Source organism: Tauraco erythrolophus, chromosome 2, assembly GCF_009769465.1.
Source record: "Tauraco erythrolophus isolate bTauEry1 chromosome 2, bTauEry1.pri, whole genome shotgun sequence".
Lineage (NCBI taxonomy): Eukaryota > Metazoa > Chordata > Aves > Musophagiformes > Musophagidae > Tauraco > Tauraco erythrolophus.
This window is the reverse complement of record NC_141466.1, coordinates 100,517,223-100,589,311: the sequence shown is the minus strand read 5'-3', so window position 1 is coordinate 100,589,311 and position 72,089 is coordinate 100,517,223.

Sequence of the window (72,089 nt, the reverse complement as noted above, 5' to 3'; positions counted from 1 at the left end):
GCCTGATAAAATACAATGCTATAAACTCTGCCTCTGACCCTTTTTTGCAGGTCTCCGAAGCTCTTTACCTGGGTAGAGTGTTTCAGATGTGCTGCAGTAAGGCCTCAGCGAAATCTAAGCCTTCGACCTGAGAGATCTCCTGGATTAACCATCCAGCCGAAACGGTCTACTAGGCAGGATTTTATTTTAGATGCTCAAAGCTCAGGTTAACAAGGTCAGAAGGTGTGAGCTCATTGGGGCTTCACACTGAATTCAGAGGTATATTCTACAGTTAATTTCCTTTGCAGGTTGCAGATATCAATAATTCAGGAGACATAACCAAACAGAGGTGGGCGTTAGTGTGAAAAAGCATTATTTGCTCAGAGAAGGGGCTATCTGAGCAGAAAGGACAAACAAAGGGAAAGTGAGATGTGTTTGTGCTGTTTAACTCTGCTTGGTACTGGCCCACCCTGAGGGAGGAGTGGGAATGAGGCAGGAAGAAATCACTTCCACTGCCACTGCTGAAAATCCTTCTCCATGTGCATGAGAAAGCATAAACTTTGATGCCTTTAGGCCTTTCTTGGCACTGAGCAGTTCACCCGTCTTGCCATAACAAGGAGCATGGCATGTTTGTTCAGATGAGCAGTGCAGTGTCAGTACAAAGGGCGCAGTACCAAACCCTGAGGGCTGGAGGTAAGCCTGTGCTGCTCTCCAAGGAAATCTTTTTTAACATACTGTGGTATTTTAAAGAAGAAAGGCTAAGGGTTCTGGTTTGTACTCTCTCTTTGCGCAAAGAAGATATAAGTAAAAGGAAAGACTGCCTGAAGGGACTGATGAGGTTGTTGGAGTGAGGGTGGAGGCCAGGGGTTCCTGGAGTCCGGGCTCTGCTAAAAGCGGTTCAGGCAAATTGGCACGACTGGCTGTGCCAAGCTGCCTCCAGAAATCCCTGCTTCCTCTCCTGTATCACCCATGCTCTGCTCACGAGATGATCCTTTCTCCTACTTACCGGACTCATACTCAGAAATTAGTTCTCCTGTTTTCGTCACATCTCTCTCTTCATTCTCTTCCCTGTCGCTGTGCATTTGGGTCTAATCTCAGTCCCTTGACCCTGCCCCAGTGCAGAGCGGAACAATTTGCCAGCTCTTTCCTTTGGATAGTGGAGCATGGTACAGGTGTGGGCATGGTACCTCACTGCTGCACGAGGTACAAATGAACCTTTGTTGGGTGAGGAAAATAGATTTGAATCAGACCAGATTCAATGCACGGCTGGTTGCCTTGCTGGTTTTTTTAATGGTGTCATGACAAAGGAAAATCCTTTGAGCATTCTACCTAAGCAACATAAACATGTATTATGAGCCTGTGGAGAAATCTTTTGGCTGCTGCAGCATCCTGTGAAGGTTCTTTCCCTATGCAGGCTAACTAAGAAACACCTGTAGCTCATTACACTGGGAAAGTTGCCTTGAAACAGGTGCTGTAGCATTCAGCCAATCATTCTGGGAGATGGATAGTCAAGTGGCCAATAGCCTTGACCCATCTAGTAAACCACATGACTCCTGACTGTTTAAGGCAGGCATTTGCTCCTAAGGGTGAGGCATTTCCTCCTGAGCCTTGGAGGAGTGTGGGCTTGCCTTAGAGTAGAGGCTGAAGCCTTTGCATTAGAACATTTGTCTGCTTGGAGCCACCTGAAGCCTTCCTGTTGTGACAACTGGTGACTCTGACATGATCCAGCCACAACTAAGATCCGAGGGTACATGCTTCCATACACAGGGCTCCAAGGGATGAGCTCTAGACTAGAATGATGGGACAAAACTCCACAAAAGAGAGCATGATATTTTCCATCCTTAAACCTGCAATGACAGTTGCAGGTGCTAAAATAAGTGATGAAGCTCTCTGTGAGCTGCTAAATTGGGCAGCAAAGCATGAATGCCTGACCGACCTTAACACCCCCTTTAGCTCAGAAGCATGAAAGCAGCTAGGAGGAAATGGCCTGCCTCTTGTAGGCAGGGTCTGTACCTTGGGTTAATTAGTTAATTATATTACTCAATTCAGTCCAGCTGAGTAATAATACTTGGATGTCATAATTCCCCCTTTTTGTTTTACAGTTTTTTGTTTTTAGAGGTTTTTCAAGAAGGCTTTACAGTGAGCAGAGACCCAGTCCATTCATTCTAACTCCAGCACACTTCCCTCCCACAAATACCACGTCAGGGCTTGCGGCTTTACCTTCTTCATTGAAGGACTCTCGCTCAGGCTCTTGGCTCTGGTGAGGGAGTTGGGGCTTCTCAGGGTCTCTCGAATGCATCACGTCAGGGTCACCAGTTGCTTCTCACCAGTCTAAGCTGTGGCTCCAAGGACACTGTTGCATCTTTCACAGCCAGGAGGAAATGGCCTGCCTTTTGTAGGCAGGGTCTGTACCTTGGGTTAATTAGTTAATTATATTACTTAATTCAGTCCAGCTGGGTAATAATGCGTGGATGCCATATGAGCCTGTTCTATAATGGTTAGAAAATCTTCTTTGAATAGGTCAGTTTCTTCATATGACTAATAAATTAATCCAGCTCTACATAGCTTTGGGGTTTTATGGGAAGCTGTCCATATTGTATGTATAAAAATCAACTGAGAGGGAGGGAAAAGATAAAATCCTCAGAAATACCTAACTGGGGATACAAATTTTGGAAGGGGGGGGGGGGAATAAAAAGGCTCCAGTCTTACAGACTAGGACACTGTTTAATATCCTAATATGACTCATTACCTGGAAGTACATTAAATTAGGAAAAATGAATAGGGTAGACACCCATAGAAATCCTCTGGGACTACCACATGGTCTGTCCACTGGGTGTCATTCTTGACCCACATCTGGATTAGCTCTCAGCACTACCTTACATGCTTCAAGAGAATAGCAACTGGAAGTGGAACTCCATGCTTGAAAAGATCAATCCCTGTCCTTTCTTCTGACCTCTATTGACAGAAGGCATTTGCAGCTACGTTTCTCAGGAAAAATCTTAACAATCGATACCCCCTTGTGCTGCAAAATCAACTATCTTAATAGTCTAAAAATCAACTATCTTAATAGTCTTAATGTTTCCCATATGTCCTCTATAATTTAAGATGGAGATGCTTGAAAGAAACAATAATTCCTCTAAAATTTGCAGTTCTTCTCTGCTTATAGAAAGAGCAAGTGTGTTAGCAAGAGTGGTTGCAGTTGGGTTTCAGCAGTTCTATCAAAACCACTCTCTGTGCAAGAATGAGCAGGGAACTGGACCCATGACCCATGTTCAAAACAGCCATGGAGTTCACTATTTTTTTCATAATGTTTCTCTGTGTTTTAGCTACCATGTTTATCTGACACAGAAACATTTTCCTTGGAAAATTTACATTTAAATTCACTGACACATTCTTTCTGGACTCTTCAGTATGAAAGAGTCAGCAATTTTTGCCTTCTTTTGAGAATAAAAGCCCAAGAGCTGTAACAGCTCTATGTTTTCTCCTTTTGCTAAAAAGCACGAGACAGCTGCACTGACAAGTATAAGCAAAATACACAGTCTACAATAATCCTACATGATCAGGTAGGGAGGAAAAACAATTCCTTGTCTTGCCAGTAAGTAGCTACAGAACAAAGTTTGCATCTTCAGCAGTCTGAAACAGATGAGTTCTCAATACGATCTGAAGGTTGGTGACAGGAAGGAAGCCTCTGAAACAGATAGTTAATCTTTGGTTTCTGTTAGGGGTGAGCTGTATTCAGGCAGAGGGGAGGGATTTGCTCTCTAGTCCCAAAGGTGGGAGCCCTGGCAGTCTGGGATAATGATGCTGTGACTAAGGTCTTCACCAAAGTTGAGTATAATTTTTCCCCACAAAAAGAAAATAAAATAAATCAATGCAGGGATGGGCAGGGAGAGTGGGAGAAGGATTTCTCAACAAGCAAGCTAAGGATTGGTTAATATCAGAAATATTTCCATGACAGACTGACCATAAACACTTGAAACTTAAATAACTAAGGGGAGTAAACCAGATCTGAGCCTCAGGTCTTTATAGCAAGTGATGGCCTACTAGGATGAATCTCGAATTCTCCTTGCTTCCCTCTCATGCTTCACAAGCATTTCTTCAAAAGATGAGCCCTAAAAAATCACTTGGGACTGAGATCAGCACACATTGCAATGAATCTGAGTGGCATTTGTAACTAATGACATGCAGTAACATGTGAAAGAAAAAAATAATGAAAATGTCAATCAGATATTTCAGCCGTAGCAAAGGAGGGATAATGAGCAATTTTTAGGTTTTTTGTTTGTTTGTTTTGTTTGAGTTCAGACTGATTCCTCTTTGCCAAGCTGTTTTCTTGCTCTTATGCTAGCTGGACAAGGAAAGAGAGGAAGCATTAGTACAGGAAAACCCTGGTGGTTTTGCAGCAAACAAGGTTGTAATTTCTCACATTTGATGAAACTGATGCTTTTTCTTCTCACCTTGACAATGTCTCTTCTGATTAGAGTCCAGCAGCATGGCAATGGCCTTTACAAGCTGAGGCAGATGTTAAAAATAAAAGTTGAGAAGGTCAAGAGGATAGGGGATGACAGGTAACAACACGATTGAGGAGGGAAAAACCCCTTAGCAAACTGGCTTCCTGGCATAAGTTTGCCTTTAAAATGATGGCTTGAAAAGAAGTAGAGATGGAAAATCCTACTGATTTTCCCCAAAATAATTCACTCAATGTAACACAGAGAAATATAGAAATGCATAGCAGCAACTTATTATTTCCTATGAGGTTGCAGGGAGAAAAATGGAGAAAAACAAAACAAAACGAGCAATTCTGACTTCATTTTGAATCCAGCAGAGAAATGTTGTGGGTTTTTTTCTTTTATTTTTTTTTTTGTTTGAAAAAGTGTGACCATCTATACATCCTTCTTTGGCATGGTTACATTTTCCGAGGGATGAATTCAGCGTACAAGAATTTTAAATATCTCGTTTTCATATGTCATGCTCTAGTTCCCTGCTCATCAATATCTGGCATTGTAGTAAAGCTGCAGTAAGCAACGTGTGTAGCACCTATCCAAGGTGTAACCCCTATCTTCCTGAAAAATTATGTGTATAATTCAGGAACATCCTCATCATTTCCAATGCTATCTCTAGCACAAAAAGAAGGATAAGTTATCCTGTCCTAACAATGCAGTATTATTAAGCTTTCTATAATGAGCCCTCAGTTGAACAGAGTGTTTTGAGACCTTCGTGAGTGAGGGTTGCTCTTTTTGCCTCTTCACCTGGGAAACATTCTCTGCTTAACTAGCTGGTTCTCTGCTTTCACACAGCTACATTCATTTCAGCGATAACAAAGCTTTGTCTCTCCACCCAAGGAATTTGAAGTGCTTTAAAACATACATGGCTAAATTTCATTAGCCTTTTTTAAAGGAGTAATTTATTATCTCTGTCAGAAAAAAAGTGAAGCAGAGTCATGCCATTTTTGAAAGCACCTTTTTTTCCCCGACCGGGCAATAGGCATCCTACGCTTCACAATCAGTCCCTAATGCCTAGGACTGGAATTAACTAACAGTAAGGCAATTGTGCTTTTTGACAACTGAAATATCAGGTTAACTTACATTTCAAAATACTGGGGATATTTTGAGCTAATTTTCCATTGACTTGCGCCCTTTACAGATGACGTATTCACAGTGATGTATTTCCCTCAGATTAAACAGACCCCAAAATGAATGTACTCCTGTTAGTTGTGCACAAGTACCCGGTTGTATAGGTCATTATTTTGTAAATGCAGAAAACTGGTGAAAATAATACTGCTGTTATTATGAAAGATTCAAAAGTGTGAGTCTTTTAAATGTGTCAAAACAAAACTCAGATGAAATGACTTGGCCTGATTCTTCACTGAGTTGCTCTGGTACAACTTCATTGACATTTGTGGTATCGCAGAGACATATAGGTGGTGTAAAGCAAGAGGAATGCACAACCTCATCTAACATTGATGTCCTCTGTCATAACTCATGTTTTCTGAGCAAGACATGATAGAGAGGGACAGTAAACACTGCCTAAAACTAGCTTGTCACAATTTCCTTCACCTTCTCTTCCTCAACTGCCTGAGCTTTATGAGTTTTTTCATGCTTTCAGCCAGAAGCCACTTACATTTCAATACCTCAATTAATGGGGTGGTGGGTTTTGTTTGTATTGCAGCTGGCATCCCAGTGAATTTGCCTGCAGTTAACTTGATGGCCAGCTTTGCTCTGAACTGTATGTCATCGATAATAGCAAGCGACAATCCTGCCATTCCAACAACTTGATAAATCAGCCAAGCTTCAAAATAAGTCAATTTCATCTGTCACAAAATGTGGCAGGCTTTCTGATTTAAACCCTCAGGATCAAACACTTCTGACAGAGATCTCAAAGCACACGAGTCTGCAGGTGCACCGGGTAGGTCAGGCTTTTGGTAGAGCAGACATTTACAGTGTGGAGGAATGAAAGGTGCAAAGGGGTGGGGTGGCAGCATTCCCCTGCTCTCCAGGGCTGTATTTGACTTGCTTTTTTGTATTGCTTTTAGAACAAATCAATTCTCAGAGCGCTGAAAAATTTGTGTTAAATAACTCATTGCACCCAGCTGCCACGTGAAATGCTCACATCAGGGACCCTCATTAAGACAGGTGGGTTTCTTGAGGCTGGCTGCATCAGCAGTCAAAATCCTAAGAGGGTTTCATCTGAGTTTAGTTTAAGACTGTGCAGCAAAAATGAATGAAGCGGGCCATTTCTGTGTACAATATTTAATTTTTATTGTGTGATGGGGAGATGTCCTGCTACAGATGTGTCTTGGTGGGCTTAGACTCTGTGAGACAACCCTGTCCTCTCTTGCAATGCTAGAGAGGACTGATCAGCACTCACAGGCTTCACAGCCATTAGGCATACTGTTGTAGGTACTTTTGGTGGCCTCAGGATGTTTTCTGAGGTTTTTATTATGAGCCAGAATATTTCTTGAAAACAAATTTTTATTATTATTTCAGGGGATCAGTTGTAACTATGCAAATGAATACTCAGGGCCTTTGTGGAGCTATGTCTTTTCTTACTTCACTCTAACTATATCAAGTAAATGATTGCAGTCCTCACCAAGAAACACAACTCCACTGGTAAGATGTTTAAAAGTCCTCAAGGCTTTGTTCTGATTTTACAGTCATTTTGTGAGGTTTGATATTAAGAAAGTGACAGCAATTCCTGTTCCATTTTAAACCTGGGAAAAGAGTGCAATTTCATTTCTACATCTGAAAGATTGCTATATGACTCCATTCTAGTCGTACTGAGCTTCCTTTAGAGGCTATTAAGACAAATAGGTACTTCCAGATCGTGAGTGAGGTGCCTACTGCAGAACATGGGAAGCCAAATCAACACCTCAGGCTTGTGCTAGAACAGATGTGTAGAACTGGACTGAGAAGAAGGGAAATCCCAGGCAGATTTAGCTATATTAACATTCATCCTGCTGTTGATCTAGCTGTCCTAGCAAGCCTGTGCTTTTTTTCTATCATAATAGGCAATTGTGCTGTTACAAAGGTACATATACTTCTGCAGGAACACTTTTTCACGTGCTGAAGGTAATACACTCTTGGGGTTGGCTTTGAAATAGCAATACAGCTTACTAAAATGCCATTACAAAACTGTAAGTAGGGGAAACCTTTATTCCTCCAGGCAGTGGCATTTTTATGTTTGTTTCTATTTCTTTTGCTTTTGTTTCTGATATGAAGGAAACTGGATTAATGTGGGGAGAAATGGATTAGAAGCATCTGGAGAAAGTAACATTCTGCTTTTGCCATGCCTGTAGCAATTTGTATTTGCTCTTGATGAACATTTGCATGAGAAGTGTTATGTTTACATGAAGTAGAGCTGACATTTTTTTCCATTTAAAAAGAAAAGTATGATCATGTTGATATTTTTTCATTAAAAATGCATCAGATGTTTATGAAAAACATCAGAATTTGATAAACATCTATGATAATTTTCAAACAATTTATGGTGATGTTTATAATTTGTCAGAATATTAAAATCTTAACAGAAATTTTTACATAAAATAGCACTCACCTCTTTGATCAGCTCTCAGAAAAAATTAATTTCAGACACATAGCAGAAATATACTTCTAGCAGAAGCTTACTGTACAATACTTGAGAATGTTGAATTATCAGTGAACAGAAATAAAACCATAGGATTTATGTACTGCAGGAGACAACCCATATATATTGCTTAAAACAATGAATAATTTTTAATAAATACACAAGCTGAAATTTGTTCATTAAAAATAATCTTCCAAATATCTGTGAACATTGAATCACAGAAACGCAGTATGGGAAAAGATCTCAAGAGACCAAAATGGTTCTCTGCTTTACCTCTCATTAAATATACTGTGAACATACCTACTGGATATTTGTATAACCTATTCTTATAAAGCACCAGGGAAATATCTCTTGCAGCTATCCCTGCAGAGTCTATTCCTATGCTTCACTCTGGTTTAGATTTTCCTTAATATCTAACTGGAAGAATCAGGCTTTTTTAAACCAAATAAAATTGCTATGAACTCCTTCTTTATTTGTTTTCTGTCTTTACTGGCTCTACAGAGCTATTGATTTTTCTTTTTATAGCAGCTAATTGTAAAATGGAAGAATGTTACCATGTCTTCCCTTGTGCTTCTCTTTCTTAACCTAAACAGTTTGGTTTCCTTTGGCCTTTGCTCTTAGGTTATGTCTGTTCATCTTCTTGTCTTTCTTGTCACTTTTCTCTTTATACCCATTTCCTTTTATCTTTCTCAAAACGTGTCATCCAAAAGTGGTGAGAGTCATTTGTGCCTTGGTTCCAGCATGAGCTGAACTGGAATTGTAACTGGTTTCTTCTGCCCAGCGCTCCGGCATAATACGGTCTGGTATGAGACCTTCCCTTTCTGCAACAGTGTTCTATTAATTTTACCATATGCAGTTTGTGATGTGCTGTACTTACTGATTCTCCTCTGTGCACTTAACTTAGTCACTTGTTCTCCTGGTTTACTTTGGGCTTGTGCCTATTAAATTTCATCTTATGGATTTCAAAGTGGCTTTCCACTTTTTCAATACATTTTATTTTCAAACCTGTCTTCCAAGGAGCTTGCAGTCTCGTCCAGCTTCAGTTTTACACTATTTTTGTAAATGTCCTTGTTCTGGTTAATTAAAATCATTAATAAACCCAAAGCCAGGCCAAATGCCTGTGGTATGATGCTTAGAAGTCCTCTCTAGTTTGACCATGAGTCAATTATTCTAACTGCAGCTTTACATTCATTTGAGAACACATTTACTTGGATTGCTTATGAGGCTAGTTTCTAACATCAAGGAACCGTCAGTGGTCTAAAAGTTTGGTCTGACAGGAAGGTTGAGACCATAGACTCACTTGAGAGTTGGTGGCTTCTTTGGACTTCAGAGAATCACTTTTATGATACAATGCTTCCTTTTAATAGAGCAAGGATATCAGGACTTGTTTGTGTTTTAATAGCAGGTCTGGATCTCTTGCTAAAACCAGTGTTTTTTCACCTTGATTGAGTTTGGGTTCAACTTGCTTTTGTGGGTCTGGCTTGGTTTTATTTTATCCGATGGATTTTACTATTCATAAAGAATTATATATTTTCAAGGTAAAAAAGGAAAATCATAAGCAAGTTTGAATTTAGTGCAAAGAAAAAAAAAACTCAAACCAAAACTGAAAAAATTAGTGAAGACCTATCATAACTTTGAAACATAGTGGATATATTTTTTGTTTACTGTTAGAACATTTTACATCTGCTGTTGCTCCTCGATGCTTTGATATGTAATACGAGGGTTTGACATGTGTGATGAGCTTCACTGTATCTCATAAATAAAGCTTTCCTGTATTGAAAACACATATTGCTGGTATTATATGAGTTTTCCTTTTGTCTTAGAAAAACAAACTGGCAATTGAAAAGGGTAAATTCACCAGCATGGACTTCAAATCACTATTCCAGTTGTCCTTTTTTAAATAATTATTACACTTTTTGAAACTGGGCCCTAAGTCTAGTTTTATCTAGGGCTGGGACACCTTATGCAGGAAACTTCAGCCCAGCTGTGAGAGAATATTTTGCAATGGATTTACATAAATGAGCTTGCCTCCAGGCCTACTCTCTTTCTCCACAGTTGGTCTTCCTGCTTCTGCTCATTATCTCCAGTTTTCAGCAAGTCTTCAAATTTCTGCCAGGCATGGTCCAAAAGACTTGCTGAAAATTGAAGACTTCCTTGAGGACGTGTAAGAAACATGGGAAGACAAAAGCAGAGTCTTCTGGTGTGCTGGAGGAAGAAAATGTGGAATCTGAAAGGGGCGATAGAACAGGATCCCTGCAGGGTGAGAAGAAATAGAGGACAGGAGAGACCAACAACTTCTGCTATGGTGGGACCGTTTAAAAGCACTTCTGTCTGTGCTCTTATAGCAATCCATGAGCCATCTCTGCAAGCTTGTGCATGCCTGTTCTGTACGAAGATGGTGCCATATAGAAATGTTATCTCTGAGGGCAGTTTGAATGTCCTAATGCAATTACAGAGAGTCTGGCTCTGGGGGAGAGCTTGTTGGGCGCTCACTTGAAGAACGTAGCCCTATACTGTCTTGTACAGCAAGGGCAGGTTACCAGAAGGGCTATATGCTGTAAGACAGAGAGAGTGCTGTAGGAACCTCTGGTGAGCAGAGCAAGGGAAAAGGTTGAGGGGAGAGCATACAAGGCAGAGAGAAGGCAGGCACTCAGAGTGCAGGCGTGTACTGCAGATTCATTCTCACCACCTTTTCCTGAAGTCTTTTATTAATTCCTTTAAACTCCACTGAAATACACCCATACGGGAGATAGTCACACCTACGTACTATGTGTGTTGCAAAAAGAAGAGAAGTTACTTGGTTCTTTTACTTCTTCATCTAGATTTATTTTAAAAGCTTTTGCTCACTGTACTATAAATATAAATGTCCATTAGCATCACATTGAATGATGTCTATTACGAATATAACTGCTTATTAGCATCACATTGCATGATGTATATATGTGGATGCATTCATGAATGTATGCTTGTGTATATGTATCCATACACATCTACATGCCTCTCTCTCAACAATGTCATAATCTACACTGTGTTGTTATAAAAAACTTTTATACTGTTTTAGATGAAAGTTGTTATATAAATCTGGGATTTTATTATTCCTTTTCAAAGTAAACAACATGGAATAGAAAATGTTCACGTTTCAAAAATATACCTCAAAGTCTGCAGAACTGAAGAGGGTAGGGGAGAAGTTTCTCCTGCCAATTTGTCCCGGGTAAAATAATTACTTTCAAGAGTGAGAAATGTATTACAATTTCCACAATTAGTCTATTATATTGTACCAGGGCAATAAATGACTTTAAGCCCAACGTTTGTCTGGATAAAAGTTACGGGCATTTAATTTTAATAAATAATATGGCCTTTTTCTAAAGTGGAAATTAAAATTTTCTTAACAACTGCAAGTAATTTTTTTTTCAACTGTTGTCACATAATAAGGTCATTACCGAAGAGAGAATTAAATACTTACTGGGACAATGCATTTTAAAAATTACTTTAAACAAGTAAAACCAAAGGATCATTCATTTAAATGTGAGCAGGAGGAAATCAGCTCCAGTTTCACAACACTTGGGGATGCAGTACACTGTTGTAGTGAAGCAGAGGAAAGAGATTTGCCGGCTTCGTCTGACATGAAGTGATGGCAAAGGACTGGCTGTCTTCGTTTGTGTGCGATGAGTGCTGGACTTGTTCAGCAGGACCCTGTGCAGCAGTGGGTGAACATTGAAAGCAGGAGAGAAGATACACCAGCCCTGGTGGTGTTGCCCAGCCTCTCTCCTTGTAGTGGTTCCCATACCCCACCTTGGAGATATGACAGGACTGCTCACCATGCTTTATCAAGGGGCAAGAGAAGCCATAATGAAGGCACTGGTGCAATTAGGAGGATTTTTTTTTTCTATGAGTACCTTGGTCTGAGGAACACGCATGTGTAACAGAAGAAGCTGGGGATGAACAGGACCTCTCAGCATGACATGAGTGTTTCAGGAGCAAATCTTCCTCGCTGACTGTCCTCCCTCATATAGTTGCTGTTTACACTTTGAAACTCCAAATGCCCAGTGCAGAAGCACTGCTTTTATGCTAAAATGAATATAAGCCTGATTTTGTGCTTCCAAGTGTTTGTGGAAATCGCAGGCATTGCAGATTCTTGTAACCGCAGATTTCAGATGAACTTCCTCTAGGAAACAATTTTTGCAGAAATATTGGGCTCTCAAGATTAATAGCTACTATTACACTGGTATCCCTGGTCCTCCTCCTTCTCCGCCAAAAAAATGTCTTCAGGTTATTGTTTCTCTGCAAGTTAGGGGCCAGTCCTTATCATGAGGAGACTGTGAATAGTTTGTTGTCTGTAGGACAATCAGCAGTTGCCTTTCTGCCTTATTGCTTTAAGCATGGCATATGCTGACAAGGAGGAGGTCCACTCAACCACTCTATTTTAAAAGGTGTAACATTCTTCTTAGAACTCTTTCTAAGGTGGCATGTGACAAGAATACACACAGACACACATCTACAAGAGTTGGTAGACCTCATATCAAACAATCCGTGCTCTCCATAGGGTAGAGGAAGTACACATAAATCACATATTAAATAACTACAAGTAGATGGAGTGAACAACAAATTTTAAAAATGAATCTCTACGAATCAGAGGAAATTTTCATTGGGATTTATTTTACTGTCTTTAGTTGTTATGAAATCAACTTGCTTGTATTCTCCAGCACAATAGGATGACATCCCTTGTGATCCAGTGGTACTGATTAGACCCTAATAGTTTGGAAAAAATGTGGTTTATGCCACTGAGTACATTAGAGACTTCTGCACCAGCTGGAAACTAACACCTGAAGCCATCTGAACTGCACTGTTCTCTGCTGCTTAAGGGACTGATTCCTATTCTCACAGTGGAAACATGAACACTCAATATGCAATGCACATCAAGTAATTTTTCTGTTTAGCTTTTCTAACTGTTGCATCGCATTTTCAATTTTCCTCTCTTTGTAATTTAGTCTAAATAAAGACTCTGATATTAATTTAATTTTTGAGAGACAAATAAACCCTGCAAAAGCAGAGACATGCATAGCCCTTCCTCTAATCAATTTTCTAATATTTTTTTTTATTGGCTTATCCCCTTGAATGAAATTATCATTTTCAGATGAGAGACGTATTAGAGTCTAGGCTGTTAAGCCTGCCAAAGCTTGTCTCCATGACAGGACTGAGTGTGATTTTCATACAATCATTCTGTTCCTTCAACTGTACTAATGACAATGTGGTTTTTTTTCCCAAGTATTTTCCTGGGGACTCCTTACTAATGATGTAGTCAAGGAAGCGCTCTCTCTCTCTTTTTTTTTTTTTTTTTTTTTTCCCATCCTGCTCTAATGAAAGGCTGCCTACAGTTGGGAATAGCTGTGAGAGCAGGCATTCACGCTGTCCTGAGAACAGAAACCTGTCCCTGTGGGGCAGTTCTTCCCAAGGGTCCTGTGATGAGGAGAGCTTGTGAGGTCTAGGAAAGCAATTAGAGAAAAAGTTAAAGTGTGTGAAATTAAAAGGTAAAGAAGAGAATCAATCGCTGTCCTATTTCTCATAATGTTTCTCAAACGTGGTAACTCAGAAACATTCCTGGATGTTTATATGAACCTAAGCCATCATAGCTGACATAGGGCTACACATATGAATTCTATAAATATTTGAGTTTTTGTAAAGTATAATAGCATGGAGTTTGATTACCTCTTTCATATGGACTGTTTTTTTTTCTTTCTTGATTTCTGTAAAGTTGTTCATGACTGATACCCAGGCTGGTGCACAGGGAAATGTGGTCTCAGGGGGTTGTCTACTCCCTTTACAGAGAGATAGTGATGAGAAATTCCTGGTAAGCAGGGTAGTGAAAAACAAGTGAATGACAAGGGAGCTTTACTCTCAATATCATTACAGTGGTAATTGTTCCATAATTGATGATCTGAAAGCTTTGGTCCTTGCAAAAGTGAGTGTAGAGAAAAACAGCATTATGGGAACACAATGAATGGGCTCCGTAAACACAGAGGACCTTCATAAATGGCAAAGCTTGTAAGAAGTCCCATGTAACTGTGACAGGTTTTGCCCAGATGTTATTGAGTTTCAAACAGGAGATGAATTCATCTGTGTAGTATCACAGAGATTTTTTCAAGCAGTTCTTTGCATCTTGCTGTAAGTGAGAGTGGCTTATCCTCTTCTTTTTCTATATAGCTAAAAGTTCCTGTTCTCACTTCTTCAATATCTGAATGCTTTGTAACTCTCTATGGACCTTATCTTCACTGCACCCCAGCGCTAGGACTTGTTACTACCTCTATTATCTACTCTCTAGAAAAGCATAACTAAAAAAAGACTAGCCAATGTGCTTAACGTCACCCAGCAACTCACTGACCAAGACATATTCCTTCCACTGAGTCAAATGAATGATCCTTTACATGTATCTGTCCTTTCCTCACACAATATTTTTGTGTCGTGGGCTGGAATCAAACAGCTTTTTGTTTGTTTGTTGTTGGTTGGGGTTTTTTTTCAGCATTGAAGCTTATTATTGCCTTTGGTGTTTTACCACTGCTGTTGAGTGAGGAGAAATAAAATAATCCACCTGACTGAGCTATTCACAAGCTTGTTCATGGCTGTCTTTAATGCTGGGCATTTGTGCTGCCTTATTCTCCGCAGCTGACTATCCAGCTCTGCCCATCTTATAAAACATGGAAAATCACCCTTCCTGTGTCCAACTGTCTGGCTGAGGAAATGCCTTAAAGGGCAAAACTGCAGCTCCTTCAAACTCTGCTTCACAGAAGATCTTGAGCTTTGATTTATAATTAGAGCTCTGAAAACTTTTCATTATAAAGCTGGGAAGAGCCAGGGAAAAAGCCATCCTCACCTGTTTTCTAACTCACTTCACTATAAATCTGGTTCGTGCTTGTCCCTTGGCTCTGTGTTTGCGAAGCTTTTTGATGGTACCAGTTTCAAAGGGAAATCTTAAGGCAAAGAGAAATGGGAAACATCCTCTTCCCTCGTAATTTCAGGATAGGGATTGTTGCTTCAATTGAAATCAGTCAAATGTTCAGATTTTCTGTGTGACTTTAAGAAAGGGCAAAACTCGCTCTCACTTTTATCTTCTCCCCTCCTTTTCCCACTTCCCTCTACAAACAACAAGTACTATTTCTCCTTTTCACAACCCTGATGATTCTGGGAGTTACAATTTCATGTGGACATGAGTTGAATGTCTGTCTGATCACGAAGCAATCATCTGTACTTTTGCTTATGAGCTGTCATTTTGCACAACACACTTGATGCCACTTCTACCCAGAACAGGAGAGAAGAAACCCCTACATCATGAAAACACTTGAGTTCCCACTTGGCTTCACTCCCTTGAAAAACGGAGTCCATGCAAAAGTTCCCTTGTGAGGATACATCTTTGTTTGAATGAAAGGATGAGTATGAGCCTTAGACAAAAATGTTCTCTCTCCCTATGCATTTTTATAAACATTCTTTTTTTTTTTCTGTTTCTCTGCTCGTATTCTTTGACATCTACTTCTTCCCTCTCCTTCTTTTCTCTTGCTCTTTCCTAGTGGCAGTCCTTTACCAAAATATATGTCTTGGGCTCCTCATTATGGCTTTTTTTCCTCTGAAAAAGAAAAATCTCTTCTAAAAACTCTTGTAAAAAATGGTTACAAAAACGTGTAATCTCTCAACACCCAGAGGTAGGAGCTGTGAACAGAAACTTGGATTTGAAAGGAAAAGAACATATTAGTTCTGTGCTGGTTTTAATCAACCATGCTGCCTATGCCTACGTGCTTATGCCTAGATTGAAAGCTCTAAAGCTTACTTACTGAGCCCCCTGAATTTGTACACGTACCATACATCCTTCCATGCTCTTTGTCAAGCCTCTCCACGTAAGAGGTAATTTTCTAGTGCTAGCACTGATCCTGTGCCATGGTGTTATGTACAATGCTATGCTCTGCTCACCTAATCCTGTTGAGAAGTACAAGAAGCCTGCACAGCTATTATATCTCTATCAACTCTTACTGCTTCTAGCAATTAGTTCTGAAGTCTTGGAGGCTAATATTTGTGATTAATACGTGCTTATAAAATGCATCATTCCTTCTGCTAGTAGTTACATGCCTTGGATTTCTTTTTTTTTTTCTTTTTTTTTTTTTTCCTTTTTTTTAATCATATCATGTGGCTGGATGTTACTGATAATATTCATAGAATCATAGAATCATAGAATGGTTAGGGCTGGAAGGGACCTTCAAAGGTCATCTAGTTCAACCCCCCTGCAAGGAACAGGGATATCTCCAACTAGATCAGGTTGCTCAGGGCCTCATCCAACCTGGCCTTGAACGTCTCCAGGGATGGAGCATCCACCACCTCTCTGGGCAACCTGTTCCAGTGTTCTACAACTCTCATGGTAAAAAATTTTTTCCTAATATCCAACCTGAATCTACCTCCCTCTATTTTAAAACCATTACCCCTTGTCCTATCACAACAGGCCCTCCTGAACAGCCTCTCCCCATCTTTCTTGTAGGCCCCCTTGAGGTACTGGAAGACCGCTATAAGGTCACCCCGGAGCCTCCTCTTCTCCAGGCTGAACAGCCCCAACTCTTTCAGCCTGTCCTCATAGGAAAGGTGCTCCAGCCCTCTTATCATCTTCGTGGCCCTCCTCTGGACCCTCTCCAACTGGTCCATGTCCTTCTTATGTTGGGGGCTCCAGAAGTGGACGCAGTACTCCAGATGAGGTCTCACGAGGGCAGAGTAGAGGGGAAGAATCACCTCTCTCGACCTGCTGGCCACGCTCCTCTTGATGCAGCCCAGGACGCGGTTGGCCTTCTGGGCCGCAAGAGCACATTGCCGGCTCATATTGAGCTTCTCGTCCACCAGTACTCCCAAGTCCTTCTCCTCAGGGCTGCTCTCGATCCATTCACCACCCAGTCTGTATTTGTGCCTGGGGTTGCCACGACCCATATGTAGGACCTTGCATTTGGCCTGGTTGAACTTCATGAGGTTGACACGGGCCCACCTCTCCAGCCTGTCGAGGTCCCTCTGGATGGCATCCCTCCCTTCCAACGTGTCGACAGCACCACACAGCTTGGTGTCATCAGCGAACTTGCTGAGGGTGCACTCCATGCCACTGTCCACGTCACCGACAAAGATGTTGAAGAGGGCCGGGCCCAACACGGACCCCTGAGGGACACCACTCGTGACCGGTCTCCACTTGGACATGGAGCCATTGACCACTACTCTCTGAGTGCGGCCATTGAGCCAATTCCTTATCCACCGAGTGGTCCATCCGTCAAACCCATGCCTCTCTTGTTTAGAGAGAAAAATGTCATGCGGGACAGTGTCAAAAGCTTTGCACAAGTCCAGGTATGATAGGGTATTGCTTCAGTTAGTACTTCGTGAAGCTTAAGAGGGCAGCAGTTTCTCATTTTCTCAGTCATGTTCTACAGATAGCTATACTGGATTAATGAGTGATGCATTTTTGATCATTTGTCCAAGACATCATGGCATATGGAAAAAAAATTTTGCAAGTAGACAGTGTATTTTGAGTCAGTTTTGAATATGCAGTGACAAGAAAACCTTTGTCAAAAGAGTTATAGTTAGAGATGGAATAAAAATTACCAAGCAACCTTTGGGTGCATACAAAACTGGAAAACAAAAGCAAGGAAAAAGATGAGGAGGGAGATGTTTCTCTGTGAAGTCATCGAGTACAGGTAACACACACCTGTGGTCTACAGCTACTATCTACAGCTGAGTCACCTTCACGGCTGTGTAATTTGTAATTCTGAGACTCTGGACAACAGTGGTCAAATACTCCAAGACCTGAAATTCAGGTTTTAAGGGAAACACTATTTTTGCCTGCAAATACAGGAGTTAATCCTTTTAGGAACTGGAAAGTGTATTAAACTGGCAGTAGAGCAAACTTGTCATGACTTCTAGGGGGAAGCATTGAGAGCAGAAGGATCCGTTAATTTTCAGAGTACAGTACATGGTATATTGCAAGGTATGAGGACTGTGATGGTTCTGGTAGACTGGGAGGAGGAGGGCTTCTCTGTGTTGCTACCACCATACAGAGAGGGGCACCAAGTACGGCAGTGTTTATTAGACTTCCATTGAAATAAGAGATGCCTGTTTTGAATGGGTAAGTTAGACAATCACATTTTTGCTCTGTGGATGGGAATACTTAATCAATCACGACAGGCATATCAGGTTTATTACCTTGTTTCCAAAAGTGATCAATAATGGACATACCAGAACAAAGTGATAAAATGGAATTGGTTGGCTGTGTGTAAAGTGCATGTGAATGGACCATTAAAATATTCTTCTCTGGCTCAATGTGTGTGACATTTTTATAACAGATACCAAACTACAAATGATGCAAATCTCAACTTCCACAACTTACAAAAGTCAAAATAGATTCAATTCACTGTTTGGCACATGGAACATTTCATAAATATCCATACGCATTTTGATTTGTGTTTGTTTTCTCCCAGAAGCTGGCAAATGAAGGCACAGTCCAGTAGCTGGTATAAAAAATCGTATTCTCCATGAAATCATCTGACTCTCATGTAGTTCTCTTAGAATCTCCAGATAGTTTAGAAAGAAAGAGAGAAGAGATGGGACTGGACTGGAAGACTAGAGCAGATTATTAGCAGCATAATGACATCATCACCACAAAAACTCTTTATTACACCTTCACTCTCCCTTTCCCCTGAATTACTGGAAGAGCTCACTAGATAATTGACTACTATTTCTACAACTTTCTGACTTAAATGTCTTCATAATCTGCTGTAACCCAAATATTCCAAATACTGATATCTCCCATCTTGTAGAATATGTAACTCTTTGGCATCCAGAGGTAAACACTAAACTCCTTGTATACTGTTTACCCTGACAACATCAGAGGATAGATATAGGGTTAGCTTTCACAAATGCTTCAATTTGAGTAGTGAGTATATTAAATACATAAAAAACCCTCTAATAAAACTGAACAAGTAAAAAGTTGATTTTATACTTTCAAATAAATCTGGACAGTAGGTATGCTTAGGGGAAAATAGTGAATAAGCATAGACTTTAATGAAGATAAAAATCAATTCCAGATAACACTGTTCCCCTTCCCCTCTTTGGAACAGACTGCATTGCCATCGCTGTCAACTCTGTCACAGCAAAGACTAGCCTACGAGCTGTAACATCTCCCATGTGCATATCACTAATTAGCTGCAGCGGAGAAGCATGTTCGGATTTTAACTACACAAAATAACAACCCAAGCGTACGGATTATGACAACAGACAAATTTTAATGTCTTGGAATCATAAAGCGTTGGTAGCTGCGGCATTCCCCAGCCCACACAGAGAACAAGGGCAATGTTTTCAACTGTTAATACTTCTTTCAATTTCAGGATTCCAAGGGCTTTGTGAACAGAGAGTGACATTTATCCCAGCTCCTTGGACTAACCACAAGGTCTGGACATTACTTACCTTCCACTTAAGGGTTTAAAGAGTGCATAGGTTTTTTGTGTGTGGGTGGATTGCACTCCTAACGAAGTGTGACTCCCTGGGAAGTAGATATAATTAAACCCCATTTGCAGATGAGGAAAGGGAAGTATAAAGGGATGAAATGACTGGTCCAAACTCAAAATGATAAGTAGGAAATGCTGGCACATAAGTCAAAAATCTCTATACACTCATGATTTTTTTTTCTCAGAATCACAAAACAGTCAAGGTTGGAAGGGACCTCTGGAGGTCATGTGATCCAGCCCCTCCTGCTCAAGCCAGCTCACCTACAGCAGACTGCTAAGGACCATGTCCAGATGGCTTTTGAACATCTCCAGGTATGGAGATTACACAACCTCTCCGCGCGATAGGTGCCACTGTTCAGTCACCCTCACAGTACAAAAGGTTTTCCTCATGTTCAGATGGAATCTCCTTCTGTCTTACCTATTCTTTTTTCTCCATTCATCACGAGTAAGAACAAGTGTCAGGGCGACCAAGAAATTCAGTTGCTCTTTGCTACCCTCACAAAATGGGAAGAAATGCAGTGACAACTTGCCTGATGTCCATTTCCCTCATGGGAGAAGATGGCTGCCAGTTCCCCACCCTAGGATGGCCAGTGAGGACATGCTATGAGGACATGCTATATCATATTTTATCATCATGAATTATAAAATATGGATCTTCCTTCCACTTTATTGTTTGTGCTGTTAATCAAGATCTGCTCAGGATGAAGAAAAGCTGAGGTTTACTTCCATACTGTGCACATCTTATTTAGGTGAATAGGTCTGTAGGCACTTTTTCCTCCTCACCAACATTTTTTTTTTCAATTGTTAGTCATAAAGTCACCTTACTTTTCCTTATAGCATCACTGCAAATCTTTCTAAACTATTAACAGCCTTCTCAGTTCTTACTGTCTCTTACCTTGACTAGTGTAATTTTTGTTGTTGCTTTTGTCTTGGTCCATATCAGGCAATGCAATACTCTATTGTAAAAATAATTTTCATTGTTCGTTGACAATCCTGCATAAACTTCTTTTTCATGTTGTTCAGCCACATATGTCCCTGTTACAGCTGAAATATCCAGAGAGAGGAATAAGAGGAGCAGGAATGTGGCAGAATATTTAGAGTTGCAATGCACTCAGATTCTGCCTCTGACTCTCCAAAGTAGGGTCCTGTTCAAATGTTGGCTTTCATCCACTCCTCTTCTTGCTTGTACTTTCCTATTAACTTATTACTTCACACCTTCTTTCATGAACTCAGCCTCTGTCCTCCAGTGTAAATAATGTCAATGATTACCTCTAAAAACTTTTTTTTTCAATAATATATCTTTCGTGATATATTCTGTCATCTCTTTGCAGTTTATCTCCTTTGCTTCCCCCATCTTTTTCCTCAGTGATGACTCAGTTACTGAGAGTACCCTGAAGAGATGCCTAAAGCGACTTTCAAGAGCTCAGCCTAGTGAGATCATTCTGTAAAGAGCTGGATTTGGCTTTATACATATTTGATCCCAGCATGAGCCAATGGGAGGAGAGAGCCAAATGAAGCATGTTTCGTGTTTACTGATCCTGAACTAAGTAAACCATAGAAAATCTTTGTTCAAGGAGGAAAAATTCCTGTGTGGCAAGGAAAACATGAGAATATCACGTAATGCGTTATAGTCACTGTGCATGCCTCCTTTTATGTCTAGAGGGGTGTGAGTAAATGGTCTAAAATCTTTCTGAGGACTGAGAAAGGAATGTGGAGGTAGTCTGACCCTAAATGTCTAACATGTTGTTGCATGAGCTGTATACCAAAGTTCAGCTGACCTGTAGACCTGAAGGAAGCTGCTTGTTGGAGGCAACAGGGAATGCCATTGGCTGGACATTAGTTTTTAACGATGATCTCCCCTCTGGAGAGAGTGTTGAAAGAAACTGGTGTTTAGAACTTGTTTTTGTGAAAAAAAAGAAGAGGATGAGGGAACCACTTGACAACAGGAAGAGGAAGGATGAGGGAGTGAGACACAACATGTATGTTGCCATTGTGGCACCAGGTTAGGACAGCATCTCTGTTGGTATCAAGGCACCAGGGTTTTGTCCACCTTTTACTGCTGCTTCTCACTGACCTCATAAGAAGACGAAGTCTTCCTGGGTCTCCCTTGGGAAGCAGAAGTGAGAAAATTGACTCATAATGAAAGAGGATTAAATGCTGGACAGAGAAAGGAGAGAAGTCACTCTTTTGCAGGTACTGTGCTGAGACATGGCTCTGAGGGTTACTGGGGGAGGATCACGCATCTACAACAGTGTCATCTTCAATCCAGATCTCTCTCTCACTTCTGCCTTCAAATGTCTCTGACTTTACTACTGACTAGCTGTTTGGCCATGGACAAGTCTCTTCAAGTCTTCTTTTGTTACTGTTTTTCTGCTTACCTTCTGCTTTATTGTCTGTCTAAAATTATTCCCGGTTTAAGTGCTGACAAGGCTACAGGCTCTGTACAAGGAAAGGAGTTTCCAGCTTCTCTGGGGCTCGGCATCAAAGACTGAACATGTTAAGTCACTTGTAAGTAACCTCTCCAGGTCAGAAATATGTCTCTTGGAGCTCCAGCTTTGACCTGAGAAGGAGTTTAACTCTGAGGAATTTCATAATTCAAAGAGAAATTAAGTTTGCGATTAAAAGAATATGAGGTAGATGATTTATGGATCGCCTATATATATTTATTTATGCAAGATACGTTACCCGGAGTCTTTTGCAATCAACCAGTAAGAACAGAAGTCTGTGGACAGCATGGATGTGCAGGCAGCAGGGAATAGATGCAACACTTGGGAAATCATACATTCTTTATGTACAGCTAACATGCTGGTTTTGTCACTGAGTAAATCAGAGTCCTCATTGGGCCAACAAAAATTGATACCTCAGCTTCCTCCTTTTAGTAAAATTGCAATAATTAACTTTCCTTTACACTTTGAAGTATAAGATCTACGGATTAAAAGATCTATTATTTTTGTTAGCCATTCATAAGGTATGAGTTCTTCTTTAAATATCTTTTTCATGCACATTTCTTTTATTAATTCTCTTTTTTTCATAATTTTTTTCTTAGGAATCTTTTCCTCTTATCCCTTTTATTCCTTGTAAGGTCTTAGACGATAGCATTTTTCATTACATTCCCTGCTTTTTTAATCTCTTTGTCTCCATTTATGTAAATTTGGCATGTGAACTTGCAAGATGATGAAGTTATGAAAATCCTTGGAGCCTGCTTTAAAATCTCATGAAGGTCTAATTAAATATTGCACACTGGGAAAGGCATATTTTCCAATGTATGAGAAAAAAATAAATTGATTGACATGAGCACTAGGTCTTAGATCCAGTATTTACTGACACAATAAATTTCTGGTTAACCCAGATTTCAGAGTGACTTTTCCCTCCGTTGCACATGAAGTCATGATTTAAGATAACTCCACTCTTTCTTGTTTGTTTTTTTTCCTTATCGATGCAAAGACCATAACTAAACATAAGTCATTTTACTTCCCTTTTGCCCCCAGGTTGTTGGATGGTTGTTGTTGTTGTTGTTGTCATTATTACTACTGTCATTTTCTTGCAAGTTTAGTCTCTATTTTTCTGCTTGCTGTGTAAAGAGAATGAGTTGCGAATGAGGAGAGGGACTCTTTAAGTGAGATTATCCCTTTATCACAACAAAAGTAAATCTCCTAAATCCAACTGAAAATCCACCATCAGCTGAGATCATCCATCAAACATGACAGAAATGGAGAAAAATTAATTCTTTCTCTACTTGCTTGATTAAAAAAAAAAATAACTTAAAGATTTTGTCAGTCCCTCTACTACCATGCCAGCCAGATTGGGATCTTGCTGGAATTCAGAGTCTACATTTTCACTGATAAATAAAATCTCCAGGCACCATTTTTTGACCTGAAGGGCAATGGCGCAAACTGCCTGCATCTATACTTCGTAATGCTTGGCTCTGGGTGGAGGCACGTTTTGGTTCTAGAAGGGCCAAAACTTGCTGGGATAGGGTTGGGAGATTTTGTAGGGAAATGGGAGCCAAAACTGTGTATAGTGAGTACAGGAGAAAGTCCTTGATATGCTCTGTCACCTGAGCCATGTGGTCCGTCCTTGTTCCTTGTGCTAGCCCCTGTCCCATGCCTCACCATCATTTTGGAGGATGCTAGTGGGCCAAACCCATCTCAGGACACCATGTGTCCACTTACAGAGAGGGATTTCATGCAATCTAGTGGCTGCACATTCTCCCTAGCCCTCCTGTATTTAGCCGTAGGGATTTAGAGAGCCTCAGTGGGAGGATGTCTTGTCAGTGCTTGTATGCATGCTGCCTCCAAAAAAATCTGGGAGCTTCTACTCAATAGGGTGCCGTGCCTCAGAGCTCACTGATAAGTGCAATAGCTGGTTGTTTTGACAGGCGAGGAGATCTGGGTGTATGAAACGAGCGCTGTGAGCTCGAAGAAATGACTCTGTAGGAAATGTGCCCTCTTCCTGTCCCAATTAAATTCCCCATCATCTTTTCAGTATCAAGCAGTGAGAGTGACAGAAAGCTTAGATATGTTCAGACATTTCTCTTGGTTCAAACCTCCCACTGAAGCTATGGGAAGAATGCTGTGGAGGGAAGCCTTGCAGGTTGGCTGTGAGCCATGATAAGGAGCGTTCCCCTCCCTCCTCCGGATGGGTGTCCCTGTGCCGTGTGCTGCAGGAGTGTGCTGCCATGTGGTCCGTAGAATAAGCGTTATATGATTTTTATAACTGGATAAGAGTTCTCAGCACTTTATGAAAAACTCAGGGTATTTTAGTTAAACTGCTGATCTTGAGGTCTGAATAAATAATTAGATTTTTGTGTAGCAGTAATTGTCATGATTCCTTTCAGTTGCAAGCTTCTTCTCTTTCACCCTTTATTTGTGAGGCATCTTCAAGTCATTCATCTGTTCCACACTGGAGAGGGCTGTATATCAGTATTGGCTAAAAAAGAATTATGACATAAAGTTTATGATCTTTCAGATGAAATCTCTTGACAAACATTGTACAAATCCTGTTCATCAATAATAAAATAACTTGGGTTTGGGGGTCTGGAAGATGAAGATAATATATGTGAGAGGGAAGGAGAGAATTCATAGACATTATAAGGTTAAGTTCTGCATGCAAAGACAGTGTGAACAAAGATGAATTACTATGTAAAGAATTTCTAGAAGCATAGAACTGCTGTCCTAATGTCCCAAATCAGTCAGTCTTTGCACTATGAGAGTTAGAGTTTAAGCATAAACCAAAGAGATCAGTCTGCAGCAGCCAGAAAGATAACATTTTCTTCTTGTTCTTTTCCTTTGGTCTTCAGATACAGAAATGGCTCTTCAAGGGATCCCTTGTGTTAGGATTTTTGCCACAGGTAAAAGTCACAGTCATTGTATTCATTGGTATCTGAGGTCAATGTTGTATGAACTTCAGAACAGATTTACAGGGCATATTTCATTTTTCTGGAATCAAGGTATTGCTAGGATTTGATGGCAGAAGAGATCTCAAAACACTCATTTAAGCTTTACAGGAGCCCAGCAGAAAGCTCTAGTCACCTTTTTTACAGATGGAAAAAGAGTACAAATCACGTATGCACAGTCATACTGGACAGGTGCAAGAACCTGAGAATCTTCTCCTGTGTCAGGTTCATGCTACTTGTTCTATCATGATGGCTGGATTTTGGGTTTTGTTGTTTGAATCTGCTCCAAATCTATAAAACACGCAGCAATGTGTTTGAAATCTCATCAGTACAGTCTTCCAGGTGAGAGAGTGCCAGCCCTCTGTGCATCTGTTTGAAAGTTTTTCCATGAGGGATTTCGACTCCTTACCTGTGGGTCCCACTGGGAACTAGAAATGTTATGGGCATAACAGATATGATGGATAGTTTTGAAAATCTAGTGAGATCCAGTATTGCCAAAAGATTCAGTTTTATGGGTATCTTGTTTAAACTAGATCAGCTTGGCTTTCCTTTGTTTATAACAGATTTCAACAATTGTGTCTTCAAAATGTCAAAAGTAAAACTCTAGCTGAGGGTGATTTCACTCTCTTCTGAGCAACAGCAGAGCTAATGAAGTCAGCAGGAGGCACCATCTTGAATTAACTCAGAGCATTATTATACTTCTCTTATTCTTTCCACTTTATTAACCTGGAAACCTCAAAATAAAGAAAATTTTCCATTGTACTAAGACAACCCATGTTCTACAAGACTAAGCACGTAAATACATAAAACAATATTGTCTTGTCTTTACAGAGAGGGATCCAGAGCACACACAAAAAAATAAATGTGCAAAAAGTCAAGCAGGAATCGGGCAGCACAGGGCTACAAAACAAGCCTGGTTTCCTGAGTCTTGTACCTCCATCTTTACATAATAACCTTCTAGCCTCAGTCAGGTAGTTGCATCCCTTACATTTAAAGGGATAATGCCAAGAAAACAGTATCTATCCTCATGTATTTCTTACCTTGTTGTAAATACATGCATGATGCAGCTAATGCATTTTCAGTTGCACTTGGTTTCACTGAGCCCTGATTGAAATCCAGTAACTCCTTGTGGCTCCAGTACACTTTGGGATGTTTTCTGAGCTGTCTGTGGCAGGCAAAACCTTGTCATTTCCATCTCTAGCTGGCTTGTCACAACTTTTACACTTCATGAGAGAGTCTCATTTTTACTGCTAGACGTGTTTTGAAAGTGCCTTCCCGTACTGAAAGCAGAGCTCTGTAATGGACTTCATTAAGGTAGAACTGTTTTCTCCTAGGAGGCTTCAAAGCATTTTTCTCTGTCCTGCGTGCTGCTTTATCTGACAGACAGGTATGCACTTATACAAAAGGGCATTCTATAGATAGATGTTTCACACTCAAAAAAAATTTTAAATAAAATATCAAGTAAAATACAGCTTTCTAAACTATACTCTGCCTGTCACTTCTCTTAGTCCATTAGCTCTCAAAGATACAGAAAGCTGGGCCCTCTTTTACTCAGTCCTTGTAAGTGTATGTTATTTTTGAAGTTTCTTCTAAAATCACGTCATCAGGGAAGAGATTTTTAGATTATTTCCCCTCTGCTTCTCCTTCCCCCTCCGAAGTATAGTATTTGTTTATAGTTTTATCCTTAGATTTTAGAGGCATTACTTAACTTCATCTGAACTTCCAAGCCATCTATATCTCCCTATGAGGTTGAACTTTCTAGTTTGATTGACACCTTCATCAAACCTCCATTTCCACCTCTGTGTATCAGAGATGGTTCTAACTTCTGTGGCTCAGTGCCAGACCAATCTCATCTTCCCACTAGGAAATACATCAAAGAGGAGCTGAACACATAAAGCTGGTAAAGTGTGGAACTACCCTGTTATCAGCAAGATGAAAGCCCAGCCAGGCTGGAGGCAATATGAGTTTCACTTACGACTGCCATCCAGATGCAGCCATTCATAGCTCCGCAGCCATTCATAGCTCTGCGTCACTCTTCCTGCCATCCCACCATAACATCTCCTTTGCTGTGTAGGTGACGGCTTCCTCCTGCAGGACTGTTCCTTACTGCAGTACTAAACACAGCTAGCTCTATTTGGTCAGGTAACTAACTGGGCTACAAATTAGCCACTAGAATCACAGGGCACAGAATGCTTTCCTGAAAGTGGTTCTCTCCCTCAGTGTTCAAGACAGCTCTAAACATATCTGGGTATTCAGGGAAACAAGGATGGCAATGGACCACGGAAGTCTTAAATGAAAAAGATTCCTTTTTCAGTGATTAAAACAAGCTAATAAACCCAAAGGCTTTTCTTTACATGATGTGCTGATGGAACTCTTTCAGATAGGCCTGGGAATAAAAGCTAACCCTCTTGATGGTTTCACACATCTTATCCTACCCAGGAGGAGCAAATAGTAGGTGGTGAATGTCTCTTTTACAACAATCTCATCTCACCTGTTCACCCACTGGGCTTCTCAGTCCTGAGGGCTTTACCACGACTGCTGGTGTCCCAAATGTGGGAGGATAAGCGAGGCTGTGCCCTAACTACCAGTTCATCATCTAACAGGCTCTAGGAAGGTGCAAGTTTGGAGAATCCTTTCTGTCATCCATAAAAAATTAGTAGCAAATGCAGGTGCATGTATGTTATTTCGCAGGTAGGAGAAAAAGATGGATGATTCAGATTGATGATGGTGGGGAAGGAGGCTCGAGACAAGTATGTGTCATTTTCCTTCTGCGAGACCTCTTCTTGTGCATAGTATTTGCCTTATTAAAGGAGATACTGTGTTTTTCAGGTGCCTTTTTCCGTGGTCTCCAGTTTTGCTATTACCCTTCCAAACAAGGTCAATCTTCTGCCTGCTGTGAACCAGTTATTCTCTTCCTCCGGTTTGCTCAGCCATTGTTAACCATAATCAATGAAGGGAAGAGCTGTCACAGTCGTGATTGAGATGAATGACACAGGTACTGCCCTGTCTTTGGAAGCCCAGCTTTCGTGAGACTCATGACTCAGTTGGATGCTCTCTTCCTTGTCAGTCAGACCCTACCCTAATATCATGGCACAGTGAGAAAAATTGAGGTTTTGTGCTGTTTGAACATGATGTTGCTTTGGTCATGAAATAGCTGCTGCAGAATATGTTTCTGGTTTCCCTGCCTTTGCATACAGTCACACATGCACACAGAGAGTACACTGCGAAACAAACTACAGGCATTTCAGCCTCGCAGTGCTGAAATTACCCTTCCCCACTTCTAGCTTTGCTGTTCAGAATAATTGACTGAATAAAAGAGGGAAATAACTAACCTGTCCACTCCTAAACTACTGGTCTATGATTGAGGGTAGCTGAGATCAGTTCCCAGCTTCCCAGTTGCCAAGATGAGGCACTCTACTTATGATGAGCAAAATGATGCTGTGCACGGGTTTTTGATCTGTCTCTAAATGAGCCAATGTGGGTCTTCAGCACAGCGCAGCCCTGCCTGTGTTGTCAGCCACGCTTAAAGCAATTAGAAAAGCTGGACTGATTTAGTCTGCATGGAGAACCAGGCAGAAAAGATTGTACTACCTCCAGGCCTGGGCTAACACGGGTGTGATGCTCAAGGCCCTGTAGACACAACAGTTTATACAGAGCTAATTAGCGTATGACCAAAATGTGGCTTCCTTGCTTGGGTTTTCATCCTTTCTACATCCCTAGGCAAGTCATGTATCCCAAATTTTGAAAGAATATAAATTAGAGATTTAAATATCTGGGATGATTTGTAGAGACAATGTACAATCCTATTTCTCATTGACTTAACTGTGAGCATTCACCTGAACAGGCAAAACAAAACCAGGCCATTTATTTTCAGGTTTATTTCTTTGTGCTTATCTGTCCCAGCAATGATTAAGAGTCACTTTATCTAAATCTGTGAGTGTTTCAGGTACTCTTATTGAAAGATCTGTATACCAACTCTAGCTATAGAGACCTCATTATTGAGTTATTGCTATTTTTTCTCTTATAAATTATTTCTCTTCTGCCTTAGTGTTGTAGAAGCAGTAGACTCCTTTGTATGCAAACAGTATCTGAATCTCAAGGACCAAATCTTGCCTCCAGTTTCACTGATGGAAATCAGGAGTAACTCTGTTAAACTTGCCAGAGTAATTCTGACTTTACCCTAAGGCAAATGAGAACAGAAAGCGGCTTTTTGCTGCCTAAGTGGAAAGTTAAAGAGTACTTTAAACAGGGTAATTTAAGGGAACAGGGAGGCTAACGCTGACAAGTCATTTCTATATTACACCTAGTAACATGCTTTACACCTAAAATGAAACATATGATCCCAAAACAGAGGAGCTACTTGGCCATGTGGAATGTGATAATCTTAAAGGTGACAACTGAACGATGGACTCCAGGCCCGAGCTGAGAAAATAATTCTTTCAAATAAGATCTTGATGTTACCCTTTAAAATCTCTTTGATTAAAATGATCAGCGTCAGGCTGTCCATCTCATTTTAGCTGATGTAGTAGGTACAGCATAAATATACCCTTGGAATTCTCACAGAAAACTGTTCCCCTATTTTTTGTTCCCTTACTGTTGAGAGTGCTGCCATCTATTGCAGGCACATACCCCGGTTCAGGAAAGTGGCTGTGTTATTTTAAACTATAGGATACAGATGAGGAATTACAGAGAACATCTTTGTGATCATGAGGGTGAGAAGCAGTTCTGTGTGATATTACCTGCTGTTATCATCCTCTAAAGCATTTTGCACAAAGTCTACAGCAACAAACTCTTGTTCTGCTTCCTCAGGAGATGCATTTTCTCAAAAGCCTTTTCCATGAAGAAGGTTTTATCAGCATATAATTACCATTGTATTGTTATATCTAATTATACAATTATTATATTAGGGTATGATGGTGGGGTCAAGCATTCATAGGGCCCATTTGCCCACACATAACAATTTAAAGTCCTAAGTCCTTTGTTCTGGAGACAATTACAAGTGTGTCTCTTTCTGAGAAAATATTTGCTTTTTCCTACCTTGAAAAGGCATGGATTTAAATGTTTTCCTGAGCTATGGACACAAGGCCTCCTCCAGAATCTCCCCCAAAATCAATGCTGAACATCTTGGTTCATTGTATGTCTATTGAAAAATTGTTGCAATCTTTACTGTTCAGCTGGAATGACTGTGCTGTATAATTAAATTAGAGCAAGGCAAACACTGCAAGAAAGTTTCTGTGAATAAATACGTTTAATCAATTTATTCCTATTAAGTGCAGCTCTCTTGTGTATTCACTTGGTGTTGCCACCTGATTGTTGTGCAACTGGCACAAACCTAAAGGCAAATTTCAAAACTGCTTGCATACATTTTTCCAAAATTCAGAAATTGAAATCCTCACATACTATTATTTGCATTGCAAATGATCATCCAATCAAGGAATATGAATCATTAACCTTTCTAAGATATTCACTTCGAACTTCAAAATATTTGTGATCAATCCCTGACTTTGAAACCTTTGAAATAGTATTATTACAATACAAACGTTTCTGAGGGAAACACGATTTCTTGACGAATATTTAGCTAACAGGTTACGGAAGTTCTCCTCAACACATACACCAAATAATCATAACAATAAAACGTACATATATGATCTTCACCACTGTTGCCACAATAAAGATGTAGAAAAGAGAAATAAAGATGTATATTAGCACATACAATCTGCTCACTATTTCCAGACTGATTTTCCACCCCTGCTGTCATCTATTCTTCTTGATTTTTGTGATTTTAAGTTTAAATTTCTTCAGACAATACAGAATCCATCATGTCCTTTGGGAAGCTATTCTTCAACATATTGGACCAGAACAGAAACATTTTTTTCCAGATTTGCTGACTGAATTTTCCTCTACTCAGTATTGTTCAGTTACAGTGGATTATATTTCCTTTTACAGTCTTAAATAATTTATTTTATCCCTGTTATTTACAGTCTTTGCCTTGCATGACCTTCTTTTATTCCAACTATTTGGTTCTTTTAATATTTTCTTTTTTCAGGAGTCCATCTGTCTCATAATCATTTGTTGTTGCATTTCTCTGAGTCCTTTCCAATTTATTGGCATCTTTCAGGCTCAAAGAGGCTTGTCACTTTATGCAGTATTCTTAGGGTGGACAAACTGTTCATTGATTTAGCACAGTCTCTTTGGTAACATGCCCCTGGCTTTCAAACACACAGCATCTCCCATGACTTTCAGTATACTCCCAAATGACAGTGCACTGGCAACTATGAAATAAGGAAAGGAGCAAACTGACAAGTAAGGATGTTTTGTCCATGCCCTCTGGAGATTCACTGGTCAATACTAGGATGAACATCTCATGTGCCCTGAACAAAGCAGTAGGTCAGCCCCAGTAATTTGAGTGACTTCACTTTATATTCCCTTTTTCTCCATTTGCTCACCACCAACTCCTTACTCTTATTTCCCCCACCTAAAGAAGCATAAACCCCACCACACACACCCAGCACACCCTGTTTACTCTTTCTCCTCTAGCACTGGTTCTGTTAACTATATACACCTTTCATTAGTATTTATGATAGGTCTGCCCTAGTAATTCCTATCTTGGTTATCAATTCTGCCAAGCTTGCACGTTCCAATTGTTGCATATAGTGTCCTACAGTTTTACATATGCTGCCCTGTTAGTGGTGGCCCAAGTCATGGTGGGGCATCTGCACATACCTTACTCCCCTTTTGTTAACTGTAGCATCCTGCAGTTCCTCATTTTGTTGTCTTGTTAGCAGCATCACAAGTCAGGATTAGCTATCTGCATGCATACCTTAGCACACCCTATTATGGACATTACTCTACTTTCTGTAAATTAGGATCAGTTTTGCATTGGTGTGCCTCAAAGCTGGAAGTTATGGTAGAGCTAATCCCTTGTCACAACATTGAGTATTTTATTGTAAACCCCTCTGGAGCGATTCAGTCCTATTGCTGGTGCAACACAGTTTTCACAGCCTTCAGCTCTGGCTTCTCTGTTCTGATCATCAAAACTGTAGTGATGTTTTAGAGGACAACAATAATAGAAGATCTACACCAAGAACCACTGCTTTGGCAGTTTTCAGTCACCGATAATTTGGTCCATCTGAAATGTTCACTCTTTCTTTCATAAAAATAGGAGATTTTAAGATTAAAGATGGAAATGATATTGAGATACTGCAATTCTAGAACATTTCCAAACATAGTCTGCAATACCATGGACAAATCACCAGTTCCTGTCACAATAAGATATCAAACTTACATACCCCAAAAAGACTCTGAGATCTTTGAGGATGGGGTGTGACAAATATTCAGAATAGTCATTATTGGGAATTTCTCTGGGACTTCCTGAAACTCTTGCAATTTAGTTTTGCCAGCAAAGGATGCCTGCTGGTTCATACAGCCTTCACGGACATGCTTAAGGTGGCAACATGCAAGAGGACCTGTGTCATTAACAGAGGCACTGATATATTCTAGGGGGGGAAAGAAAAGAGTGGAGGAGGTGATAAGAGCTGAGATAAAACTATTCATTGCCGAAAATCCTTAACAACACTCCATAGATGAAACATTTGTCTTTTGTGCCACATAAGAAAAAGATACAGTGGTTGGTGTTTTATGTTTTAGTTTACTTTATCTCCCAGTATTTTTTAAAATTAAAGCATTGAAGATAAATTCTGACTTAATGGATAATACTTCAGTTTTATCATACCTCGGTCAGAAACTTTCCTTCACAGCCAATTACTGTAAAAAATCTCACTTTTGTCAGCTACTGTCAGTCTCATTTAGAAAAGCAAAGGCATCATTTTATGTTCTCCTCTTTGGCTTTCAATTTATCACAAAACTCCCATGTATGAGACTTTTAAAAGGAGTAAAATGAGTAAACACGATTATTTATTATCCCAAACAGTGTTTTAATTGTGATCCATGTTGGCAAATGTATATGTTAGTATAATAGTAGTAGTATATTTAAACATAAAAGAAAATTGTCTATGATTTCTTCCTTCTGATATAATCTCTCACATCCAATGCCCACACTCTCAGTGTACATACGTTTCTCCTGATGTTGATTCTGGAAGAGACTTTCTGTTAAAAATGAGTTTGTTTTCTTTTCCCATGGGAGAGTGCATACATAAAAGGAAAGGATGCTTCAAGAGAAGAAGTCTTTGTAAATGGGTAGTGGATAGCCTGATGTATTCACTTTAAGATATTGTATTAATAGTCTTTGGAAGAAGAGAATACTATGAACCTGTTTTGCTCTTATTAGATCAAGAAAGATACCGTTAGCTTACTATCAGTATTAAAACACTGATGTTCAGAAAGGAAGGACAATCTTCCTTCCTTCCCTTGATTAAAAGGACCTGTCTTCTTTTAATGCTCCTTGCAACTTAATCGATAAAAGCTTTCTCTTTCAACCTAGTTTGACTAGCAGTTAATATGTATGGCACATAGCGTTTGCTCTCTGTGTAGAACTAGGGAAATATTCAGAAAATGAAAAATTACTGAAGACAAGAAAGCTTCTGAAAGGTGAAAGAATCTGTAAGCTTATCCCATTTACCTGAATTTCCCAGGAGTGTAAAATTGGGATGGATGCGTGAGGATTTTCTGGTTGCATTCCAGCGTGACTGGGTTTTGCTTAGAGAGAAGTATTTCAGTGCTGAGCAAAACCAAAAAATAATGTAAAGGGGAGGTAATAGAAGCCTTTCTTTTTCTTTGTGAACCTCAAAGCAGCTTGAAGTTCGGCCTGAATTTTGAATAAATGTTCAGGTTTTGTATTTTATTAATTCAGCCCAGTTAATCTAGTCTTAACAGCACATGCCATATTTCCATATAAAAGACAAGACTTCTTAGGCATGCCCTCCCAAAATTTACTCCGTATTTTTTTCTGCCAGAAAGGCTGGAATAGTTAACAGTTCCTTTTTTTTTTTCTTTTTATTTCTCCTCTTTCTCCCTCCAGATATAAAAGATTGGTACATCCTCTCTTTCTATTCGTTATTCTTGGCCAGGCAGTGTATTGAATAGAGAATAAAACTGTAGGGTAATAGTCCAGAAAGGTATTTTGTTTCCTGGAGGTGTGTGAACAGTTAATTGTGAGAGGTTCAGGAAGACCACTGTGATATGGTCCCTCACTAGGTGCTGGGAGTATTCAGTATCGTGTGTATGCTATAGGTATTGGCTTCATTTGGGCTGGAAATTTATTGCTGCTCCTCCCAGTAAACAGGCCAAAATCATGCCTATGTCAAAGGGGCAGGGCTCTGGGTGCCAGGAGCAGGACCCTGTGAGCTAGCTGCAGAACTGAGATTGTTCATTGCCTGATCACATGTGGGACCCTTGTCTCCCTCTTCCACTCTGACAACGAGGCAACCTTGAAGTGACATGATGAGGGCAATGTAAATACTGTTCTTCTGAGAGGGTCATCGTCTAAGAGAGACCAAATGGAGACTCATGCACAAGGATAAAGAAAAGCAGCCAGGAATGGTGCCTTGCACAGAGCAAAAGTCAGGGCAGAGCAAACAAGGCTTTGCCTCTGAGCAGAGATGTCCCTTGTACAAGCATCCTGAGGGTGGCTCTGACATCATACTGTTTTAAGCCTATGCTCTGCATTAGTAACTTGACTGTAATCGGCACCACCCTGGAAGCCTTTTTCAAGTATAGCCAGATAAAGCCTACGCATGTGTGCCAGAGTTGCATCCTGCCAACGTGGGAGCATCTCATGGCTGAGATGACGAAACCTGCTTTCAGCAGCCAAACATCTTGGGCTGGCTCTGTCTCTGCAGGGGCTGGAGCCCCAGCAAGCAGGCTCCAGGATACTTCGTGACTGTTGTAATTCAGGCACCCAGCAGACGTTTCCAGTGAAAGAACCCAATTTAACATGGGTATTACCTGCTAGAGCTGCACTGGGAAATGTCAGAAAAGATGAGTTTTGGCTAATGTGCTCAGCGACACTTGATAAAGGGCAATGCAAGCTAAGGGTAGGCAGACTAATAGCTGTGATGGTGTATCATGTATCCATGATTGCTTTTGCTAGTCTGGGAAAAGATATTCTTATTTATGCCAGGAAAACTAACGGCTGAACTTGCATGTCCTTTGCTGTTGGTCTCGCTAAGATTGGACTAGGTTTTGTGCCTACTGCTGCCTGCAGATTTAGCTATGAAAAAGCCGATGACACAAGTTTGGATCTCAATAGTAAGCAGAGCTCCCATATGAAGCACAAATATTTCAGAGTGTTGTAATTAGAGCACACTAAGGGAGCTTGGTGAGCAAATCATTTTTATTAGTATCATTAATTTGCTAGTTTTAGGAGGAAAAAATATGAAATGTACTTTCTAATGTTTTAACTGCCTTCAGATATATTGGTGTAGGTACATAGAAATGGTGGAATGAACAGAGACTAGAGCTAAGAGGGAGCTGGAAGTCATCTCAAGAGATTGTCTTAACCTTTCCTTTTACTTCAAAGCAGAATTGGCTATGTCCGAAGCATCCCTGGCAGGCATTTGTTTTATCTGTTCTTCAAGATTTTCAGTGAAAAGATAGAAATGCTTCCTACAGAAAACTTCTCCAGTCTTTTACTAACCTTACTGTTAGAAAATTTCCCTCACATCCTAACACATTACCTCCTGTCCTATCCACCAGGTACGCAGACATATTAATCCTTTCTTCCTTGCAGGATGTTTTTGCATTCCACATTATGTTTTCCTGACATCTTTTCTTTGAGCTGAATAATTCCTTTTTTCCTTTATTTTTTTTTCTTCATTTTTTCCCCCTGATTGGCTCACACTTTTTAGATCTCTGGCTGCCTGATTCTCATCAATCTTAGACCAAATGTTCCATACTCTTTTTGAAATCCCATGCCTGAAACCAGACTCAGTATCCCAGCTGAGGTCTTAAGAACAGAAGGATTATTTTCAGTGTCATAGATATATCCTTGTTCATACACCTAAAGGCGACGTTAGAGTTTGGGAACTTTTTTGCTTTCCATAATATGCCACAATTGATTAAAATTCACTTTGTGACCCACTGTGGTCTTAGAACGTTTCTTGCAGAGTGAACACTTAGTTAGTTGTTCTCTGTCCTGTCTGAAGTGGAGTATTCCTGCCTCCCTGAACTATACAGTATGATAGAATCATAGAACAGGTTGGGTTGGAAGGGACCTTTAAAGGTCATCTGGTCCAACTATCCTGCAGCAAGCAGAGACATCTTCAATTAGATCAGGTTGCTCAGAGCCCTGTCCAACCTGACCTTGAATGATTCCAGGGGTGGGTCTTGTGCTTGAGTTTATTAAATGATACCTTTTTGATTCCAGACTGATTTTCCTTTTTGCAGATACCACTTTGCATTCTGTTAGTGTTTTCTAGAGTTCTGCAGCCCCCCTCAGTCTTATGTTATCTGCAGATTTGGTAAGTGCACACTATTCCGACACTGGACCTATGAATGGAAATATAGAGAGCAGGACAGTACCAGACTCTCTGAAACCACACTTGAGACATCCTCCAGTATGACGGAGGACTACTAGTCAGAATTTGCTAGGACAGATCTGTAATAATGTATGAACTTAATACTAAGAGTATGTAGTGAGCCCACCTCTCAAGGAAAATCTGAAATATCACCCATTTCTCGAACTGAACCTGAATCAAAACTATATTTAAAAATTAGAAGTCACTGATTAGCCTCAGACTAAACTGATTCAAACTGTTGATTTTTTCCTGAAGTGGAAGTGAACCTTAACTGTTCTGGGCAGCTTTGTGGATCTCAGACTGGAATTAAATGGAAAAGTCTCAGTTGCAAATGGATCCAAATTGAAACTTAACTTAAAGAACATTGATTTAATTCCCTTCTTACAATAGTATAATATGGACTGTGTTTCTTTGGCTTGCCTACGAAAATGTAAGGAAGCACTGACAAAAGCCCACCCTAGATCAAGGTAAGCTACAGTGTATAGAGGTAAGAAGATGGTAACATGTGCTGCAGCCAAAGACTGGCACAAGCCCGAGCTCCTCAGTCACCGTCTCACCTAAATGCAGTGACCAGGACCCAATTCACTTTGTCCTTTGTCCCCATTTCAGCCCCAACTTCTTCTGCTTGCCCATCCACAGAAAGGGAGAATAAGAGGTATTTCTTCCTTGGGCATGTTTTGATGCTGAATTGAACTCAAAGTGTGAAGTTTGTACATGCCCAGTTTTTGTGTCAGAGTACCCTGCTTCATCTGTCACTGCTGAGGCAAAATTGAATTGAAAAAGCAAGAATAAGTACAGCACCCAGCATTTTAAAGTTCTTCCTAAAAGCAAGCATAAATATGTAAGGAAGATAATTCTGCTGCCATTGCACTACTTTAAATCATGGATCAAGTTTGACATTGAGGAAGTAAAGCAGAGAGTGAAAACTGTTCGTTCTTTACTAGCAGAAAATATGTCATGAGACCTTTTGAGATACCATTTTTACATGCATGGATAACAAAGCTCCAAGTGACGGTCTTCCAGCACCTGGAGAAAGTACATAAGGCATGTTTCCAGTCACTGTTACTGAAAACAAAACACACCCCTAAGCCTTTCAAACTTACTTTGTGGGGCCTGACAGCCATCAACTTCTTGAATGTGATCAAGTGAAGGGACTGTGTGGCAGAGTACACCTCTCCCATCTGCTAGTTTCTGCTGTTTTGTAAAAGGATAGAAGCAGACAGACTTAGAGGATCCCTTGAAAGAGTTAGACAAGTTTGAGTGTCAGGATTGTGACTGAAATGGGAATTTTTAATGTTTGTAACAGAATTGTGTTTTTTTCTCTTCTGTAATTTTAGTAACTATTCTAGAGCTGCCACAATTGGCAGGTTTTTTATAATTCATTATCTAAGCTTTTCTCTGATTAATTTTATTCGTATTGTTAATCCTTCATTCTCTTCTCCCTTCCCTGAGGTTCAGAGCTAACTAACTTTTCTCATGGGAGATTAGCAAACTGGTCCATAAAAACTAAAAGTGACCCTGAATGCTAATCCGTCTGTTAAAACAGACTAAATCTGAAGCTGCTAGATGGCTTCAGGGTGTTTAAAGGTTTAGGGGTATTTAAATGGTGGAAGCTCAGCTATGTAGAGGACATTTTTGCCAGCCCAGCACTGTCAGTCTTAGTGAATAGGATTCAGCTGGGGAATAATCTTAGAATAAGTCAGGTAAATCTAAGCTCTAAAAATCTTCAGGACGTGCCCAACAAGCCTTCTGCTTCAAAAGTATTGCCATCATGAGAATGGCACTTGCCAGAATAGAAATCCTTCCCATGCCTAAACTTAGTGAGCTAAAAGAAGAAAAACAGCCAGAAGGATCAAACCCCAGGCAGATTTCCCCTCTGATGGAGAGATGCTGGAGGCTTCTAGGAGTTTACAAGGAAATTCATTGTTGCTTATTCCATTTTACCTGGAAGGTGCTCATTCACTAGGGAGGGTCAGATCTGACGCAAGGATTTTTTACTTGAGGGTGCAAAATCAGACAGTGAACGAGATCTTTACCTGGGCTAAATCAGAGTAGCTTCATAAGAGACCATGGCCACTACTCTCTCCCTTGCATGGCCTGCATGGTCTGTGCCAGAAAAAAAAAAATCTTGCGGAAGACCTACCCTGTGTGACATCTCACATCTGCAGCAAAGCACAGAAGGTCAGCTGTGTCTCTGCAGAGAGACAGGAAAGCTTCTCTTCACTTACAGGCACGGAATGAACAGACCTCACCTCTTTTCAGTAGCATTAGCTGCATACCCCTCTCTAAGTAATGCTAATTTATACAGGGTTGACTAATGAAATCAGTGTCCATGCAATGATCTTATGCTTTACAACTACTGCTAAAGGCTATTTGACCATACTTTCCAAAGGTCAGCGCACAAAATCATAGCTGAAAGAAAAAGGCACCGGAGTAATTTGCTCTGTCCAATAAGGATCGTAGTGACCTTCCTTTTAAGAGGGTTTTAACCTGGTTATTGGTGATACGCCTTAAGTTATGTTTAAGGCGAGGTATTTTTTCTGCGATGCAGGGGAAAGATTCCAGCCTCTCTGCACGACACGCTTTCAACTGCAATTAAGTGGTGCCTGTTTTTCAACTGAGTTAGGTTAAAAAAAATGGCTCCTTCTTTAGAGAAAATAAATATACAGCAGCAACGACAATAAAAATCAGCTGGTCTTTCTGCTGGGAGAGGCTGCTGCTGGAGGAAGCTGTGTCGCTGAGCAACCAGCCCTCAGCAGGATGCCCAGTGCTAGAGCTGGGAGCTGCAGCGAACCCAAGCAAGAGCAATTTGGCAGCTACATGTAGATTAAGTTTTGATTATGATCCACAGAAAAAGACATGTTTTTTCCCAAGGGATCACAGATGGAGTTCAGAAAAGATTATTTGGTAGCCCCCCCACCCCTCTTGCCTGGAGTAAGTGACAAGGTGAGACACAACTGAATACATGGCAGCATCACTACTGGGATTAAAGCCAAATGCTTCACTGGCTTTTTCCCTTGCATGTGGCTAAAGGGTTAGTGCAACCTCTGCCTTCTTAGTGCTTTTGTCTGCACATGAACTTAGACACCACAAATTTCTCACCTCTAAAGCCTAGTGATTTATAAAGCTTGGAGTCTGAGTTGTTATAACTAATTTTTTTTGTCTATCTGTATGGTTTGCAGCATAGAGTCACCATGCTACTGCATCCATAGGAAGGCTACTAACTTTTTTTTTGTTAAATGAGTCAATGTTTTAGAATTTGTGGGATACAGGTGTGATCTCTTTCTTTATGTTTGATGAACCTCTATAGGTAATGGAAATCACAAGTCACTTTCTGCTGAACAACACAACACTGTCTGAATCTGCCACTGAAGATATCTGTCTGTCCTTACAGCCTATAGCAGGAATCCAGGCAGATAGCTTGTTCTGCACACTCATTTCTAGATGGGTAAAATTAAGGGAGATTAACCCAAGCTTGTGGATAAAGTTGTAAAAGTATGCAGACACCTAAAGGTATAGAGGATCTAAGTGATTTTGATGAACCATTGGATTTTGATGATTCTCTTGTGCCTTTAGATGTCAAAGAACCCTGAGAAATCTGAATTTATTTTTTAAAGCCTCAACTCCTCATCCATGAAATAGGAACATTCTTCTTTTCTCCATGTTCTTGTCATATGTACTTAACCTTTCCAATACAGGGGCTCCTTTTGAACTTCTGCAACTTTCAGTACATATTTCAGGTTTCTGGATGCTATCATAAGTCAAACAAATAAAAACAGATTTCATCACAAAGTCCATTCTAGTATATATATATGTAAAAATATATATTATATTGCATTATATTATATCATTATATTATTATATCATATTATATCATGTTATGTTATGTTATATATATAATTTTATTCTATTCTTCTGCAGAAAGTCCTCAGAGAGTCCAAAGGGAGAATAGTCTGTGGAGCATCTTCCTTCCTGCACAATGTGGTGCTAGCCTTCTCTGATGAGAAGTGAGACACATGGAGATGTTCAGTACAAGAAAGACTTCCAATGTGACTATCCAAGTTTGGAGAAGAACAGAAGGTGGCAGTATCTAGATCTGCCAGTATTGCTCCTTTCACTTGCATGGCCTTCTGTTTGAACATAGCCTATTCCTTTTACAGGCAAAAAAAAAAAAAACCCATTCTTGGAAAATGGGATCTTTAAAGAAACTCAGTGACTGTTTAAAAAGCCCACTTAGAGGGGCTTACCCACAGACTTTTCACAACAATTGCAAGAAGATTATTCAGAGTAGGTTGAGACCATCCCATCTGAGGCATATTTCTTAAAACTGGAACCTGTACAGTCTTTATACTGCCTGTATATACTGCACGGATAGGGACTAACACAGCCTAGGTCTCAAAACCACCTTCATTCGAAAGGGGTGGGAGGATTTATCTTTGAAATAAAACACAGTATTATGAGGGTTAAGAGTCTTTATATAACAGAATGGAAAGATATTTTCCCAAGACAGAGAGACTGTATTATTAATGTGTCTAAACGCAGTATAGATATGCCCAAAATATCCTATTTTAAATTCACTTCCAAAACATCTTAATCCGATTGATGATCTCTAGCTTCTTATATTCAAATCAGTCTGAGATGTGAGATGAGTGCCTTATAAAGGAAATGCCGGTCAAAAATACTGAAACAAATGTCTCTGGATAGTTTCCATCCTCAAATCTCTCTTCATTCAAACGTAACATTCCTGAAAGTCATTTTAGACTGCCAATAGCATCCTTCCTTTCTTTTTTTTCTTTTTTTTTTTTTTCAATTGAATAAAACAATTTTCAGTTTGAGGAAAAACATAAGAGACTATGTCTTCTGGTTTGTTTTCTTTTTTTCCTCTGTTTTTGTGGTTTTATTACCCCTACATGGATGGATTAGCTACAGGTATGTTCACAGAACTGAGAAACAAGAAAACATGCATGTTCTTTGGAAGATTAAGTTAAAGGCGGAATGCGAAGAAGATGACAAAGATTTTAATGGAAATATGCCCTAATTCATATATTCAAGTGTTTCATGTTAAAATTGTGCAGGTGACTCTAACCAGTATTTTCTGGCATGTTGGTTGCTTTGACCTCACAGTCTGTGTATGTGTGTGGGTATGTAACGTGTATATCACATCATGTGCCAGTCCTATATAATATGAAAAGAGGACTTTGAATAGAATATAGAATTGCAATAAGTGTATGTGGAACACCTAGAAAACATACGTTTTTAAAGGTGCTACTTTTACAAAAACAAACATGCAGCAAACAGATTTTTCAATGGTGCCTGTCCCTTTTTCCCAGTTTGTGCAATAGACTTTCTTACATTTTCTTCTTGTTTGACATATCTTTGCTTTACTTTGATTGCCTCAGGTTTCAAGGGAGTGTGTCTGAGATGCTCTTTCTTTGCATTGTTTAGAGGGAGCAAGAGGCAGAGGAAAAAAAAATATTTGCTGGGATTGGAATAATCCAGTCAGAACTGATCTTTTCCACTCCTATCTGCAACACAGTGGTCACTCCACAGGCTGGGCCATTCTTGGATTGCTCCCTCAGTCTTCTCAGCACCTCTCTTGTGAACAAGAGAATGACTATTAACCACAAATATCAAAATCTAAATTTTCATTTAAAACAAGCATCATCTAGATAAAAATAACAATCAGTGGAAGAGGGGATTGTGAAAGACATATGTAGCCTATGATCTAACAATAAGAATTGGATCCTTACCTGACAATTAAATCTTTGGAAACCCCTGACAATGACGGTTGCAATAAATTCCTCTTTTTTTTTCAGCACTGCCAATGATTATTCTGCTGAACTCATATATTGGACATGTATTTTTCTCTGTAACTGGTGCTGTTGTGTTTCTATTTCATTCCAGTTGGACATGTGTCAAGTAATTTTCTGTCTTTTAAGAGATTCATTCCAGGGGGCATTTAGCACATAATGGTTCAGCACCTTTGGAAGACAGATGAGTTCGAAGAGAAGCTCTGTTTAACTTTGCCCGTCTCCTCCCTGCATGTTCACGTGTGGCTCTGCTCCCTGCAGGGATAGTGAGCAGGGGCAGATTGTGAAGGGACTTTTCCCTACCCAGGCACAGCTCTCTATCAGGCCTGCAAACAGTGCTGCCCTTATTGCACTGTATCTGAGATCCCTCTTCCAGAAAGGATGGTGAAATCCTGGACATGCGCTCCAACTCCTGAAACTCGTGGGGTTGCGGGGCAGTCCGGCAATTCTACAAAGGATAGCCTTCAAGGTCTTGCAGTCTTCACCACTTCATACACGCTTGTTCTTGAGTAAGGCCTGATGAGGATATTTAAAGATCATTTATGGTGCTAGTTGGTGCAGCAGGCATTTGAGAGCTTCCCTTTCCTCTGCTCTTCCTCACATTGTTTATACCAGCTTGAAGGGTATGCAAAATGTTGCAGAAGAGGAAGTTTTACCTTCTCACATGAGGACAAGAACAACAGGGTCTAATGCTGATGTCTGGAAAAAGAAAGGGACAAATCTGATAAAAAGTGATTAGGTCAAGTTGTCATAATGCAGAGCACAAGAATATTAGAAGAGGGAAAGGCAGAAAATCTGTGGATGGAATGAAACACCTGACTGTCATTTTGCAAACACTAGTAGTCAAGCAAAAGGACTGGGTATTTTGGCAGTATTTGGGTCAAAAAGACCTGGGAAAGATAAAAGCTGCTGCCGGATAACTGTTCTTCTACCCAATAATGTTTTCTCACTGTCAACTGTGAATAGAGCTTGTAATAAATAGTGCTTTGAATTTATACATCAGTTACAATTTATACGTTTTTCTTCTTCCAGAAAAACTCCTACTGACTCCTGTCACTTTCAGAATTTGGCATTTGCTAATGAGAAGCCTGGTCTGTGGCGTTTTCCTCTCTCTCATACAGGAGCCTGGTGAGAAGCAGAGGTACCCAGTACCTTGCAGGAGGAGTCCCTCAATCATTCCCTCACCATCTAGGAAAAATATCCCTGTGTTGTAGGGAAGTGTAAATTAGGATTTTGCCATGGTAGGAAATAGATTTTCAGTTTTAGTCTTTTAACTTACACACAGGTGCCCTGTGAGGAGCTTCCTGCACATCTGGAGGAGCTGAGTGTCTACTTGCTTCTGGCCAGGCATCTACCAGCATTTCAAGGTTAACTAGAGACCTTTGTAAATATAGCCCTCAGCTCCTAACCATTGAGGTTTTCTTTAGAGAGTTGTTGGTTGCCCTTAGCTCCTACTGTGTTTAATTCAATGTGAAAGCACTGGAAATCCTCAAAAGAGAGACATGTCAGTAATAATTCTAGGGGAAATCTCACCGTCTGACACTTTCCAACTTTCCAGAAGTCTGCTCCAACCACTTAGCCATACTTTTCAGGACTAAGAGGGAACAGGAGGTGGTTAGGATTTGTTTTGCCTCTGTTTTTAACATTTAGTAAAAACTATTTCCACTGGGAGAAGGTTTAAATGCACAGATTTCCAAGACTCTTCTAGTCTGTATATTTTGAAAGGACAAGGATTCTGGGTTGTTTGGTTGAGCTTTTTTGGGGGAGAGGGGGGTGAAGGAGGGAGGGGCTTCATCTGGTTTTATTTCTAGTTTTGGTGACTTGTAAATGATTCATACATACACAGGGGAGCAATAAAAGCTCATAAAACCACATTTGTAAATGAATTATTTGGATCCCAGCTTTCAGGACGCTTTCTGCTTCATCTAACTTATTCCAAAGAAACCCTTTATGCGAAAAAAAACTTTTGCATGAGCAAACAAAGTCTGTAAAAAAAAGCCTGATAAAATCTTCTTGTATGAGACTTCTCCAATTTTCTCTGCTTCTTTTGAGTTTGACAGCCGAAGGAGCACCTCAAAGCAGAAGCATGTCATAATCGTTTTATGCCTGCACTTCCCTGGCGCCTGTGTGAACGAAGTTCGCACTGGGAAGCTGTGTCAGCACTGGGAAAAACTGATGTGACTGCAGCTCATCTTTACCAAGCTTATCGTAAATTCTGTTAATAACAACGTTAGTGTTTGAGATACTCACTGTAAAGCTATAAGGCACAACTGCTCTCTCTGCACTCTCCCTCGCCCCTCCTAACTGGAAGGATCATATTCTCAACTGGTGTAAACTGTTGTAGCAACATTGATATCGATGAAGTGCTGTTTACTCCATCCGAAGATCTAATTCAGAGGCACTGAGTGAAGGATAAGAGAAAAAATGCCTCTTATAGTGCACTAGAGTATTCACAAGTCGCTGATTTCAGCAATCTAGCATATAAAAAGAGTTAACAGAAAGTAAATAGCACAAACCATTGCTTAAATTTACAGTCACACAAACTAGGGAATTCTACCTGTTTTCAGACTCCAAACATGTTTAAAAAATGCAAACCCACTCTGTAAAGACAGTTGAGTTCATTAAAAATGTCCTGTGCGATGATCTGTGCTAAACTTGGCTCCAGGACTTAACTCTTTCAAAACATATGTAGCGATTATTAAGCCTGTTATATTAGCAGCTTTAAGCTCACAGTGTTCAACAGGTTGTTGCAGAGTTTTAGATTATTGTTTTCACAATTGCAATGGTTGGAATTCTTGGTAATAAGAAATACTCTGATGGGTTGTTGTTTTGCTGTCATTATAGTAGAGATCACAAAATTCAATTAGAATAACTAGTATATTAATAGTAAAGATTAATTCAGTCAGACTCTCAAAAAAAAAAAAAAAATCCAAGGAAATTACCTCTATTTCTTAAGGCTCTATGAAGTGTCATTCTGAGAGTATTCATCCCCAAATGTTGCTTCCTACAGGGATCAGCTGCAAGTACTTAGGATGAATGTAAGAAACCAGGAATTGAAAGGGTGATTCTTCCTTGGTGCCCTAAGCCATCTTCTTTAGAATTTACAAATGCTGGATGTTCACTTCCATCACATTTAACACCACACTAACAGACCTACGCCCAAGAGTTGTCTAGGCCAGTTTTCAATACTTTTAAACTTTCATTCACCTCTACATCTTGCAATAATGAGTTTTGAAATTTATTTGTAAGTTACGTTGTCGTGGGTTAGGCCACTCCGGCAACCAAACCCTACACAGTTGCTCACTCACCCTCCCCCAGCCCCAGGGATGAGGGAGAGAATTAAAGGATAAATGGGAAACCCGTGGGTTGAGATAAGAACAGTTTAATACAGATGATTTAATACACAGTATGGATGCTCACCACCCCTCTTATGCGAAGCCCGTCTCGTCCCGAAGCTGCAATCCCGGACGAACACGAGGCCCCGAAATAGAGAGGGAGAGAGAGAGAGAAAGAGTACTCCGAGAGTGGGAGTGTTGGGAGAGAGAGAGAAAAAAAGGCAATAGAGCAAAAGTGCAGCAAGTGCGAAAGAGCAGAAGTGGCGAAAGAGCCAAAGCGCAAAAGCCCTTCTGTCCAGCTGACCCTCACTTTTATACTGGGCATGACGCTGCGTGATATGGAATACTAATTGGCCAGTTTGGCCCTCAGTCTTAAGTTCCACCACGAATCACAAGGGGAATCGTGTCCCCCTTGTCCTGGCTATGCTCCCCCCTTATCCCGCCATGGTTCTGCACTCCGGCCAGAACACAGCACACTGAAAAGTCCTTGGAGTTTCACTTCCAACCACAAACATCAGCTTGCTATCAACATTCTTCTCAGAGCGAGCCTCTGAGTAAAACCAAAACACGGAGCTCTTCTAGCTGCTAAAAAGAAGAGCTAACTCTGTCCCAGCTAAAACCGGGACATACGTGAAAGTAGTTTTATTTGTTTGCTCTTTCTAATAAAAGCATTGGGGCTTTTATTAGTTCTTGTATTCCCTCAAAATAATTTATAATTAATTCTTGTCTGCTGGTTAAGATTGTGTAGACCTCTTTGGTGACTTTCTTCAGTCTTCCTTTTTCCAAAATGAAGAGCTGCAGGCTGTACTCACATGAAATCTGTTCTGTATTTCTAATCACCCTTGCTATGACTTTAAAACTACATTATACTGTTTCCAAATTGATTGAATTGGATGATGTTCAAAATGTGAGCATGCTGTGGATTTATAAAGCTGTGCAAAGATATTTTGTTTTGTTCTCAATACAACACCTAATAACTTCTAACATTAGATTTGCCTTTATGATCATTGCAGAACATTGTGCTAGTGTTTTCAGAGAACCATTCAAATATTTTCTGAATGATGACAGGTAATTTACATCATCATTTATGTCTGCTTACATGGGAAGTTTCCCTTGTGAATTAATCTGCATTTTGTCAACATCTCAATTTCTTCCACTGTTCTAGTGCCTAGGTAAATAATTTCATAAAAATTAATACTTAGAAAAATTGTAATTTGGAAAAGTAAAAAATCAAGAGTTAGACTTTTCTGAGTCAAAATATTTCAGTCCAAAATTAAACATTAACTTTTCAGTGAGAAAATATTAAGCTGACTCTTCTTTGAGTCACCCTGACACTTCTTGACAATTACAGCATAAGGTCATTCGTCTATTCTTTCTCCCAGACACTGTTCCAGAGCTGGACAAGGATTTCCATATCAAGCAAGTTGTATCTGAGGGAATTTACAGAGAAATTCAGAAAGAAAGTTTTATCTTTGCCATTATGAGCTGTAGACTTAGGAATACACTAGTGTTTGTTGAAAAAAGAATCATATGATTTATATCAATCGACGTTAAAGAACAGTCTAAATTACGATTGTAAGGTATTCTTAATGAGTCTCTTAGCAGCAGCTCCAGACTAGGACTCTGAATTCTTATTCTGATACTGAACTTAACAAGCTGTCAGCAACCCACTCAAAAAGTGTAAAGTTAAATAACTGCTGAATTGACTTCCAAGACTTGTTCACTGGTTGTATTCTGCACCAAGCACAACAAACTTGAGGAATGGGCTGCCTCATGCTCAGGCAAGAAAAAATAGCAAAATAAATCAGAAACATTTTTTCCTAGGACTGACTTACTCAACTGTAACAAGATTATTCGCTTAATATTCCATTCTGAATATAGATAGATAGGTAGATTAATTTTATATAATTATATTATTCCACATGTTTCAATTAAGGTCTACTTATATGAGTAAATACATAGGATTAAGGAGTATTTTCATGATTTCATCTTTAAATAAGACCAGGAGCAAGGCTGAAGAGTGAATACTGTGAAATGTTTTCAAGACAGAATAGAACTGTTCTTTTCCTGTTTTAAGACAGAGAGAAAATTTAAATTAAAAGAAACAGAGAGTGAAAAAGTGTTACTTCCCTCCTTTGGCTAGTTGCTACTGTTGTCACCAATGACATTCTAATGTTTCTGGCAGTTTAAACAACAATAAAAGCTACAGTCTTATGAATTCTTTTGTAATAGGCAACTATTCTCTCTATGGGGATATAGATATTATGAGGAAGAAAAAACGCCTAAGATAAAGAGGTCCATAAAAAAGCACCGTTATACCTTATTTACTGTTGTAGTTTAATGGTGACACTAACAGTGTCATAGACTTTTACAATATTAACATAACACTAGCTTCCTCATTCATAATTGGGTAACCAGCCCACAGTCCATATCCAGAACACCTGTATCTCCACTATATGGGGGGATAGCAGGGAAACAAACAAAAAGAAAGAGAAAAGAAAAAGAGTTACAGTAGTCTAGGTATTTATTCATGTGACTGAGAAGCAAAAGAACTGAGTAGTTAGTTGTATGAGCACTCTCATTTTTGTAAAATTGTCTACAGCTGCATTCAGCACTGCAGCATCTTTGATTTAACCCTCACACCTTTAGATCTCTGGGAAATTAGTAATGTGGACTGTAATGGATTTGTATCTCTATGCCAATCGAGACACCATCAGTGGCACTTTAAGCTCATTTTCTCTCTTTGGGAGGACATTGCAAGTTCTAAGGACTCTGGTCTTTGAAGGGCAGAGCGAAGGCAGGATGCAGGCTGCGGTTTTGATTGGAGTGTGTCCCTGAAGTCAAGTGCCATACAAAACAGGAGAGGAAAGCCACCTACTGGAAGGAATTGCTCATTTTATTTTAATTAGCAAGTTAAAGATGAGGTCTTACTGCATGCCCACAAAAATACAGTTGTACGTCTGCTAACTAGATATTTGCTAAGGTTACTATATGTAATATATGATATGGAATAAAAGATATTTTTGGAGCAACAAGTAGTTTTCTGGCTTGAAATCCACCAACTTTTCTTGGTTTTCTGCATCATATGCAAAAAGGACTTTTACACTGGATGCCATACATTCAGTCTGTCAGATAAGCACAAAATATTCTCTGGGTTTTTTATGCTCCTCCTGCTGGTTAATGAATGGACGGCATTTGAAGTGGCTGTCTAAAATGCTGTTGAGAATGCTAGTAATTGACTTTTAGCTTGTATTTGCAAATGGATATATTTTTCAAACTTCTTCCTCAAAGGAAATAAACTAGTGCTAAACCTGAAGAAGGTCCTTGCCTGTGAAGGATGCTGGCTGGCCAGCCCTGTAGAACTGAGGCAGAGCAGGAACATGTATATAGGCAGAGTGTTTTTTCTTTCTTGAATTGCCAACATACACAATAGGTGGAAATACACATGGAGTGGGCATCCCTGACTCCTGCCATTGCAGCTTCTCCCCCTCGTAACATTTACTGGTGTGGGACTGAGCTCCAAGTCCCTCCCTTCATGGCTGGAGCAGCCTAGTTAAGTGGTACTGCTCTAAATCTGATCTGGCATAGCCCCACCTTTGGGAATTGGGAAAACGGCATTTGGGACCCCTCTGTCCTAGACTTGGGTGGAGAACCCAGATACTAAGCAGTCCAAAAGCTTGATATTACTGGTGTAAAGTTTCTGAAATAACCTTTCTTTTGCTGCCTTCTCAGAGATGAACAGAGCTATTTTGCACCAGTGTTTGATGGAGCTAAGGCTAGCCATAACATAACTTTTTTTTTACCACTAGAACAATGCAAAGGAGACAGGACATAATGTTACAATTCAATCAGGCACTTTTAAGAGGTGTCAATGTCTACTCCATGCAATGCAAAGGAATGTATACCCTACACTCAGACTGTCTCAATCCTTTACCTTTAAATTTGGCCTCAGTGTTGGCCACTTAGCCTAGATCCAGCAATTTTCTCATTTTTTTTCTCAGAAGCAGGAAGTATGTCTGGTTGTGAGCACAATGTTCATGTTTGTGTGCAGTGACTACGTGCTGGACAGACCTGAATGATATAACAACATGGGAGCCTCAAAACCATATAATTCCCCACGCACAACATGTCTTGTCTGGCCTTAGACTGAAAGTATTCCAATGCCTTCAGCTGCATCACATGAACCATGGTGATATTTTACCAGATTTGCATCCAAACCTAAATGCAACAATTCCATTTGTTGGGGTTTTTATCATTAATTTCTTCCCCGCTGAGATTTCACAGTTCCATTACTGTAGAACTTCAAACAAAATAGCTCAAGATATCTCAGATACTAATGGGAAAATCTGATAGTATATTCATATTCATATGTGTATAAATGTAGAACAGATAAAATGAGTAAAAGACATGGTTCCAACAAAATACAATTTCTCACTTCCAAGCCTCAGCTGGCATGAAATGTAGCATGTAGAAATGCAGATGGTTTCGTTCATAACCCTGGTTTAAGTTGTATGAAGAAATGTGGGAAATAAAAATGACTATGTAATATCAGGCCCATGGAAAACACGTATGGATGAACACAACACCTATTGTGAGAGAAATGGGCAAAGCATTTGACACCAAAGAGCTGCATCTTAATTCCAGTAACTGCAAGGACACTGTGTGGACCAGCAATTCCCTGAGGACTGGAGGCCAGGAGATGTGGGGTTTCCCCTGAGGTAGCAGGGCAGGACCTCACCATACAGGGCACTTCCCACTACCCCAGCCAGGGAGCAGGGCTGCTGGGGGAAACTGGGGCAGCCCCACTCCTGGGCATCAGACACCTCCTTGGGGATGGAGACTGGCAAAGGACAGGCTGGGATGTCAGCCTGTGGGTGGAAGTCAGGATCAGACCTGGTGAGGGGAAGCTGCATCAGACACAGCCCTGGTATGTAAAAATACAAACTATTAAAAATACTACCATGCTTACAGGTGCAGACTGTATAATGATGCATTTCTGAGAGATGCTGCACAGTCTATATCTTTCACTGTCTTCTGAAAATGGTGAGTGTGCTGTAGCCTATAAAGAGGTGCTTGGTGTCTGAGAGGTCCTAATTGCTGTGACCACACAGAAGATTTGGCTGCTGGAAGAGACTGTGCCATTTAAATGCATATTTAAGCCAATGTTCTACTGTGAAAATAGGCTGTGCTAGATGAGGAAGAATTCAGCTGGCAGCAGTCAGTGTTAGGATTCCCTTGGAAGTGATCGTGTGACCACTCATTAATTAGTTGTTTTGTAATAATTTTGTATACTAATGATATATGCAGATAATAAATGGTTGAACAGCATTAGTAGCAAAGGAAAGGGCTGGAATTTCACAGAAAGAAAAAAAATAAGATTAGTAACAGATCTGAAATAATTGAAATGGGTAAATCATGCAAAGTACACAGGACAAACAGGAAATTCTCCTGTAAACTCAGGATCATCCTTTGGAAATGAGAAATATATTTGTATATAGATAGTAATTTTTAGAATTTCTGTCAATAATCAATGCGATATGAGCATGGAAAAAGCAAATGTCAGCCTCTGCTGCAGGAGATAAGGTGTTTTCAATGGGGAGAGGGGATTGCTAACACCATTTTGCAAGGCAGCGAGCAGGCTGCAGCTGGATCCCTGCGTACATGCACAGTCCGTCAGGTAAAGGGAGGAGATATGGAAGTGCGAACAGCTGCAGGGAAAGGACGATTGGAGTAATCACAAACATAACTTGTGAGAGAAGACTAGGAAGGAGGGTGTTTTCGAGCTTGGCAACAAATGCTGAGAGACAATTGATGGCTCTCAAGGAACACATCAGTAATTGAACAGTGGATAGTAAGGAGCTGGACTTGTTAGCACACGATAGATACAATTTTTTTCAGTACCTATATTTTTCTTGTGAGCCTATAAGCAATCACTTGCTAGTGCTAGATATAAGAACAAGTCATTTTCCTGGGAGACTGAAAGTCCAAGTTGAATCATGTTTTAAGATTGAATGACATAAGATGCCTTTGCTATGAAATCAGCTGGAGGTAATGATGAGATCTAACTGTTGCTTTTGGCTCTGCTAATATACGACAAGTGAGATCTTGTTTTCAGAGCTGTCAGAGAAGCCTCACAGACCGCTAAAGTGAGAAGTAGATTGTGGTCTGCCCCACAAGCACCATAGGTACTTAGGCAGAAGTGAGTTTCAGTGCATCTCTCCTAACGTGTGAAGTGCAAGCAGTACAGACTCTACATAGCACACAGACGTGCTTTGGCAACTCGTAGCGCTGGCGATGGGATAACTGGGGCATGGAACTTTCTTTCAGAGAAAACTCCTCAATTTCTTATGCAACTTTTCTCCCTACAGTGTGATATATTTATATGCTCACGCTCTCACCCAGCCTTCCTGGAACTGCAGAGCTGATCTTACAGAGGGCATTTCTGATTCTACTACCTGCACCCATGCAAATTTCATGTGCCCTTCAGACAGCCTCATTTGGTGGCTTTTAGCTCCTTCAGATATACATATCTCAAGCCAGAGGTGAAAGAAGAGGAAGACATATACAAATACAAAGCAATAAAAACCAGATAATAAAGCTTTTATAAATTGCAAAATGAGTTGCATTTGAGCTTGACATATGTTCATCTTTCTAAAGAAGCCCTTCTCTCATGCTTACTATAAGCATTTATGTTCATTGAGTGATTAGACTTTTTAACTTTATTAGAAAACTGATTTGTACCTCACTGTACATAGTTCTTGCTGATTGGTTAGAAATTGCTGCCATGGAAGTTCTGTTTTTAAAATCTCCAGTGATGGAAATTGTGCAGGGGCAGGTACCTACAAGGACCTGGTCTTTTTAAGTTTTCGAAGACATACAGCATAAGTCAGCAGGCAGCTCACAGGCCAGATCTCATTCCCTGGGAAGTGTTCAGGCAATGTGCTATATCTTCTCTCAGTCTTGCTGGGCATAGCACAAGCCAGGTACTGTGCTGTGACTGCTACAGCTATGAAAGTGGCAGAGGAGGTGGGGATTCAGTTCCCTAAACAGATGAGGTTATGTCTGTTTGTACTTACTTCAACATGGCCATTGGCAAGGTGTCATGGCTAGGTTCATCCACATGCACAGTCAAGACCTTGTAAATCATGAGGAGGAGTCTAAAGAGAGAGAAGTGGTATGCGTTAGCTTTGAACAACTTACAAGGAAAGGAAATAAGAGATGTCGATCACAACACTGTCATTGCAGCCATGTAGAAAGAGGCTGAGGACCTTATAAGGTCCTCAGAGAGCTGGTTGAAGAACTGTACTCCAAGAGAAGTTATCAAACATGTAATAGTGTTTTACATCCGGGACATTTGAAATAAGGCTATAGAGTGTAAACCACAACGAGCCATGTCATTTTTCTCTCATAGTTCATATAACATAGGTCAAAGTCTTTCAATCCCGTTATTTTGATTTTTTTTTTTTTCCAGTTTTGGGTTTTGGGGTTGTTGTTGTTATTAGTGGTGGGTTTTTTGGGGGGAGGAGTAGTGGTTATATTTTAGTGACTATGAGCAGGCAGAAATTTATACCCTGAGAAAAACAAACTCTCCTGTTTTACTGTCTGTTATAATAAGAAACATAAACATAGATTTAAATTTTCAAAACCAACTGAAAAATAGGAGTCTTTTCTTTTGGTGCTGCCTGTCTCCTCCCAAAAAAAAAATCTTAAAGTGGCATACATTTTCAGTATATGCTGGTTACTTATCCTATGAAAAACAGATCTTCTGAAAATATAATCCCTTTTGTTTCATTTGGAAGAGCCGGTGATTTAATTTCTAGCTATAATACTTATTGAAATATGAACTAGTTGTGTATATCAGGAGAGAAATTAAAGAAAAGAAAAGTAAAAGCTCATTAAAAGATTTCATCAAAAGACGAAAACTTTCATTGAAGAAGATTTTTTTTATGAAATTCTTGTCATATGTATTTGGTTTCTAATACAGTATAATCTAATCAAATATAGTGTAATCTAGAAGGATTATTCATCCGTTATGAAACAACCATTCTTACAGGATCAGTGAATTTTTCTAATTGTTTTTGAACCAATGAGCAGAAAGAGGAGAAAGTAATGGAACATTGCAGGTGATGTTGCAGTCCACTGGTGGCAAAATATTGTGTCACAACCAATCAGAAGCTAACATCAGAAGCTGAAGTGATGTAACATCAAACTTTTCAAGCTCCAAGAGTCTTGGAAATCAAAGAAAAATGTACAGGAAAATATCTTCAAAAAGTTTATTTACTGTTATGTCTTTGACAGGCTGTATCATCCTCCAAGCCTAGGGAAATTTTTAGATCAAACAGCTTGAAATACTTTCAGAAAGATTCAGTATGTGGTATAAAATTTTAGAATAAAAATTTATGAAAGTTAACATTGTGCGCCATTCTTGTTTACATAACAGACTTAAAATAAACACAGATCCCAGTATACAAATTGTACCTTTTTACAAGGGTATGCAGTGACAGGATAAGGGACAATGGATTTAAACTGAAAGATTTAGATCAGATCTATCGAATAAATTCTTCACTCTGAGGGTGGTGAGGCACTGGAACAGATTGCCCAGAGAAGTTGTGGATGCCCCATCTCTGGAAGTGTTCAAGGTCAGGTTGGATGAGGCTTTGAGCAGCCTAATCCAAGAGAAGATGTCCCTGCCCACGGCAGTGGGATTGGAATTAGACGATCTTTGAGGTCTCTTCCAATCCAAACTATTCTATGATTCTATGAAATTTCAAAGTTGAAACACAACCTTATTCCTCCTGCTTCCCTTCCTGGAGCTCAGAGCATTGGCGAATGAAGAGCAGATACAGCTAATTGCATTAACTACAGGTACACGCACAAAAGGAAAGAGGCCAAAACGTTCGTACAGCAAGGTGCTGTGCTTCGAGTCTGGAGCAGTGGGTATAACTCTCTGCCCTTCCACTAGCTCCCTGTGTGACTGTGCAAATCACTCCTGTGCTTCCATTTCTCTAACTGAAAAAGGACTTTACAGTATCACTTTGTAAAGAGCTTTGGACATAAACGGCACATAAACCCATGTTTTTACATAGTGGATATCAAAACAGACTCTTCTCTTGTACGTCCTTTTGAATTCACTGGAGTCAATAAAGTCATATGTATGCATCTGAGGTCCTATATATTCCAGGAATAGCCAAAGTCAGGGACTTGGTTAGCACCTCTTTTAGCACCTCTTTTCTATGGTTTGCAGCAACGGTTAATTGTTTATTATGAGCATGGTGATTGCAGGTTTTCCTTGCTTATACTTCTGTCCAAATGGGGCTTATTCATTCAGTCAAGTGAGCAGCTCACCTGTTTTCTTGTTGGTGGAGGTAAGTCCTGCGAAGCAAACACAGCTTCTCAATGGTTACATTTTTCTCTTGAATGAAAAGAATCCGAATGTTGACAGAACCTCCTGGGCGAAGCAGTCAGTGAAACCTTGACTGCCCTCAGACAAGCGATAGCTCCAGCACACGTTTAACTCAAGTGGTGCTCCTTTTATTTCTAAGGCTCTCAAGCCACCTTGGCTGAAGTATCTGAGCTGCTGTTTCAAGGCAAAGGCCCCACTGCAATGCTGAGTGAGGGGTTAAGAGAGGGCACTCACATTTTTTTCCAGTCATCTCCTCCAGTTGATTTTATTTTGCGCATAGCTACATAGGGCAAATAAAGAAAGCCTCATAAGTAAAATCAGTTTTCCCTCAAAAGAGCCCTACCTAAGAGTGAGGACTATGTGAGGTACCTCTAGTTTTTCCTACTGGTTGGGTAGGGCTGTATCCCAAGCACAGAAAGAACAAGCAGATGCGCGAAGAAGCTATAAGGATACACACAGCAGCCAATACAGATCCTTGAAAGCAAATAAAAGATTTTACTGTTTAGCTTAGATCATCATCCAAGTGTGAGTGATACTAGGGAAAATTTTATATATAAAATCATTACACTCACAGACATTTTTACTCCAGAATTAAAGCTTAGTTTCTATTGCCTTTTCTTGCTTCAGATTACAACACTTCCAAAGAAGGAAGGAAGGAAGGAAGGAAGGAAGGAAGGAAGGAAGGAAGGAAGGAAGGAAGGAAGAAGGAAGGAAGGAAGGAAAGGAAGGAAGGAAGGAAGGAAGGAAGGAAGGAAGGAAGGAGGAAGGAAAGAAAGAAAGAAAGAAAGAAAGAAAGAAAGAAAGAAAGAAAGAAAGAAAGAAAGAAAGAAAGAAAGAAAGAAAGAAAGAAAAGAAAGAAAGAAAGAAAGAAAGAAAGAAAGAAAGAAAGAAAGAAAGAAAGAAAGAAAGAAAGAAAGAAAAAGAAAGAAAGAAAGAAAGAAAGAAAGAAAGAAAGAAAGAAAGAAAGAAAGAAAGAAAGAAAGAAAGAAAGAAAGAAAGAAAGAAAGAAAGAAAGAAAGAAAGAAAGAAAGAAAGAAAGAAAGAAAGAAAGAAAGAAAGAAAGAAAGAAAGAAAGAAAGAAAGAAAGGAAGGAAGGAAGGAAGAAAGAAAGAGAAAGAAAGAAAGAGAAAGAAAAAAGAAAGAAAGAAAGAAAGAAAGAAAGAAAGAAAGAAAGAAAGAAAGAAAGAAAGAAAGAAAGAAAGAAAGAAAGAAAGAAAGAAAGAAAGAAAGAAAGAAAGAAAGAAAGAGAGAGAGAGAGAGAAATTATCGCATTGTCCAAGTTCTTACAAAGACAGTTAGAGTGGTATCAGTATAGACCTGTGCTGTTATAGCTTTCCTACATTCACAAGCCCTTGAAGACATAGGAACTTCAGCCTTCTATGTTTTCAGGAAAAAAAATCAGCTAGAAAGTTAAAGACGATAAGTGTTTTCCTTTCAAATTTATATACTCCTTTTCCAGTCTTTTGGGGAACTCTGAAGTTAAACAAATTCAGGAGAATTATTAAGATAGTCAGGATCCTTGTAGTAGCAAGCTACTTGGATAATAATAAATGACACAGTTATATAGTTCACCAAAGGTCTACTGAAGCTTTTCAGACCATGCAGATCTTACTTCTTTCTTTGCTCAGCCTGTTTATTACAATGAAGACATCATTGGGAACTTTATAATAATAGTTTAGCAGTTAAGGTAAGAAATTTGGGGGAAAGAGGGGAGGGAAGAATCTCTCTCAATCCCGTAGAGGAAATCTGGGCTAAAGATCTGTTCCACCCATGTTGAATTAGACCACAATAACCTGAATAGAAAAGTGGTCACTCAGACTTATCGAAGGATATAGTGGGGTCCAGAGGTCCCTTGACTTCACAGCTGGTGAAGTCATACCTTGGAAAGGACAAGAGGTGGTAGCTGGGTAAGTGGGATCCATAATATCAAAAAGAATAGGCAATTGATGGACCTATATGCAATGGAAAAAAAGCATCAAATGACAATAGAGAGTGAAAAAAGTTTAAAATAATCTCTAAAAGATATGAGATTCAGTTAATTTTTATCAAATTATCTAAATGTGCAGTGTCTGTCTGTCTACTCCTCTAATATGGGTGAGTGTTGAAATGTAGGGATATATGATAAATCCTCTGCAAAATGTATCACAAAATAATTGAACAGTTAGTCTTTATATTCATCAACTCCTATAAAGTCACAGAGGGACAAAGTGGTGGTTGGGATTTCCATAAAGACAAAATTAAATATCAGAGAAGTGGCTTTGCCATATTTTATTTGAAGTTCCTAACAAAATCATTACTTCTTTTGATCAGCCTTCTTGTAAGACAGGAGTCTCCAAAGCTGCTGGGTGAGCAATGTCTACTCTGTGAGTGGCCTGAAGTTCTCCATGTGCAGCTGATATCTCTGTGAAAATAAAGAATAGATGAATCAGCAAGTATCACTCCAGGATTATGATCATATGGATCTGGGATATTAAAATTCAGTCTGCTCATTGCCTTGGGTTTCTGGCAAATTGTACTTGAAGCTTTGTGATGAGAATATAGCAACACTGCATGCCCAGAGGGAGAATGATGTAAAATGGGGAAACTAATGGCACTCATGGAAATAAGTGTGGAAAACAATTACAGTCCACGCAGCAGAATACTTCAAATATTGTTAGGAGCTCATGTTAGAGAGTATTGGATAATTTTCTTTTGAGTACTGAAAGAATTAAAAGTAAGAATGTAGTTAGCCACCATCCTCAGATAGTACTATGTTCTTGCAGAATAGCAAATGTGGTGCCTGAATTTAGGAAAGAGGATAAAAGTGATCCAGGAATGATGGACTGTTAATCTGAGCTCAGTAGTATGAAAAGCTCCAAGAAAAAAAATAAAATGGAAAGATAATTAAATATGAGAATAAACATGGAAATGATTGAAAATATTACATGGGGTTGAAAAAAAGCAGATTGTGGCATATTAACCTAGTCTCATTTTTATTAAAGTAATTTGTTTTCTAAAGAAAGAACAAAAATATTGTAGAACTAATTCATCTGTATCAAAGTAAAACATTTATTAAGGAGAAGACAATAACTCAGTACAAAGGTTGAGCTTGGCAAGAACTGATTAAAAGAAGACAACAGTATGTGATCCATAAAAGATAACTATCAAGCTAGAAGAAGGCTAGCAGAAAGCTCATCAGAGATCTGTCTTGGTACCAATCTTAAAGGCTAGCCAAAAGTTAGTTTTGGCTAATGCTATTTGGCTAATTAGTTAATCTGTGTTCAAATAAACTTCAGCACAAAGAGGAAAGAGGGTGAGCTGGCAGACTGGAGTAATGGAAATAGAACTTCACTTCAAGGTGCAGACTCATCCACAGCATGGACAAAGGAAACAATAAGATTTCTGCAGATGGGTCAGATTTTATTCCATGAAAGGGGCATAAAACCAAAAAATTGTTTAATGTGTTAGTGAATCACAGGATAAATACATGACAATTGGCCACAGTTGTATCACATTGTGTCAGTCATGATCGTACTGGTGTGGTACAACTGTGAAACAGCAAATGTGTACCAGGAAAAATATTTCCAGTAAATATCTGCTAGCTTTAGTCCATCACAGCTCTGCTAGGATCTTGTGTACAGTGACTTTCATGGTTCTGCTTATTCATGTTCAAGGAGCTGTAGTTAAACTGGCGGAGGTGCAGGGTGGATACGAGAAAATGGAAAGACATCCTCTGAGAGAAGACTGATAGCACGACTGAGATAGGGTCAATGTCTCATCCCAGAGCATATATAACCACAACATTGGACAGTGCTGCTATTTCAGAGTGCTCTTAATCTCCCAGCTGAGGTTCTGCACCCTGAAATAACCATGTCTGAAATAACCATGATGAAGCTAGACATTTTATTGGAGTGTCCCATATATAAGCTGCATCATATCCAAAACCTATCCCGAATGATACATTTGCATAGCCAGGCAAAGGTGAAGTCAAGAACAGCAATGATAATATCAGGGACTTGGAATACGACAATACCCATGAAGACATTGGGCACCTTCAATGTCTCACATCCATTATTTGTTAAGCATAATTAGTTGACTAACTGTCTCCCTCACTTACCTGGATCCCAGTGGGATCTGAAATGTTTCATGTGAATAGCGAAAAAGGGCAGTGGATTTTAAGATGCTGCAAACATAGCTCAGACTTAAATCTGTCTTGACCCTGTTTTCTCATCCCTACACCATACATGAGAAAAGAGATACAAGGAAGGTCTATGTCTGAGTCAACAGAGTGGATATTTGAGGTTTACTTATTAAAGGTTTTAGATGAGACACCTATTCTGAACCAGCTGTTTTCTCCCTGGGATGGCAGTGTCTGCCCAGCCCCTCAAGATTATTTCTGTTTGCTGCAAAAGTGCGTCAAACTCCATCTTCCACTAAATACTGGGGTGCTGACAGGTCTCATCAGCCTAGCTATGGGGTTGCTATCATGTTGGCATATGAAATAGCTCTCTCATATGATGATTCCTCAAAGCAGAGAGAACTGCAGTCACTCACAGCTAAGAGAAACCTTTGCCGATCAGACTGATTTAGTGGTTGAGATAATCTATTGTTCTTCATACCCTCAGATAATTAGAATAAGCTGGCTTGGTAAGCAGTCAAGGTGGAGTTTATATAGAGGATGGATTCTCCCCTGAGTTTGCCCTTTTACAACATCAAGTTTTGTTGCAAGATTAGGCTCATCATATAGCGTCTCAGTCTTTTGAAGCCTGTCTGGGAGAGGAAGGAGAAACTTAACAGCAGACAAAAGGAGCAGGAGTCCTCCTTAAGAAAGTATCAGACAGATGTAGGTGAATTCTGAGCCCACTATTCACATGCATAGAGGAACGTTTCTGTGTGTACCCTCAGCTTCTGCCACTCTCTTCCCAAGAGATGAGAGGGGCTTATGTCAAGGCTGATTTTAGTGAGGGCTGACAGCTGAAATGAAAGAAGTGGGATCCCTTCCAGCCCTGACCAGTTCACTTCGTGTGATGAAGGAGGTATATCAGTCAGTGTAAATGCTCTGGGGAAATACCTGTTTGTATACATTTGAAAACCCACCTGTTATTGTGTTTCTCTTAGTTCTGGGGTACTTGAACGCTACTTATGAGCAACTTCTGAGGAACCTGAGGGATGCAGCTAATTTCCAGCAAATTACACAGTTTAACTGGTACCAAAAAATGTTGGAACAGGTTGGGGAGGTAAAAAAGAGCTCTTAGTTAAGTATATTGAGAGCCTCTGTTGTGTGGCATATGCCTCAAACAACGATTCCTAGATCTTTCCTGCTGTAACTTTACTTAACAGAATCTATTAACTTTATTACAATAAATAAATAAAGCCTTTGAATAATAACAAAGTTCATGTCAGGATTATGTCTTCTAGTAAACAATGCGCTACAATTTCTGGATTTGAGATAGATAGTTATTCCCTTTCTATTCTTGTACCTCTAATGTAAAACCAGATTAGAGTCTTTCTGAAATATGTCCCTCTTTCTTGTGTTCCACTCTTCATATTGTTAGAAGTTCCCATATAAATGATTTATAATGTAATACTACTTTCCAAAATGCTTTTGTGCTTGGAATCATAACCTCAGAAGGTTGCACCGTTGTATTGCAGTGGGTTTAATTTGCAATTACTACTTCTAAAATATTGCTGGATCTCTGTCTTGCATCAACAGTTGCTGCAAATCCGTAATGACTATGTGCAAGTGTCTGGTTAGAAACCATGGGAAAAATGTATGTACTTTCCTGAAATCTTCAACGTAGAGTGAGGAAGAGAGAGGAGAATCCATGCTAATTATTTATTTAAAGATTACAACAGAACCTACAAAGACGAAAAGACATTTTATTCTGTCTAGCACAGTGTCTATGGTTTGAGTAGTACACTTGATTTTGCTGTCTGTTGTTGCAAGCTTTGTGTTGCAAGCTTTGTGTTGCAGGCTTTGTGTTGCAGGCTTTGATTAGATCTGAGCCAAGATTTTAAGTGAAAAAAGACATTATATATGACATTGCATGAAAAAGGTGTGAAACCAGTGGTTTCATGTACTTCAGCTATAAGACCCCTACAAAATCTGTAGTGTCTTGTAGGTTCATTGTGAGTAGTGAGACGTGATCTAAGGTTTACTCAATGCTGGAAGAAAATAGAAGGGCGTTTTAAGATAGCTGAGGAAACATGTGGCTTGAAAATGAGTGAATGTTTTTAAAAAAATATTGCAGAGGCACACTGTCACATTTTAGTTAGATAGGCAGCACATGAGGCATTACAGTTTTGAACACTTCCATTACAATATTTTAATACTTTTTAATCACATACTCTATTGCTTCTAATTGTTATGTGAGAGATGCAGGATCCTACTCCAGTAACAGGCTGCATTATCACCTTTAAACACTCATAAGACTTGGAAAGTCCTTTTAGATGCCCTCTTGTGACTGGTGGTTCAGCAATCCATTCCAGTTATTTTACTGAACAGGACCTGGCCCTCACCCTTTCCTTATCTAGGGTATATTATTGCAATCTCTGGTATTTCATTAAGTCCCTTCTCTTGTGAAAAAAAAAAAAAAAAAAAAAGAAAGAAAAGAGAGAGAACCTGCTCTGAGTTGAAACCAGCTGTTTCTCCAAAAGCACACAGGAAAAAATGTTCACTGAAAATTTTGTTCTACTACACTATAAGAATTACTCATCTGATTAGACCTTCATTTCTACAGTTGTTTGCCTTGCTTGCAAAATAACTGTAGGTGTACTTTGGAGTGGCAGCTTCAGTCTGAGGATTTGCTCACAGGACCAGTTTTTCTACCATCTCTATAACAACTTTTGAGTTGGTCTCTGCTCATCTCAGTCCTCCTTCCTTCTCACAATGTGAGCACCAGTGGCATGAGTGTTGCCTCCTTTTTGACACAGCCTTCGTGTTACTGAGCAGCCCTTACCTGTTATTCCAACAACATGTTTTTAAATCTTGTAACAAATGTATCAAATGTCATCCCTCAGATATCTTTTCTCCCTGAACAGTAGCTGAAAATGTATTACCATTCTGCCTTGATTTAAATCCACTTGCTCTGCTATGTATGATTATCCCATAATATGGCTGAGGAGGCAGTCCTCATGGGAGAAATACAAAGAAAGTGAAATCAGAAAAGTTCTCTGTATGTAGGCACAATACATATAGGGAAAGATATTATACACACAGAATTGGAGATTATCTTTTCCTACTTTCATGTATTCAGACTTAGCCTAAATACAGAGGCTGCCTCATTCTCTGTGCTGGACTCTGATCACAGCTGGAATGCTACCACAGGCAGGAGTTATTGTGATAAAATAACTATTACTACACAATTAGGGCTTCATTATGTCGAAAGAGAAAGTATCACCAACAGGGAAATATACCACAATTATTTTGCCAGCCTTGCATTCAGAGATATTTGTTGTTTTAATTTGATTGATTATCTGAATCATTGTATTTTTACATTAGTGTTATGGAAAACAAATTTCTTTCGAGGCTGTACTTTGCATATGGATTCCTAGGTAAAAAGGACATTGATATGTAAGGCTTTTCCTTTGTAAAGATCCTCCTTGAATGATAGAAATCCTCTGCTTGTAGAGATCCACCTTACGTGCTCCTCCTTCTTTGCAATAAATCTTTGGGTTTTGATCTGTTTTGTGCAGCCTCAGCATTTCGAGAAAACACCCTTTTGACTTTCTCCATAATCCCTGGGACTGGCATCTCTGGAAAATGCCTTTTTGTCTCAGAATTCAGTAAGTCTAAAATGTTTTGGAATTGCCAAATAAGAACAGGTGATTGAAATGCTCTGTGGGTGGAGGTGCAGGTAAAACACCAGACTCTGAGAATTCACAGTGATGAGATCGACCTCCCGCTCTCTGCTCTTCTTTTGCCAGTCTTCCTCTTTTTTGTCCTCCTTTCTCTCTTGCTTACAACCTCCACTTTCCTCTCTGTCTTCCTACATATAATTTTATTTTGAAGGTAGACATTCTGACAGTCGAATAAGGCATCAGACTTGTGAAGCCTTCGCACTTCGCAGAGTGACTCTGGCACCATGGGAAGACTCATCAGATCGGACCCTTTGTGGAACAAAAAATTCCCAATTGCTGTGTCTGGAGTGCCTGTGTTGTTACACAATTAAAAAAAAAAAAAAAAAGATGTTAGGATAAACGAAGAAGAAAGAAAAAGAAAGGGATCGTTTTGGTGTCAAGTCTCAAAGTACTTTTTTCCAAGTTTCTCCTGAACTTGAAAAGAATGCTGTACCTGGAGCAGCATTTCCTTGCCCAGCACTCTGCTCCATCTCCAGCAGCTGGAGCTCACAGTGAGGATAGCCAGTTCTCCTTGTTCCCTTGCTGGGAGGAGTGGTAGGCTTGGGAGATCAGGGTTACTGCTTATTTACTGCTTCTGGTCATGTTTCTGGGGCTTGGGTCCAACACCTGGTTCTCATGGTGTATGTCCACAAGCAAGTCCTTCTTGCCGTGACCCAACTCCAGCAAGAACTTCGTGATTCTTTTTGCTACATTTGCAGCTATCTGGTATGACCTGTCTATTCTTTCCACTGCCAGCACCTGTTTTCCTCGCTTGCACTCGTGAGGTACTTACAGTCATTTCCAGCTCAAAAGGCTTTCCCAGTTTTCTCTTCATTACCTTCACTCCATTTCTGCACATTGCTTTCTCCTACCCATTTATCTACTGCTGGTTCCCAGACTCCATCCTAGTTAGCTAGGTGCTTTCTGGCTACGTGAGCTCCATAGATCACTACTTGCTCTCCGTTTCCCTACTCAGGCTGGTGCTCATTTTCTTTAGGATATTTTTTGCCACTCTGGCTGCGTGCTGCAGCTCTGAAGTGGGAGTGAGCGTAATTGATGTAGGAAGAGATTTTCAAAGGCACAAATAGTAGCTAGATATCTGACTCTTGATGGCTCTTAATGGCAGCTGGGTGCCTGATTGGTGTTTATGCCTTTGAACATGTCCCCCACACTTTTTAGATTGTAAAACACTTTCAAGAATCACTGAGAATCAGATGCACGATTAGAGTTTCTTTCGACTTCTCAGGATGAACTTTCTCTAGGGCTAGCCAATAAATGCTCTGCTCTGGTTTTGTTACTTTCTTCTTTGGGGCCAAATCCAGAAGCCAACTGAGTTGATGGATATGTAACCACATAAGAAAAAGGTCAAACTAAATTAAGATTTTCAGATTTGAAGCAACGAGCTGTTCATCTGTGTGGAGGTTGGTGCATGATTTATCTCCTTTTCCAAAATCAGTCAGTATGCTTTGTACAATTCACCATTTCAGGATAGAAAGAATAGTATTCATTTATAATTGTGGTTGCATACCCATGCTAACAAATGTCCTGCTCTAACTAACAATGCTAGAAGCATTAGTGAAAGTCTCCTATATAGAGAAGAAACTACTGAAAATATCAGATCTCAGACTTCAGTCTATTTACATTTCAGTGGGTTTGTTTTTATTTTATTGCACTCCTCTCATCCACTTCCAGCAGATTTCAAAGTCACCTTGTGTCCCATTTCAGTCCATCATAGCACTAGACCTGTTAAAGGAAGGTTACTTTGCAGAGAGACTAAGCAGCCAGAGAAGGAAGAAGTTCAAAATAAGGAGACAAGATGGTGCTCTCATTTGAATCCAGAGATACTCGGTTCTGCCGGAAAATAGAAGGATAAAAATGATTTCTTTTTTGAAATTGAATTCCCAGAAATTCTACTAGCACTGTACAATTCAAATTTTGGGCTCAGTCTAAAGTCTGGATAAGAAATCCCTATCATGGAGATATAGAAATAAGACAGTAGTGATGCATTGGCTTGCAGATTCAGAGAGAACAACCAACTCCAGGTGATCTGTGATGACACAAACTGCTGATTCTCTCATTCCTTTGGATTCACTGCTTCTCTACAGCCTCAACAGGGAGGCTACTTCCCCCTTGCATGCACAGTTCCCCAGCTTGGGCACAGCCAGTGAGTCGTTTCCTTAAATGAGAATCATATTAATAATTTTCCAACTTGATCTCTGAGTGAGGGCTTTCAAGCATAACAAGTGTGAGAACTACCAGAATGGCATGGGATCAAACTGGAGAACTCAAGGAACAACCCTAAGGTTGCAGCGATTTCAGTCAAAGCTTAATAGCTAATACTAGAACTGTCTTTCTTCCCTAAAGACTGAACAGGTAGGAGGGAAAAGATTCAATAATAGATGCTTACTGGTGGGCTGCAAATCCCAGGAAATGGAGGCTTCCAATGTAGGGACTCTTCATTCAACTCTGCTTCTACCCTACTGCTAAGAACAGTTTAATATCCTGTTTTAGCTATACATTGGTCTACATTTTGAAGAGATTAAAATGTTTCTGAATAACCACATTGCAATTAAGCGAACACAGTTTAGCTGTAATTGGCAAGATTCTCATTTACACTGAGATTCCTTTAAGATCTCTTCGTGTGAGTAGAGTGTTGCAAAGTGCCATTACACTTCATTAATACTCACCTTAAAGTCCCTTACAGCACCAGAACAGTAGAAAAACATTACTGTGAAAATAAGAACCTAGTCCAAGTACTCAGTAGCCTCAATTTCTATTTGTGTTATGGCCAATTTCCCCCACTTTGTCAATATAAAAAGACAGCAAATTCTCTTTACCCACTTTTTAAGGCTTCCTTTTAGAATGAAAGCAGTATCAAAGCTATTAGTGTAAATGAAAATCAGGCCCTATATCCTTATGTTTAGTTTCACATTTCCGAATCAATCAGAGGAGGATGGTAATAAAGACCCTTTTCAATTAAATCTGTTCTAGTAGATTGACTATGTGCCTGCGCATGGGTGTGTGAACAGGGCCTCAGATTCCAGGAGCTCCATGGTGTGGTTCCCAGGGGTTCTTCGTTGCCATGGCCAAGACAGGCTGAGGACAAGGGTCGTTAAAACAGGACTGACTGAAGAAATCTGCAGAAATTGGTTTCTTTCAGTAGCCACACTCTGTCCATCCAAACTGCTGATTTTCACAGCAAGCCCCATTCCTCCCAGACATCTGGTGTAAGAAAAATTTTAAAACATCTATAAGAAACTAGAAAATACTCTTCTTTTATGGTTGCAAGTAGAAAGCTGCTGTTCAGAAATACTATATGTCCCCATGGGCAGGACAAGCTCTGCCTAAATAATTCCTGACAGTTGTTCATCCAGCCTGTTCTTGAAGGACCAATGGATGCTCCACAACCTCCCCAGACAATCTATTTATTTCAGCAGTTCATTATCTTTACTTTTAAAACGTGTAATTTGGTTCTCCCTTGTTGTACTCTGAGATCTTTACTTGTCTTCTATCCGTGATTGAAAAGGATAATTGATTTTCTCTCTGTCCCAAACTTCTAGCATATCTCCCCTCAGTCTGCTCGTTTCTGGTTTGACAAGGCTGAGCTCATTCAGTGTTTCCAATAGACCATGATCACTGAAGTCTCTGATCATACTTACTACATCCCTGTGAACACTCTCCAGACCACAGGTTTTCTCAAAAGAGGTAACACAAATTGGAAGAGACCTTATCCATGCCTAAGAGAGAAAGAAGGAGTCTGACTGTCTTTACTTGGGCACAACTCGTCACAGAAGACAAAGGCAGGGACTGTGAGAATGAAGAACCGCCCACTGTAGGAGAAGATCAGGTTTGAGACCATCTAAAGAACCTGAAGGTGGACAAGTCCACGAGACCTGATGAGGTACATCCATGGGTCCTGAGGGAACTGGCAGATGAAGTTGCTAAGCCACTATCCATCATATGTGAGAAGTCATGGCAATCTGGTGAAGTTCCAAATAACTGGAAAAGGGAAAACATAGCCCCCATCTTTAAAAAGGGAAAAAAAGAAGACCCAGGGAACTACAGGCCAGTCAGTCTCACCTCTGTGCCTGGCAAGATCATGGAGCAGATCCTCCTGGTGACTATGCTAAGGCACATAGAAAATAAGGAGGTGACTGGTGACAGCCAACATGGCTTCACTAAAGGCAAATCCTGCCTGACTAATTTGGTGGCCTTCTATGATGAGGTTACAGCATTGATAGACGGGGGAAGAGCAACTGACATTGTCTACCTGGACTTACCCAAAGCATTTGATACTGTCTCACACGACATCCTTGTCTCTAAACGGGAAAGACATGGTTTTAATAGATGGACCACTCAGTGGATAAGGAATTGGCTGGATGGTCGCACTCAAAGAGTTGTGGTCAATGGTTCAATGTCCAAGTGGAGGCCAGTGACGAGTGGTGTTCCTCAGAGGTCAGTACTGGGGCCAGTGTTATTTAACATCTTTGTTGGTGACATGGACAGTGGGATCGAGTGCACCCTCAGCAAGTTTGCAGATGACACCAAGTTGTGTGGTGTTGTGGACACGTTGGAGGGAAGGGATGCCATCTAGAGGGACCTCGACAGGCTTGAGAGGTGGGCCTGTGGGAACCTCATGAAGTTCAACAAGGCCATGCGCAAGGTCCTGCACGTGGGTCAGGGCAATCCCAAGCACAAGTACAGGCTGGTCGGAGAATGGATTGAGAGCAGCCCTGAGGAAAAGGACTTGGGAGTGCTGGTGGATGAGAAGCTCAACATGAGCCGACAATGTGTGCTGGCAGCCCAGAAAGCCAACTGTATCCTGGGATGCATCCAAAGAAGTGTGGCCAGCAGGTCGAGGTAGGTGATTCTGCCCCTCTACTCAGCTCTTGTGAGACCCCACCTGGAATACTGTGTTCAGCTCTGGAGTCCCCAACATAAGAAGGACATGGATCTACGGGAGCAGGTCCAGAAGAGGGCCACGAAGATGATCCGAGGGCTGAAACACCTCTGCTATGAAGACAGGCTGAGAGAGTTGGGGCTGTTCAGCCCGGAGAAGAGAAGGCTCCGGGGTGATCTTATAGCAGCCTTCCAGTACTTAAAGGGGGCCTACAGGAAAGGTGGAGAGGGACTTTTTACAAGGGTGTGTAGTGATAGGACAAGGGGCAATGGCTTTAAATTGAAAGAAGGCAGATTTCAATTAGATATAAGGAGGAAATTTTTCACTCAGAGGGTGGTGAGGCACAGGAACAGGTTGCCCAGAGGAGCTGTAGATGCCCCATCCCTGGAAGTGTTCAAGGCCAAGTTAGATGAGGCTGTGGGCAACCTGGTGTATTGGAGGGTTTCCCTGCCCATGGCAGAGGGCTTGGAACTAGATGATCTTTGAGGTCCCTTCCAACTCCAAACATTCTATGATTCTATAATTCTATGCTGTTTTATTTTGCCATTAAATGCTTCTCTTTGAGGCAGTATATGACAAGGGAATTTGAACCTCACCACCATTTTAGTTCAAACAAAATATGATCCATAGAAAATTAACCTTCTTCTGTGTTTATACGTCTATGTAAGTCTTTCCTTCGTAGCCCAATTCACAGCTGGTGAAATAAAAAGAAAGTTGGAGATGATAAAGACCAAAGGCCCTTATAAATATTGTTTCTGGCTGGTTTGTGTAGGATAAATTCCTTGTTAAATAATCAAACCTTATGATCTTGATCCTCTGATAATTATTTATGAATGTGGTTTGTTGACTTCAGTCATTTGAACATTGCTGTTTGAAATGCTGGCTGAGGCTGCTGCTTGATAAGCCAGAGTTATCAGAATTTGAGACCATAAGCTGTGCTCCCAAATACATTCCCAAGTTTGCTGAGACAAAAGGACCTTACTTGATTCACATATTTAATATATGCTGCTTCTCTCTGAGTCAGTACTAAAAAAAGGCAAGGCCTCAGAAGACATTAAGGGATGTGGTGGAATTGGAAGGCTTACTATAGCTAAAGACCTCTGGGTTTTTTCATAAGAACCGAGGAGGAAATCCAAGAACCTGGAGAATCATATACAGGGAGTTAAATTTAGGCTGCTGAAACATTCACTTCATTAGGACTTCTCCTGCATGATTCCAAAGAGTTGTTGAGGATTGTTAGATAGTTGTAATATTCCTCTCATGAGATAGTTTAATTTCACTGGTGTATAAAACCTACCCATCTCTATGATATTTTTGTGCATTTCGTCAAGAAGCACTTTTAATGTCAACAATAATTCGACTCCACTGCAAACATCAGCATTCTGATCAATACTATAGGACGAAAGTTGGACCTTTTAGCTTATTTTTGAAAATATGGAAGAGGTAAAGGAAAATAACCTGCCCACCTTAAATTAGTCAAATATCTATGCTTTTTGTCTTTGGGAAACTTAAACCCACAATTACACTGGGTCTGAAACAAAGACTTGAACCTGAGTCTCATGTTTTCCAGGTACATGTACCTTCACCAAACTGTCTCCCTATTTTGAGCATGGGCCCCATTCTAGATTTGAGAATGCCAAAACTAATGATCCTATGATGACATTGTCTATTTTTTGGTATTCATCACAAGATGCCTGTAGAGACCATGGGAAAAACCAACAGGTGTGATTTATCTGATGTATTTTAGATTTCTATTTAGGGCAAGACGAACTGAGTCCTAGAATTGCCCGCTTCTCTCCTTTGGCCACAAGGAGACCTGACCAGCAGCTAAGAGTCAGCAGCTAAGATGTAAATATCCAGATGAATCCAACTCTGAATGTCTTTTCAGTCCTAAATACAAGAATAATGCAAACCCACTGCTGAAAGACACCTAAGCTGACCGGAACTGTGGACCTAAGCTCTTCCCTACTAAATGGATTTCAATAATGTTCTCATCTGGAGACTGGCCTGGACTTCATGAAATATATTAATTCTCTGTACATTGATACACTTCTGGAAAGCCTTATATCTGCAATGAAAATGCGTTTTCTTGGAAAGGAAATTCATTTTAGAAGAATGAACCTCAGAAAAAGATGCAGATGAAGCTTATACCTCATTAAATCACAAGGCACCCACCTCACCCCACCCACCTTTAAGGTTGTAAATTAATCCACTTTGTGACCAGCTCCTACTTTTTCCGAAGGAAGAGGACTTTGTACTAAGAAATATAGTAAATTGATCTTCATGATACTCATAGGCCTTGGATCAGCAACAATTTGGGTACAGTGTACAAATGGATGTATTTGTTTGCTACTAGCTCTCCTTGGACAGAATTGTCAAGGCTGCCTTTGAATGGCTGTCTTGCCTTGTCGTTTCCCTACACGATGAGTGGAAGCCTCCCTAAATGACCAGGTCTACTGAGATTACAGGGAAGCTGTTTCTCGCTGCCTTTTGCCAAAATCCTATGAGGAGAGCAAAGAATAAAAATCAGAGAAAGAAAGGGAACTGGATGTCTACAAAGCTCTGGTGTCTCATGCTGGCAATCCCTTTAACCTTCACAAGCTGGAATTACTTAAAAGATTAAAACCAGGCTGGTGAGTGCCCTTCTGTTCCTCTGTATACTAATCATTTTATTGCCATGACAGCTATGCTTCCCATAGGCACTGTGAGTATGACTGCTGCTCTTCACGAAATACACCACTTTGTTAACCTGCCAGACTCTCTAGCTACCACTGAGGTTCCAAATGTAAATTAGTGGGAACATCTGAAGTGGCAAATTCATTGGGTTTATGGACATCATTTATTATAAATCACATTCTTTCCCGAAAAGGCCTGAATTTGGTGGCCCAGCAGGGCTGTTAGAGTTCCCATTTTTGTGAGAAAACTGTTTGTCCTCTATGCTTGCACTCTGCCCCTCTCATTAATCTTGTTGCAGAGCTTTCTGGGGAAGATAATCCTCCATGGAGCTGAGAAGGGAAGGGATCTGGGTGTGTGACATATCATTGTGTTCCTCCTGTTTGGCATCCTCTGGAACAAACAAGCAGTGCTTTGCTGTACTCTATGTGTTCTCGTTTTATATCTGCCCAGCTGCACGCAGCCACACAAATCAAAGATTGGGCTTGAAATGCCTTCAATGTTGTGCAGGAAAAACAGCTAATAAGTTGTCCCTGCTTCGAAGAGTTTATGCCAGCATTTCAAAGTGTAGTAAGATGCAGCAAATGGATGTGGGGCCATGGGGGTGGGGGAGAGGGGGGGGACACGCATAAACTAACACTCTTGCACGCACTTATAGAAGAAAAAAATTGTCTTTTAAATTCTTATATTTGTGTCTCTGCAGAGCCTGAAGTGTCTCAATCAGAATCAAGGATTCCCTGTGTTGTAAACTGCAAATACAAACAGAAGTAGGCTGTTCCTGCTGCAAACAATTCACAGCCTGCAAAGTCAAGGCAAACGCAAAGTAGATGAAGGTAAAAGAGGAGATGTCAGAAGTAAAATGGCTTTCCCAGTAACACACATCTTACTAGGGTTTTGCAAAACAGCCCAGACCCCATTTCTAAACAAGTCCATACCTCTACCTCCCAAACGGGAATAAAGTCTTTGACCAGTAGCCAACTACGATGGTCGACAATTTATGTCAGTAATGCAGATCAGGTATGAGAATCTGTCCTCTTACGCTGTGTATTTCAAATTGCCATTGATAAAATGCTGTCTATTTGTTTATTTATTTATTTATTTATTTATTTCTGCTTTGAGTTCACCTTTGTACTTAAGTCAGAAACTTAATTTTATTTTCATGCCCCAGGTTCTTGGTACTTTGCAGACAATTCACACTCCATCTGTAATTAGATTACTATTATTAAAAAATACCCAGCAGCTAGTAGGCAATTGGTATCAGTGACATGAACTCTTCAGCTCTGGGGATCAGAGACTAAGAGAAAGTGAATAAAAAATGATGGTAGGTTTGTCTGTCCATCTATTCATTCTTCCTACCTTTCCTGTCTCCTTTACTTCTGTTTTCCTCTATGGAAGGAACAGGTATGTTTTCCCATTACAACTGTTGATGCATTTCTTTGGAAATAAAATCCACAGAAATCGGCGAAAACAAACTGGTATAGAACAACAGTAGACTTATTGAACAATGGGTTGATGGTTCTGTGTATGTGCTTTCTTCTAGCACTCACTAGATATTTAATCTTTGCCATAGTCACTATCTCTGGCACAGCTCAAGTGAAGTCCCAGTCCCTGAGAGATGAGGATGTCTGGGAGACTTGATAATTCACAGAAAACCCACTGGTCACATTGTCAAAGACAATGAAGCGATTTTTGATAGTAAAGTTCATTTTTCAAGCA